We start from the raw sequence: 72,089 nt of genomic DNA, 5'->3' as shown, positions 1-72,089 counted from the left end.
TGGAAAGGCCAGTAATTCATTACCGAGAATGGAGCACCTGCTCCTCTTATAGCTCCTCCTCCAGTTATTCTGTCACTCATGGCCAATTTTGTTAATTAAACACCTCCTGATTTATCAGGTGTGCAGAGAGAAGCAATACCAGGCAGGCAGCAGTGTGAAATGTGGCCACTATAAAGCACCCGCAACTCGAGGCACGAGTGAAACGTTGCATGAAGAACTAAAGTCAGACGCAGGAAGCAAGCGTCAGGCAATGTCATTCCAAGATTAAAGAGCAGCATTTACACAGTTTTATGGTTCCAAGCACACATCCAAATGACCTTGTGGAATGGCTTATTACTCCCTACACAAGTGCTGAAATAATGGCTTTACCTTGAATTGTTCTTGGCTGCCAGTCCCACAATTCTAACTTCCGACACGTTTTCTAAGTAAACCTTTTCAACTCAGAAATCCAGAGGAGACCTACACCACAGTTGACTGGATGGAAAATAACTATTATATTAATTAGCAAGCTTCATGTTTATCAAGTCTTAAACATGTCAACTGCATCATCAGTCATGGTTTTTATTGTTATTGCAGCATAAATTGTTGTGTTAGAGCAGAATGGCTCATTAGAGCATTAGAATATGACCACAGAGCAAAAAACAAACGTCATTTGAAAAGCAAGATTTGCTAATGTTAATTATAAGACCAAAAAACACCCCCCAAAAAAAGGAAGAAGGATGTACGTGAAAAGAAATCGGAATGAAATATGTAGTTTGGGATTGCTGAGATTTTATTCTTCAACAGGACCATCCTTGGTCCCAGGTTTCGTGCAAAATGCCTGGTGAGAATCGGTGACTTTGCACAAAGGCGATTCTAGGGTCTATTGTGGCCCTAGGCAAGAATTTTCAATGAGCCTTTCCAAATAGTGTTCATCACCATTATCTCATAAAAATAAATAAGCTGTCAGCCCTCGAGAGCTCCCTACTGGCCTGGGGACCTAAGCAATTGCCTGCCTTTCCTGTTAACAAGCAGCGCCATTGACTTGGCAAATAGGCTGCATTTTGGCATACCATTTATACATATACACACATGTGGTAGATAGATAGATAGATAGATAGATAGATAGATAGATAGATAGATAGATAGATAGATAGATAGATAGATAGATAGATAGATAGATAGATAGATAGATAGATAGATAGATAGATAGATAGATAGATAGATAGATAGATAGATAGATAGATAGATAGATAGATAGATAGATAGATAGATAGATAGACAGACTTGTATACATCTGTGACTTTAATCTGTGCATGGTTGTTGGTACGCAGTGGTTGGGTTAGAGTATTTTGTCCTTTGGAGTTATAAGGTTCTATATGCATTTTAAACAAATTTAAGATATTGAGCTTCAAAGTTTATGTGGAAAACTCAATTTTGGCAAAAAAAAAAAAAAAAGTTAGAACTTATAGAAACTCTAAACTGTCACAAGAATACACAGGTACCACCTGGTATTTGTCCAGTTTTTAGCTGCGTAATTAAAATGAGTCTTGTCTGCAGGGAGTAGAATCTGTGGTATCCCCACCACCGTACAGTTTGCTGTGCATGCTTTTCTACTCACCGCAGTTGTATAGAATGTATAAGAAGAAGCGGTTCAAACTTAACTACCCCAGTCACACAACTTTTTTGAAATTGGCACAATATACTGCTGTTCATTGTAAGTGTGAGGTTTTTTTTTTTTTTACCAAGAGAAGTATTTTAATCTCTATATAATTACCTAATATAAATCCTGTACAGAGAGTAATGCAAAAGTGGTCATAATTTTTTTTATATAGGTCATTCAAATATTGGGAGAATAACTCTCTCTATACAAAAATTCTACTCAAAATAGTTCTCCATTACAAGCCATGCACTTGCATCATCAATGAACCTAACTCTCAAATCCTCGTTGAAAATCCCCTTTGTGCCTGTTAATGGTGTCCCACTGTGCTACAGAATGTTGACAGATATAAAACCATCGGCAAGAGCAATGTGTACAGATGGATAAAGAAGTCTAAAGATGGGGAAACCCAGCACTGAAGACAAATCTAAGATTTGATTCGATCACTTTTAGGTTTGATTACAGCACACACCATGGCGGCCAGTTCATATATGAAAATTATTTCTTATGCTCCCAGAACCACTCTTTCTCAGAGTCCTGGAAAATGTCTGTGCCATCAGGGAAGAAAAACTTTACTGGTATGATAAACTGGTCATTTATTTTATTGCCACATATCATTGCGGAGCCTAGACCTGACCAATTGAAGCAACCCTAGATCATAACACTGTACCCAGAGTTACCATAATTAACCCACTTCCAGTCATTTCAAATCTCCTTGGATGTTTTCTTTGCTTGATGCAGCGCAATAATTTGACCCTTCTGAAATGGTGCTCTGAAGCTCAGTTTGATCTGATCCTAATTTTTTAGACAGCAATCCATGATCTATTATATAAATGAGCGCAAAATGGCCTACTGTGTGCAAACTTGTGATCTTGTATATGTTACCAACTAACCAAACAAAGTGTCTAACTTAAAATAATACATTAAATTGTTTTAGACTGACACCGACAATTAATAATAAATAAATATTCACAGTATGGCGTTAGCCAAAGTTGTCAAACCTGCACTTGTTTAAAAAACACGTGTTTAACTCACACATCCATGCTTTAGGGCCTCGCGTGTCACACTTGTAGATCATAGATAAATTTGCACAATTGTCAGAAAAAGACAGAGAATTTACCAAAACTTAAAGAGTAAAAACTCTCTTAATCTCCTTGCATGGGAGATGTGGCAATAACTCCCAGCCACATTCCTTTAATGTGCAAGCGATGTTTGGGGATGAATGTTTGTAAATGACATATGTGTCTTTTCCGCATGTTGATGGCAAGTTTTCCTCCCATTTTTAAGCATCATGTGTTTCACTCACTAAAAGTTTATTGGAACGACTGCATTGACTGAGCTCTGAGCCACCGCAGCTGGGATCGTCCTTTAAGGTCATACAGTCTTATTCGATAAATGCGTCATCGATGTACTCTGCTTGCAGTCTTTTATAAATGTTATTTTGTTTTACACCTTCATTCAGGAGAATTTTCATCAAGTTTGACTTGAAGTGCTTTTATAAAAGCCACCTACTGTATTTATTGATTTGATTTTAGAAATTGTGTATTTTTGACTTTTCTTACACTGAACCGGATATTCTCTCACTCTTCTTACAAATTTTTCTCCCATTTTTTTCCCATTAGGCAAAAATATACTGACTGTTCTCACTTCACATCTACTAATCACCACTACAACAAGGCTATGCTCTAGGGTTAAAAAATAACCCAACCATAACCCAGCTGCCTGGTCACTATTGAACAGAACACGCACTGGGTTGTTTTGACCCAAGTGCTGGGTTTAACCATTAAACCCAGAATTCTGGGTTGTTCATCTGACCCAACACTCTAGCTGGGTTAATTTTATTTGACCCAACCAGTGGGTAAAATTACGCTTTACCCAGCATAAACAAACAACCCAACAATGTGTTCCCATACACGACCCAGAATTTTTTGAGTGTAAAGACGTCTAACAGAAATAAGAAAAATACAAGAGCAACCAATCACTCACACACTAATGTCTATGTGTTTCAGGCATTTCTCATAGTTTTCATGGTGAAGTATTGACAAGAAACTAAGACATATGATTAAGCCTCTTTTATGGACTGTTGCTATACCACAGTACAGTGTGTATATTGTAAAACAGAAGACATATAGGAGTTCGAGGTGAGCAGGAGAGAGAGAGGTAGACATCTCCGCCTGTTTACAGACAAGCCGCATGCAGACAAGCAGGAGAGAGAGAGAGAACAGCAATCTTCTTTTTATAAACACTTCCTGGCTTTTTTCCCTCCTCTCTCCATGGTTGGTAAAGGTCGGTCTTGATTAGTGTTATTATTATTTCCTCCTGTATTTAACCACAGGCTTAGTCAGCCACTTCAAGGAGGGAAAAGCAGAGAAAATGGAGCGAAAATACATATCTTCTCACCTGTAATAAGGAAAATGTGCTTGTTTCAACACTGCTTCTTAGCATTTTTTTTTTCTTCCCAGCACTGCAGTCTGTAACCTTTGCCATTCTCTCCCTCTCTCGTCTCTCAGGAAACTGACAGAAGGTAGACGGGCTCATAAATGCCGTCATTATCCGCCAACTCACTCTTTTCAATTAGTGCGGGCTGCCATTGTCTCGGCGCGCGTTCACGTTCGCGCGCGCGTCCTAGCCTGTTCATTAGGCCTTAATGCTGCAGCCAGTGCGGAGGCGCTCCTGATTGACACCTGTTGGTGCGAAATTCATGTCTGCTCACAACTGACAGCTAAAGCACATTTCGCATGACTAAGAGACCTGTTTGAAAGCATTCTCGCACAGCAACGCGCCTAGTGCTGAATTACAGGGTTCATTTATGTCGAGCTGAACTTAGGCCTGCGCAAGCTGTTCGGCAGTGGGAAACTAAATGTGCACAGGGCATCAAGTCTCACTTGCAGAACTTTTATCAAAAGTCCAAGAAGGAAAAGGGTTCACTGGCTTAAAGGAGAACGTGACGGAAAAATACAGTCCGTCCGTCTGTCTCTCTCTCTCTATCACCTGCTCATCTGTAAACGCTTCCCAAAGTATGCATTTTTAAGATAAACCAATTATCATCATCTAGCCAATTATCATCATCTCTCTACTGATCATGCCATAACTCATAACAACCATGTGCTATATCTGGATTGTATTTTGGAATGGTTAACATTGCTGGAAAATGATGAGGGACAAATTAAGCATGAACTGCATCCCTTATTATTTACATTTTCCCTAATAAGTAATAAATCTCAGCATAACTGTGCCAGCTTTGTTCCAACATACTGTATTAGCACCAGAAACGTATATGTCACAAATGTAAAAATAAATAAATAATTAAATAATTTAAAAAAACATTAATTTAAAGAATGTTCCTCTCACAGAAAAAGGTATCATGTTAAAGCAAGCTGCATTATGATGTGTTCTTGTTGCAAGTAAAAGGGCTGCTTAAGGAGGAAGGATATTAACCCCACACCAGCAGTCATGGCAGACCAGCAGTGTATAATGTCTGAGTGTAAACGTATAGAATGTATGAGGCACATATGATTTCTGTTTAGAAATAGTGCAACTGTTAACATTTGCCAGTACAGTGCAACAATGAATTGTTCTCCAAAATTTATATCAGTCACATTTATATAAAATATACATTGACCAGCCAAAACATTAATACCAATTAAATTTAATATATTAAAATTGATTATCAATTATAAACCAGTAAACTGGTGATAGGATCATGAGCACCCAAGGCTTGTCCATGCCTGCTATGCTTGGGGTGGAGCAGACAAAGACTCCAAGACCACCAATCTCACAATCTCACCAAACTCAAAATTCTCCAAACCCCAACCTAATCAACAACCCATGGGTGCCCTGGACAAACATGTCCAATATTCAGAGGTCAACACCCTGCAACCCACGGGACCCAAAGGATCAACTTCCAATGTCCCAGAGCCAGACACCACAACGCACCCACCAAAGGTTTTGTGGAATCATAGTAATGTTATGGTGGATAGGTATATAAAGGTAAGTTAGATACTGTATAACAGTTATTTCCTTGCTTTTGTACTTGTGCATGTATTATGAAGTACGGTTCAAGCCCTTCTTCAGCTTGCAGTATTTGTGGTGTTTTGTAAGTGTTTATTCACTGATCTAACTCCGTTATTGCTATAAACTTTTCGAAATAGAGAAGAGAGACTGATCTGATGCCACGCTGGATCTTAATTAGAAAGTTAGGGCTCAAGCCCCAGGACTACAAAGCTGGGACATCAAGCAAACCTCTTCACTCTATTTATCATTGTTGGCGCTATGGTCTCCAATCAGTTTCCTAACAAGCTGAGATATGTTGGAAAAAAAATATTTCACTATGCTGACCTGTTCAAATGCACTTTCTTTAAAATGCAAAAATGTCAGGTAATTAAGAAAACTACCACAATTTCTGTGGCGTTTACTGGTTGTTTCTACTGGTTGGTAGAAAATGCAAGATGCAACCTCCCCTCAAATGCAGCATTACACTTCTGATAAAGAGCACAACCATTGTAAGTTTAATAAAAGAAACAAAAAGACAAGGAAAATATTTTAAAACTGAGTTTCTGTTTCTTCGCACGTTCTGTTAATAATGAAAAAAAAGTTGGGCGACACAGTTCGAAAGGGAACCAATGTTAAGAGTGAATATACTGTATGAGCTGCTATAAACTCCCTGTCAGTTCAAAACAGTCTGTTCATTCCGTCTGATCTTTTTCATCAACGGTGTGTTTTGGCCTGTCTCTGATTTCTGCATCATTCTCTGTAAAATCTACGGATTGCTGTCGGTGAAAATTAGAAGAGATTAGACATTTCTCGAACAACTCAAACCAGCCCATCCAACACATTTCACGATTAAAATTGCAGAGATTAGACTTGTTTTTCATTTGATGTGAACATTAACAAAAGCTCTTAACATGTACCTGCATGATTATAGGCGAGTGCTCCTGCTGAATGATTGACAGAATTAACTGCATACATGAGCAGGTGTGCAATTGCCTGTTAAAAAAAAAAACAGTTTTTTTTTCCAAAACAAATTTTAAAGTAAAATTATTTACAATCGCACTATTCAGTCTCAGCCAGATGGGGGCGGGTTCCCTTTTGAGTCTGGTTCTTTTAAGGTTTCTTCCCCATGATGGGAGTGGCAAGTAGCTTTAAAACTTAATTTTTTTTGTTTTTTGTTTCCTGACAGTGTAGGTTAGTATGGGAATGACAGCAGGTTCGATGCCACTCAAATCCTACAAAATTTGGGAAATTGTATGCTGGATCTATTTGCAGAGACCGACAGAGTCGGGGCGTCTGATCAACTGTGTAACCCAATCCTGAACCATGTAGACTTCAAACAGAAGAAGGGATTTGTTCTGAGCGTTCAATGCATGACGCATGTTCTTCTTTTAGATCATGGTTTTAAGTGAGCAGTGGGTTTTATCTACTGAAGTATGTGGGTCTGCTGTGTGTCTGGCTGAATGAAGAGTGTAAAAAAAGGTCTGTGGAGTGCAAACTTATGCATGCAAATGTCTTAATGAATACTTTAATCACAAACAGTGTTTGCTTTAAGTGTGTGTGTGTGTGTGTGTGTGTGTGTGTGTGTGTGTGTGTGTGTGAGTGTGTGGTAGGAGACTGAGGGGGTGTGGGCTGATTGTAGGCTATTAAGAGTGTCTGCTCATCTGTCCACCCACGTGCCAGCTCAGTGCCATATCTCAGACTCCAGGCATGACTACACAAAGCAAACACACAATGAAGTACAGACGCACACACACAAACAGACACACTAATGCTGAATGCACATCCATACCATACAAACAAAGTCCAACATGCATCACCATAACCTGAACCATTTGCTTTATTCAACACACACATGCACACAAACACACACACACACACGCCTCCTCTTCCGCTCTTGTCTCACTGTACATGACAAATGGCTCACATACTGAGACACTCAAAGCATTGCTGCAAAATGTAAACCCCCTCTCTCTCACAGCGCATGCATGGGTCATACATCTTAATGGCCATAAAAGCCAGCATTTAGATTCACACAGGCAGGGAAGATGCCTTAAATACATTTAAACCCATACAGAATACATTCCGCATGTAAGCAAATTCTATTCTTTCTGATAGATTTTTAGCAAATTGCATTTTACCATCTATAAACTACTCCTTGGATGATTGAAATCATTAAAATGCTTAGCTATAGGTCAAAAAGTGAGCAAATGCTGAATAAAAAAAATCAATGCTTTTTGCCCCCAAGGAGAGTGAATGGTCAACGATGACGAAGTGCATTAAACAAAAAAATTTAACAAACTAACACACTTGATGAATCATTCCTTAAAAAGTTTTATACTTAAGACATTTTAATTATTTGTTTAATATTTAGGGTTAAGCATACATGCTTTTTTAGAAATTCACAAGCTGGCAGGTGTCTAAACAGATACAGTAAGTTACCAAAAAAAAAAGGCAGCATATAAACCTTATTCATTTATATACACATTATTCTATGGTTATACATTCAGGATTTTTTGTTAGTTCTTTTGTAGTGTTTAAAACTAAAACTGAAAAGCACCAGGAATACTGGGAAATTTGAATGCGTACAGTATGTAATCAATGGATTTCCCCCTGTTTTCAGTTCCAGTGTTGTAACACTACAAAAAGGGGGAAAAAGCTCAAGCAGGTGAGTACTTTTGTAAGTAAAAGCACTTACATTAAAACAGATTGTCTTGCACTTTGAAGTGTTGGATACCTCACACAGCTTAACGTAAAGAAATGATCAATTCTGTTGTAAAACAGCTCAATAAATATCAGATTAATATGCTATTTTGTTGAACGGTATTTAACACTGTAAAGCTGTTAATCAAACACAACATTTATCCTCGACTGATAAACATGTAAAAGTAAAGTTTGGCTTGGTTTCATCAGTATAAGGAAAATCAGCTTTATTTCCATGCAAGCAGTGATTTATAAGTCATAGCCTATAAAATAACATTGTGGTCCAAATGATCCATGAATGAGTTGATATATTTCAGTGTCAAAATAGAATGCTGCAGTCTCTCCACTAGTCATCTCTTTTTGGGCATTTCTGAGCCGTTGTGTCCTGTCCAGTGTCCTCTAGTAGCGGAATGTGGCCATCACTTTGTGAAGTAAGATTGGCACTGTCACATGCCACTCGATCGCCCATCGACAGACTTGACTTCTGGATTTCCAAAGCAGCAGGCTCTCCTTCCTTGGAACGCAGCGCCATGAGCTCTATCTCATGCTTCGCGGCAGTTTCGAGCACACGTTGCTTGCTGTAAAAGATGACAAAGTTGTTGATGATGGGGTGTATGGGCAGTGCAATGGCGATGACACCACACAGGAAGCTGACGGCGGCATTGCACCGGCCCAGTGTGGTCTTGGGGTAGATATCACCATAGCCCACTGTGGTCATAGTAATTATGGCCCACCAGAAGGACTGCGGGATGCTGGTGAACATGGTCTCCGGGTGGCTCTGCTCCAACGTGTAGCCGAGTGCAGAGAACAAGAAGATGCCTATGCCCATGTACATGAGCAGCAGGCCGAGCTCCTTGCAGCTACTCCTGAGCGCGTAGGTGAGAGTCTGAAGGCCTGAAGAGTGGCGCGCCAGCTTAAGCACGCGTGCCACGCGCATGACGCGCAGTGCCTGCACGGCCTGCTGCACGGTGCCCAGCTGCATCACAGCAGTGCCAAGGTATGACAGCACCAGAAGCACGTAGAAAGGCGCAATCGCTAATAAGTCTACCACGTTCATAAAGGAGAAGGCGAAATGCAACTTGCTGGGCGCCGCAGCTAACCGGAGCACATACTCCAGAGTGAACCAAACGATGCAGGCTGTCTCTATAGCTTCCAGACTGGGATTCTCGATTCGATTTCCATCAACGTCCTGCTCATGCAGCTCAGGGACGGTGCCCACACACATCACCACAGACGAAAGGAGCACGAACATGAAGGAAAGGAGCGCAACGGTGCGTGCACCCCAGGACGACTCGGGTTTCTCCATGAGCCTCCACAGGAACGCCCTGCACCTTCCACTGGCAGGGCTTCCTTCCATGTCGTCCAGAATGGTGCGGACCTTCTCGGCGATCTCAGACAGCTCTTCCTCTGCCTCCTTCAGGTTGCTCTTGCAGCAGTCGTCCAGCAGGTCCATGTCCACTCCCCAGAACTCCATCTCCTTGCTGAAGCGCACCGGGCACGTGCCCTTGGCCATGTGCACCTCGCCGTACTGATAGACCTCGGCGATGCACCGGAACGCGTCCGGGTCGCGGTCGAAGAAGAACTCGTGCGTCGCGGCGTCGTAGTCGTCGCAGAATCGCGACAGGTCGCACGAGCTCTCGGCGGCGCGCTCGGCGAGGTGCGCGAGGCGCGTGGCGGGGAAGCGCTCGAGCAGGCTGGCGCACAGGACGTGTCTCGAGCCGCCCACGTTCACCGCGACCTCCGCGTCTTCGCTCGCCTCCGACCGCGTCCGCTTCGGCGTCGTCCACATCACGGCAACAGCAAGAAAAGTCTGTTCTAGTTCGAAACAAGTCGAGTTTCACGCATCTGGAACGGCGGGAAAAAAAAACTGACAGATTATAAAACACTACTGTAGAGGAGGAAGGAGTGGAGGTGCAGCATCACGAGCTCGCGCAGCGCAAAGGCGGAGTGCACAGTATTCCCGCCGAAGTGTTCAGTTCAGTGAGGTGGAGAGGAGTAGTGTCACACACACACACACACACATTGAAAGAGAGAGAGAGTGATGCAAGAGTAAGAATCATGAGCCTTGGATTTGGACAGAAAAACATATTTTCGATTTTTTTTAAAGATCAATTTATTGTTTCCCTGAATCATTTTGTAATGCAATAACTTTTTGCTTGTATATATATATTTTACATTCAACCCGATTAATTCAAAGCAAAATAAACCTGATCCAGCACCATGGGTTTAACCAGAGACTCCGTGCGCAATTACGCACATGTCCCAACGTGAACATTAAAAGGGGAAAAGTCTCCCTCTGGTGATGAAAATGTTTTTGAGGATGCCTTTCCCAGATTGAATGAATTGAATTATGTTTAAGGACGTTCTTGAATTAATGGGTTTATTCGCAAATAAACTCTCAAATAATAAATTATCAGGCACAATAATTCATGTAATAATTTACCTCAATCATTAATGTCTGTTCATTGTAGATTAATATTTTATCCTTGTTTTAATATAAGTACTGCTTTTTTATTTCATATACAGTATTTCTGCATTTTGCATGAGCAGCATGTCAATTAATTATCACAGTATTTATGTTGATTAACTAATGAATTTTTGCAGAATGAATATGCAATGAATAAAATGAAGTCAAACATAAAAAAATACAAACATAGTTGCCAAAAACATGGATACTTACTGCAGTTGTTAATATATTTTAATAATTTAGGCACTAACAAAGAAATTAATAAACTAGGTTCTCTCTTATACACTGGGATGTGCACAGACATTTTAAGAGACCGTAGTTTTAGCCTGAGCCACTGCACATGCCTGTAAGGTCATGGTTCATGCAATGTCAAGGTAATGTACTGGCTTAGGTTTGCATGAGTGCTTCTGGAACGAGCTCACTATTTCAAGCATTAGATATATATAACCAAACATTACTTGTACAGTATCTTTAATATGAGAAAGCCCCAAGAACTGCTGTAGCACAAGACTTAATTTATTTTGGGTTTTCCAATATCAACAAATATAGAGTTAAAAATTATACATCCTTGGTAAAAAAAAAAAAAAATGGACTCACTTAGATTATTAATTCACTAGTGCCAAAGGTCTGAAATCTGAAGTCTTTTAATTCGTCAAGCAAATTAGTGATGATGATAAACTCCTTCAACTTGCCAACATAAAAAGGGTTTGATTGATAGCACTCATCAGACTGGCCAACACACATCATACCCTATTTGTGGACCATGCTTCAAAGTTAAATCTGTGCCAGGAAACCAACTAATGTAATCAATGGCTACCAATCCTGCCAAAAAGTGTGGTTAACAGTCTAAAAGTAAAACTTATAAAGAACATTTACCTAAATATTAGGTGTGCTGTGTTATAATTTTATTTGGGTTTTCATTTTTTAAAAATTGTGTTATACAATAATTTTTATCACAGACCCTATCCCAGGGGACTTGTGATACACACAAGGTGGGGTACACCCTGGAAAAGGTGCCATTCCATCCCATGGCACACATTAATTTACACACTGTGGGCAATTTGAAAATACCAAATAGCCTTCACTGAATATCTGCATGTCTTAGGACATGTCTTAGGAGAACCCACCAAGCACAGAGAGAACATACAAACCACCATGCTGCCCTAGAGTGAAACAATATAGGTGGAAATAATGAAGAATCGTGTGTTGCATGAATAAGCACCAGAGAAACATTACCTTTCTGTTTGAGTTTATACAGATTTGGATTTATTTTATTTTAAGTTTTTGCACATTATAGCAGATATAAACACTCTTTTACTCATTGTTGTTTTGCCTCTTTTGGGGTCAATTAGACAATACACATCTTTAACATATTTAAACATAAAATATTTTATTTTAATCTTATATTAATTATTTCTTTATATTAAATTAATAGAATGTGTGGTGGCATAGAGGTTAACACTGTGCCCTCACATCTCCAGGGTCATGGGTTTGATTCCCACCTCGGGTCTATGTGCATGGAGTGTGCATATTTTACCCGTGCTTGGTGGGTTATTTCCAGGTACTCCGGTTTCCTTTCACAGTCCAAAGACAAGCAGATTAGGCTAACTGGTGCTCCCAAATTGCCCGTGGTGTTTGATCATATGTGAGTGTGAGCCCTGTGATGGATTGGCACCAGAGTGTACCTTGCTAAGTCTTTTGGGATTGGCAACAGGCTTTCCTTGACCTTGTACAGGATTAGCGGTATAGAAGATTAATGAATGACTGAATGACTGAATTAATGAATTAATAAACAAATGAATATTAAATAAATGTTTTCTTGCAGAAAGTTTCAATAAAATATAAATGATACAGTATGTTTTGGTTTTTGTTAAAGAACAACACAGTAGCATTTAAATACAATATGTGAACCATCTCTCATAGTCATTGTGGATAAGCTAGTGGTTTAGAATAAAAGGGACAACATATTAGAACCTGTGCAGTAATATAACAGTATTATAATATAAATCGTGTCCATACTCGTGTAGAAAATTAATCAACACTTTCTGACTAACCAAATTTACAAACTGAACAGTTAGTGTTAAATTCTGAGATCTAAAACCTGAAGATAAACAATAGCTACATTTACTCCAAAGTACTCCTAATCAGCCAAACACTTAATTTCACATTCCCGTATCTAACAGACAGAACAGGTTTATCAGGCTCCAGAATAGTTTCCCCCCAGCTTGTCTCTCTCCTCTTTAACATCCACCATTAATTCAGCACTGCTGTTCAGTTCATCAGCTGCCAGCACCAGACTCTCTCCACATGTAATCTCATTGTAATTCCCTAGCACATTCACACACATTAACACTGCACTCGAAACACAGTTTATTATGGACATTGTTTTAAATATACATAAACATATATATATACATGAATATATACTCATCTAGGCCTCATCCCTTTTTAAGCATTTGTTTTTATTTTGTACATATGAATAAGGCTTTCAGTGCACATATACAGTATACCATAATACAGTATATACCATCCAGAAAAAAATATATTGTAGTAACAAGGTTACTGTAACATATGACATATGATCCTGTAAAAAAAAAAAAAACAGGAGTGGCATAATTTACATAAAGGAAAATAATAGCATAGTATCCTCATACCATAACATACCACTGTAAAAAAAAAAAAAAAATATATATATATATATATATATATATATATATATATATATATATATATATAAAACTAATGTTATAAGAAATGGGCTGCATTTAATTAATCATAATTTTTTAAAGGATTAAAATTGTAACAAAATGGGGGAAATTTTTAATATCAGGATCTTTATAAAATCGTGATACGTATACAATCGCACACCTAGGTGCTGTGCTAATAATGTTTTGGAATGTAACTGATGATTCCCATCTGTAATGGTTAACATAAGGTACCACAGTGAAACTGAAACTGAAAGTGAAGGAGTGCAAAGATGCATACAGGAGAAAGCTGGGAAATAAGCTCCAGGTGAACCATATGAGAGATGTGTGGCCTGATATGAATAATGTTACTGTTAATGGTTTTAAGGCCACGAATGGTCAGATTGAGAGAGACCTGAGCAAAGCAAATGAGCTCAACCTTTTCTTCAACCTGTTTAGTACAGGATCTCCAGCTGTCCCCTCTAGTCCTTCCTCCAGTCACACGGACACCTCCTCCCCCACCGCCTTCACAACTTCTTCCCCCTCACACCTCCCTAGTGACTAACAATAGAGGGTCACACTGTTCATATATCCACACCAAAACTCCCACAATGAACTTCACAGCTCCACCACCACCCCTTATCCAGCAGTCTGGAATGTGCCCTCTAGTCCCCTCTCAGTTTCAAGAAGTCAGGTGAAGAGACAGCTGGAGACACTGAATTGAAGGAAGGCTGCAGGCCCTGATGGTATCAGCCCCAGAGTTTTGGCGGCCTGTGTTAACCAGCTCTGTGAAATTTTACAAAACCTGATATCATACCCACCCACCCTCAATGACTACAGACCAGTTGCCCTTACATCTTTAATAATGAAGGTTTTGGTGAGGATAGTGTTGGCTCATCTGTTAGCACCTTCCTAGACCCACTGCAGTTTGCCCACTGACCTCAGCGTGGTGTGGATTATACCATCATTTACCTTTTTTAGCGTACTCTTTCTCAGCTAGATTGCAGCTCAGCTAGCTAGATAGCAAGCAGCACTGTTAGAATCGTGTTTTTTGGTAGTGTATCTCTAGTGCCTTTAACACAGTCAAACCTGCACTGCTGCAAGAGAAGCTTAAAAAGAGGTCGACACCTCCACAACCTTCTGGATCACCAGCTACTTTGAGGCTGGAGAATGTCTGTCTGAAAAAATGGCCAGCAATACTGGATCACTGCAGGGGACAGTATTTTAAACTTTCTTTTTCCCATTATGCATTTTGAACTTCCAGTACAACTCTGAAACCTGTTATCTGCAGAAGTTCTCAGATGACTCTGCCATTGCGGGGTGTGTTAACGATGGTCAGGAAGCAGGGTACAGAGGCATAGTTGACAGTTTTGTGGATTGGTGCAAGAGGAACCACCTCATACAATATTCTTTGCTGATATTTGCTGGGGCAGCAGCATCAGAAGGAGTGACTCTAGAAAATTCAAGCTAATCAGGAAGGCTAGCTGAATAATGTACCTTACATCCCCTTCACAACCTACTGGCTAAACAGCAAAGCACTTTCAACAAGACTTTGTCTTCAGCCTTGCTGTGACAAAGAACACTACAGTAAGTCTTTTCTACCGACTGCAATTAGCCTTTACAATAACTTTGCTGTGTGTCAAGAGAGGGAGCTGCTTCTCTTACATCTCTATAAATAGGCTCATATACATTCTGTTTCCACATTGTACTGATATCATCGTGTCCTTTCATTCTCTCTTTTATTAATATTTTAACTTTCTGGTGCACATTATGTAGAGTTAATTAAGTTCCCACCAGTATATAAAATCATCATGTACATATACATAGAAACAGTATATTCTTATTATTTTTATTTTCTTATAACAATGTATTATAGGTCTTTTTAAAGTAAAAATTGAGCTTATATGTTCTATAATCTGTGAACTGGATACAATTTCTCTTTTTTATTAATAAAATACTTTATCTATCTATCTATCTATCTATCTATCTATCTATCTATCTATCTATCTATCTATCTATCTATCTATCTATCTATCTATCCATCCATCCATCCATCCATCCATCCATCCATCCATCCATCCCAGTAAAACCATGAAAATGTCATATTTCCATTAAAGTACTATAGTAAAAGCATATTAATGTCATCCATCCATCCATCCATCTATCCATTAATCCATCCATCCATCCAACAATCCATCCATCCATCTAGGAACCTCTTTAATCCAACTAGGGAACATGGAGGTGAATGGTGACCATTTGATTTAATCCCATTTTTACTTCCAGTCAGCATTCACACACTATGGGCTATTTTGGGTACGCTTGCATGTCTTTGAACTGTGGGGGGAAAAATGGAGGGACATTGGACACTGGAGATGCAAGGCGACAGTGTTATCCACTAAGCCAATGTGCTGCCTATATTAGTATCATAGATACCATAATTTACCAGAGTAAAGCTGTATTGTATAATGTTCCACATTAAAACCCATATTAGTGTCATGAGATATGTTGATGTAGTGAAAACATGGTATTACTGTATACCATATAATTATTATAGCTCCCATCAACCACTGTAGCTAAACAATAATTAACTATGTTTAGAACCATAGTGAATATTCCTGAAAAGAACTACAACAACATTAATTTGGGTTGTGTGCCTTCTTTCAGGGAAAAAAAGTGAAGTGGTTAGTGGAAAGTAGTTGTGACTAGCCACAGTCTCTCTTTGTTTTTAGTCTCTTTTTTTTCTTTAATGACTGTTGGAATCCAGTATGTTGGTTCCATTGATGCCAAATGTAGGTTCTCACACATCTTTCCAGCCTCCAGAGCTGATTCTCCAGAGCAGCCTTTCTTAGAAACATTTAATGCATCCCTCCGTGATCTTGTTTCATCTTGTTCTGTGTCTTGAACCCTTCATCTGCTTTATCTGGTACTTCCATACACTTTTTCTTCTCAACATGTTTCATCTCAGTACAATTCAGCATTTAGTTGGATTTTTGTAGGTGCATTATCACCACCTGTAGATCTCTCTATCTCTCTCCTCAGCTTTCTTGTCCTTTAAAGCAGACTTTCCAGTCCAATCTCATCTCATCTCATCTTCTTTACCACTTTATTCTGTATTTAGGGTCGCGTTGACCTGGAGCCTATTCCAGGAGGCTTAGGGCACGAGGCAGGGTACAAATTGGACAGGATGCCAATCCATCGCAAGGCATACACACTCACACACTATGGTCAATTTGGGGATGCCAATTAGCCTAACCTGCATATCTTTGGACTATGAGAGGCAACCGGAGTTCCAGTCCAATCCTCCTCAAAAAATTCAAAAATAAAATTAAATCCTCCCTTATTGATCAGTGACCCCACGTTCTAAAAGACTCTTAACATTGCTCTCTACTCTCCTAAGTTCTTGGAGTTGTACCATCGAATCAAGCTTCTCCTGCATATACTGTATCTCAATACATACTCAACAGCCTCACATTCTTTTCTGTTTCGTGACCTTTATTTTGAAAACCGGTGCGATCCAGTGCCGACGGAAGTGGACTTTTGTTTTGTTCATGCTTGTGCAGCTGTTGTAGAAAAGAGCTGCAGGCGTTAACGACAGTCTCAGTTGTCTTCGTTACATTTGGGTCCAAACATGGTACGTATTTCATTTGAGCTTAATTTTTATCTTTGTATTGAGTGGTTTGTATTTGTTATCTGTCTTATCAGTTGCTAATAAGGTATGCTATTGTTTCATTAGCGCACTTTAGCTTTAGCTAGCTATCGTGAAATCTGTTAGCATCGTGCTTTAACCGTCACGACTCCACGGACCGTGTTAGCTCAGTCTGCTGGGAGCGGAGAGGTTATCGTGATATTATTTACATAGGCATAATTATTGTTGAAAATGATCATTATATAGTACAAATGATCAGTTAGTTATCCAGGATACGTTGCTAACCAGCCTGTAAAACACACCAGCTTGCTAACTAGCTAGCTAGCTAGCAAACAGCCCGAGTCTCAGGCTGAGTCTCAAACGGTTTCCTGCTCACTTCGTACGCGCACTACTTCCGTCGTGTAATGTATCAATAACATTTTATTTATATAGCGCTTTTAACAACGCTCATTGTCGCAAAGCAGTTTTACAGAATCAGAAGAAAATTAGGGAATGACTATGAAATGTCTGACAAAGAATGTATGAATCAAATATGATATGATCAGATAGTGAGTGATGAACAAGCCGAGGACGATGGGAAGAAACCTTAAGACTCTACAAAGAAACCCATCCTCATTTTGGTGACATCAGATAGCAGGAATTGATTTGCAGTCATAACTGTGTGTTAGATGGCTGTAAGTTCAGTATAACCGCGATGTATTTAAAGGTAGAGGCTCAGCTACAAAACTGTGGGACATTCTATTCCTGTACTATTAGGTGACTGCAGTCACAAGTCCTTAAAGTACAGCTGTGTGCATAAGTCGAGGCCAGAACCTGTTAAACATGTTAAAGTGGAACCGTCCTCATGCACACGCATCCCAAGCAGACTACACACGACAAACAGAAGCAGTCAGACAGGTCCGGAGGGCAGAGTGGGTCTGGATCACTGGCAGCTCAGGAGCAGCATGTGTAGCTTGAAACACAGAGAGACAGTGAGAGAGAGAGATAACTGTAAGGTATGATCATGGCCACCTAATGTATAAGGTGAACGTATATTTAGTGTAGAGTGTAAGCAGGGACTCCAGCAGGACTGACTATGACAGTATAAGTAAAAAGGAGAGCCAGAAGGAAAAACAGACATGAGGGGGAACTGAAATGTAAATCAACAAATCACTTTACTGAGTGATCAATGACTGTGGGGACGGCATCTAAACATACCAGTTCTCCATAATACTCTATGCTCATGAGTCCCCCAGATCTGCTTCTTTACCCAAAACTATTTACAAAAATGCTCGGATAAATAATGACTTTCACACGCTGCAATGATTTGAATTTAGATTTAATATCAAGCAATTTGGGATTCATTACCATGTGTATTTTATGTTGTATTTGTTAAATTATTCAATTATGTAATAAAAATATATATTTATTTTTGGAAAGCCAGATCAGTTTTTTAAATTTTATTTAATGTACTATCTATATGTTTGTGTTTGTACCTTTTGTGTTGTAGTCTCACACAATTCTGCTGGTTCAGCCCACCAAAAGGCCAGAGGGAAGAACGTATGCCGACTATGAGTCTGTAAATGAGTGCATGGAGGGTAAGTAAAAATCGTTTTTTATATAAGTACAGGGGTGAGTCAAAAATGATCCGCACTCCAGTTATATACATTTTTTTTTATCAGTGCTTTATTAGTCTCCCCAGTCACTGTTGTGCGGGTGTGAATGTGTTACGTCAGTTCATTTGTAACTGAGGTGTGAGGAAAAATGGATGACCCACTTGTGAAGAGTAGTGTGTGCCGATTAGTTAAAAAAAGGGTCTGCGAAACACCTCACTCTAAGGAAGGTGAAGTTTTCTAAAAAAAAAAAATAATAATAATAATAATTATTATTTTTGATGAGACATGGATTCATCACTACGAGCCTGAGAGTAAATGGTAAAGTGTGAGAGTATGGAACGAAAACGTTCTCATTCGCTCACTGCGAAAACGTTGAAGATGCAGCCAGCATCTAGAAAATTGACACCTACAGTTCCCTGGAATTTTCAAGAGCCAAAATTGGAACATTATCAGTGAGACGCTTATTGAAGACCTGAAGCCTAAACTACAGATCAAAAGCAGAGGACTGCTATCCAAGGGCTTTGTGATCTTTCGTGACGATGACCATTCACACACTTCTGCCCACACTGTCAACTCTCTGCATTTCAAGGTGGTAAACTTCATTATAAAGTGTTAATGAATCACCCATATAATCCTGATCTCCCTCCTTCAGACTTTCACCTGTTCGGTCCCTTGAAAGCAGCCCTCTGAAGACAAAGATTCACTTCTGATGAAGAAGTAAAGACAGCAGTGCATTCGTTCCTTGCAGCTCAGCCTAAAGCATTTATTAAATGAGGGAAAACTAAAGCCTCTTGATAGATGGACAAAGTATATTAAAAAGCAAATTTATATCGAATTTTTCTAAATTTCTATTTTTCTAAAAATTAATTAGAATAAATTCTATAGCCAAAATGTAAAAAAATTTTTACTCACGGTTTTATGTTGCTAAAATGCGTTTTTTTCCCCCCTAGGAGTTTGTAAGATGTACGAGGAACATTTGAAAAGGATGAACCCCAACAGCCCGTCGATCACGTACGACATCAGCCAGCTGTTTGATTTCATTGATGACCTGGCTGACCTCAGCTGTTTAGTGTAAGTGTCTGTGGAAAACAAAGCATGATGATATGAACGGACCTGGTCCATATAACAGGCTTAAAGTTTAATTTCTGTTTCAGAAGTCAACTATATGACCAGAATTGTCTTTGCAATTGACCATCATACTGCTATGTGCTCGCTAAACATACCGTTCCAGGTTTAATCATCACCTGCTACTGAAAAAATTCTCCTTTTTTTTCTTCTGGGAAGGCTTTTTACTAGATTTTGTTCGCATGGCATCTTAAAGGACCTTTGAGTACCTCCAGTTCAACCTCAACACTCCATGTCTTCATGGAGCTCACATTGCTTACAGGCGCATTTTAATGCTGGAAGAGGTATAGGTATACTTTTTAGGGCGTTTCACATTAGGGGCCACAGATGGTTTTTAGAACACTTGACCCAAAAAGTCTGGTTAATTTTGATCAGTTAGAACACAAGCATTTTACAATCGGGAACCGAATCAAATCAGCTATGGAAGCCAATCAGACCTGAGAATGGATGTAGGTGTCATCAGTGCCATCTGTCTCCTTCGAAATTTGTGTGCATGTAGCTATTGAATATTTTAGAAATCAAGTATTCTACCAAAAATTTAATTGATTAATCGAGTAATCGGATAAAATGTACTTTTACTTAATTACACAGCAATATAAAATGTATAATTAAACACCCAGTTGTGCAACTTAACTAAAAGTTCTCTTCTTTGGCTCGATGATAGTTTTATTGTTCCCTTCCATTTTGCAGCCCGCAACAGAACACTCTCTCAAATCAATACACAGCTAACTGTTTGCGTCTCCCTCTGCTTTGTGAGTGACGCAAGTGCTTGTTCTTCGTCAGTGTTTATTGGCGGCTTGCATCCGGAAGCGCGCTGTGTCACGCCAAATAAATAATTGCGCAAAAACATAACGAAAGCTTTTTAAATTGATTAAAAGAAGCTTTGAGGCAGAAGATGTTGTTTCGATCATTTTTTGCAATTTAATTACTCGAGTTACTCAAGGAATCGTTTCAGCCCTACACGCGCCAGTCTCATCGTTCGACCTACACAGCCATAGCTAATAAAGTAGGAAAGCACATGAGAGCGTCGCTTTTTACTTTTTTCCCCCCCCATAATATCAGTAACATTATGCATAGCGCAAGGATTGACTTCATTGTTTTCTCTTGTCTTGTATTTAATGGCGGCTCACGAACCAACTAGGTGCGTAATGCCACCTGCTATATCTGAGAGTAAAAATGCACAAGTGCGCCCGAACATGGGGAGCAAAAATAATGTAAATGCTTCCCCTTTCCCACTGGCCAGCGATCATTCCTGGGCACGGTACAGATCAGTCATACGAAATAGTGTGAAAATTAACTCCTGGTTTCAGTGAAGTGAAATTGAAATGGGACACTTTGATGTTCAGGTGTATTAAATTTTTCTGGTCATACAGTATGTGCATGTTTCAGGATTTTGGTTTCAAACATGTAATTCACTTATCCTTACTTTACATTATAGGTGTTTGTGTGTTTATTTTTTTAACATTTATTTATTTTGGTATGCCTCATGTGCCAGCCTTTAAATATAATTTATTTTTAAACATCTCTTTGAGTGAGCTGTTAAGTGTGATTGGTAATTTGAGCAGCCGTGAACTATTTTTTTGGCCAGTATTCCTTTTTTTTTTTTTTTTTTTGCCCCCCTCCAAAACTCCCTCAACAGTGTTTAACCAGGCTGATCCACACAGGAATGGGGATCAGTGTAAAATGTCTGAATTCACCACGGGTAGCACTGAGACTGAGGCGAATTTGTACTGTACTTAAATCTAAGATTTTATAATCACTGAAATTATAAAATCTTCCCGGGTTCATGGGGCTTTATACACTGATTTTTGTCTTACCTTATTTGAAGGATATCTTGCGTAAAAAGCTTCCGTGTGAAAAACGAATTAAGATAATGAGGATATCAATTTGCAAATTTCAGAATGTGTAAAAATTTGATTCCTTGTGGATTTGATGGTGTTTCAGTGCTTCTGTTGCAAATGAGACAATGTTGTGGAATATGCTTTGCTTTATGCTTTAATAGATGATGTGCAGGTAATACTGCATTACTTCTTTCTTATTAAAAAAAATTGTTCCAAGGTTGAATCCCAAATAGCGTGAAGATAAAAGCTAGTGTGCTATTTAGGGTATAGAGTCCCTTGTTTCACACACCAGGTAGTGCTCTTGATTAGGGGTTAGATAGAGAGATTTGGGATTCAACCCTGCGTTAGAAGCTCTTTAGTGTTGCAGCTTGGGTTAGGCGTGAAAAACAACACGGAAGCTGTTCAGAATGGGTGTTGTTTGACATTTTAGCAGATGTGTTTTCTCGCTAAAACCTGACTGGTTTGATATGTGGGTTTTTAGCACTGGTATCCGTTAAGTAATGTCCCTTTTGCTATCCAGAAGTGGGTGGGGCCATGTCAGACAGCTGTTGAAATGTAAAAAATAGGTCTATTCTGACTTGCACATGTCAAATTTGACTTTTTTTTCATGGCTCCAAAAAAGGGAATTCTCTGTTTTTAAAAGTTATTTAAGAGTTTAGTTTGAAGCAAGTAGCGGGTACTAACTGATTTTGTTTTCGTTGACAGATTATGGGAAGAGGTCAACCATGTACTTTTTGTAAGAGACATTTATTAAAGAAAGGTACCAGTTTGATTTGCTAATATTGATTGAGCTGATTGCGCTGGGATTCAGGGTAATAAGTAAGGGTGTCAAAACCACTGCGTTTACGTTAGGTATATTAATGAAGCAGCATAGTTTGCACCCCACACCAGCTTGTCTTTTTTTTTTTTTTTTTTTTTTTTTTTTAAAAAGCCCACAGCTTCTCACATTATTGCAAAGTGTAAAGTCCTCTTTGAACACTTTCCTGTGGCAGGAAACTTGAAGGTTGGGAGAATAAAGGGAGACACTTTCTGTAAATTAGTGATTTATGCATCACCACATAGACTCCAAATTTTTTTTTTCCGCTTGTATATTTTTGCATTTTAAGTGATAAAATTGTGGTGTTTCTCTATATACTTACAGGTGGTGTGCTCCGAACTATTCAAAGCACCGGATCCTAGTAGGCGCAAATTATTTTTGAAATTTGTTTAAAATTAGTAATGAAACCTGGGAAAACATAATATTGAATTGGGAAATTATAAAATCATGATACTTATACACTGCAATACAAATTAAGGTTTGTTAACAATTTAAGATTTTACTTCAGCTTAGTGCAATCAGCTTGTTAGTGTTAAATCAGGTGGATCTTTGCTGATTAATATTCAGTTCCTGTAACAGTACTGGAATGGCAAGGCCATATCTTTTGTTTTTGCTACACTGGGGACATTTGAGTTTGAGATCAAACAGTGAATTTGTGTTAAACAACTTGACATGTGACAGACCAGGCAATTTTCAGGTAAGCAAAAGTATTGGAATGTTCTTAAGTAAAAGTCACTTTAATATTTGGTTGTTTATAACCCAAATTTAATAATAAATGCATCAGTAGGCATTTTTTTATTAGTGATAATTGTCTAATGATTTTCAGCTGTTTGTTTTGCTGCTCAGTTGGGTTAAGGTCCACTGATTCACTTGGACAGTCCAGGAAGTCCTTTGTTGCTTTGGAAGTGTGTTTTAAGTGATCGCCTTTCTGCATAATGAAGTAAAAAAAAAGATTGATTGCATTTTTCTGTAACTTGTCAGAGAGAATGCTTCAGTAGACATATGAATTAATTCTCCTGCTCTATCGTGAGTTCCATATTCGATAGAGATTAAAGAGAATGTTCCAAAAGCAGCCATGCGAGCTCAAGCCCTGACACTAACTCCACCATGCTCCACCATGAGTCTGTATGTTTTGGATCATGAGCAGATCCTTTCCTTTTCACACTTTTGGTAAAGGTTCATCTTGGTTCCAAAAATTTTTTGGCCCGGCTCTGACTGACCTTGGTCTGGTCTTTTGATTCTTAATGCTAATGAGAGACCTTCACCTGCCCTGTGGAAGTTGTCACTAAATGGTGTGTTAGGCTTTTCCTTTACAGCTCTCACAATCTTTATTAATTTCTGTTGTTTTACTTGTGCTCAGAGATTTTCCATCTTTTTCCTCACTTGGGAAAGGCTAGTTTTTTTTTTTTTTTTTCCATAGGCAGCTCTTTAGTCCAGTGGTTCTTAAACTTTCAAGCCAGCAACCCCTACTTGAAGATCGACAAGATCTCGTGACCCCCCACTAGAAAAAAACAAGCAATAAACATAATCTGTTCACAGTATTTTTACTACATTTACTATACATCAAAATAATTTTGGCTTACCTTTTAATGGGAAGGATGTACTTTTTTTTTTTTTTTTTTTTTTTTTTTGCTTATTGAGCAATAGTGTTTTGCTGTGCTTTATACTTTCATGAGCTAGCACTTCTGAACAGATTACACATTGAGGGAAATCTACATTGTCAACAGTAGATCAAGTGAATCCATACTTTATGAATTCTTCCTGATATTTTCGACGTTTCATACTTTGGTCTGACGGGGTCTTGCTCTTATGATTGGTAGATGTACATGGTTTCAATGACTCAGGCGAACTGTCATTCAACATTTTTAGATTTGCGAATAACAAATTTATCCATTTTGGCAGTTGCGGTTTTCACGTGGAGTTGTGCGCTGTAGCAATAACTAGTGAGCCAGTAGCTGCACAGTGACGTCATATCTTTTAGTCGGGAATTTATATTTTAAACACTCAATCATTAATATCTTTACAAATCAGAAAATATTTATTTATAGCATTTACTTGTAATACTGAAGTGTGTATTATAATCACAAAAAAAACATAATTTTTTAATCCCTCTCGCGACCCCATAAAATTATTCCGAGGGGTCCCATCCCCCAGTTTGGGAACCACTGCTCTAGTCTACATGTGTGTCCTACATACATGTCCTTTTCATTTTTTTTTTTTTCATACAAACACTCCTAACAGATGGGCAAAAAAATAAAAGCATACACACTGCTATTAAATAATTAAGCAGTCATTTTAACAGAACACATCTAGGCAACAAGAAACCATTAGTCATTAGACAAAAACTAAACTTACTAACAGTCTTAATGTTCTAATATATTTGGAGAAGACCATGTTACTGATTCTAAGAAATTATTCAGCGTCTTAACTAATCATAATTGAGAATTAAACGAATTAATGCAAACTTTTATCTGGGTTATTTAATGAAACACTTAATGTAAATATTTCTCTGCTGTTTTGTACAGGTACCGGGCTGATACACAGACCTACCAGCCTTACAACAAAGACTGGATCAAAGAGAAGATCTACGTTCTGCTGAGACGTCAGGCCCAGCAAGCGGGGAAATAGATCGAAGGAATGCAGGAATGAAGGAAGATTCTTGTGGGCTGCATTGACTTTTATTATTCCACCCCAAATTTGTTCATTAGATCACTGCATCGGAGGACAAGCTAGCTGGAGCCGGCCATGTGTTGAGACTTCCCCTTGCTTGTGTAAACGTTAAAATGCTCAAAAATAATGTGTACCCTTTTTATTTTATTTTTTTCTTACCCATGTTCGTTTTTACGTTTAATCCACCAAAGTTGAGGAAGTGGTTTAAATAAAAGCTAACTGTGATCCCAAGGGTTCAGTTCTGATGTGCAGTTCATTTTTATTTTTTTTTTGTAATCTTATAACTTTATCTAGTTTTATAAAACGGTGGTAACTGTTAGGTAATGTTTGCTTTTGATTAGATTTGTATTTTTTTGTTTTTTTTGTTCATTTAGTACAATAAACGACTTGATTGAAATTGTTTGTTCCACTTGTGTGTGTGTGTGTGTGAGGGTGGGGTGGGGTGTTTGTTTGGTTTTCCCCCCCTTCTCATTCCAATTTCTAATGAGTAGGCTATAGGTATTTAAAATGTTCATGGACATCAAAGTTCACTAAACCAAAGCTAAACTTTTTTGGGGGGTTTTGTTTTGTTGCCAAGTCTCCATGTTTTGTGTATATTGTGTTTCTTTCTTCTCTGTTGCTCTTGTGCTATTTGGTGTACTTTCTTACTTATTGTTTTACCGCTTTATGCTGTATACATGGTCACAGGGGCATCCCGGTGCTCTGGAGTTTATCCCAAGGCATGCTATAAGGTATGCTATTCATATGTGTGTGTGTGTGTATATATATATATATATATATATATACACACACACACACACACACACACACACACACAATATGGGCAAATTGGAAATTTGCCAAATCTGCATGTCTTTGGACTGTGTGATGAACCCCAGAAGGAACCCACAACCATGCAAACTCCATGCTCACAGACCCTGCAGGAGCAAGAGGAAACTGCTAGACACTACGCCATGCCGCCTATTCGGTGTACTGTATCTTTAAATTGTGGCGGGCCGCCCCTGCTTTCTCGGCAAGGGAAACCCTGTAGTGGCTTTCTGAGGGGACCCAAGATGGCCGAACACTTACAGTGGGGCTAATCGCTGCTCTCCTTGTAGACATTGTTATTCGATGGTGCTCAGCGCTCACTTTACACATTTAGAGTACCGGAAAGTCGGACGAGTTTCCCCATTCGACCTGTCAGGGTTTGAAATGTCCGTCTGTGTGTGAGGAGAGAGGCTGGTCCTTCTGCGGCCCGCAGCCAGAACATGGCGGAACACTTGGACAAAATATAGCTTTGCTGCTAGGCTGCAGACTCGCTTATAATGAAAACACTGCTCCGTATTCCGCACTTCGTAAACACGGCGTGGTTGTAATGGGCCGTTAAGGTATCGGTACTGCTTTAGCATATATACATGTTTTTTTTTTCTACACTCGTTTTGAGATAAATTAGTGTCAGAATGTTGAACGCAAGCAGATAGCCTGCTAGCTGACTCGCTAGGACAGCTAGCTTAGCTAACTGGTGTTTGCCTCCTTTTGGTCGTAGCAGTTATCAGGTGTGAGAGCGCGTCCAAGATTTTCTACATTTATATGTGTGTGTATATATATATGTGAGTATATCTCTCCCGTGGTGCGTTGTATAAGTCGACGTTGCGTAGACACCGACTTTGAAGTATAAAGTTATCCAGCGTCGGTAACTAGGATGATTAATTAACGGACTATGTTGTGGGAAAGTGTCAGTGTGGAGCTGGTGATCAGCGTTAGCGCGGCACGTCATTAACGTGACAACAGGTAGCGCGTGTGTATGTCCAGTTTAGACGGAGACGTGCAGCGGAGAGTCTAACGAGAGGACAAACCCGGTTCTGGGATTGAATAATTGTGTATCAAGGGTAGAAAAAAACAAAACAAACAAAAACAAACTCCAAGCCTAAAGAGTTTACTCGCAAGAATGACTGACACTCGGCGACGAGTGAAGGTCTACACTCTGAATGAGGACCGGCAGTGGGATGACCGGGGCACAGGACATGTCTCCTCCGGCTATGTCGAAAGACTCAAAGGCATGTCTCTGCTGGTGCGAGCGGAGAGCGACGGTGAGTTCAAAAACACTCCCTGGATCTCTGTGTGGAAAATACACTCATCTGTCACTGACACGCTTAACGCCTCTGTTTCTCTCAGGGTCTCTGTTGCTGGAGTCAAAAATCAACCCAAACACAGCATATCAGAAACAGCAGGTGAGTGAGTTACATGTTTGTTTTCCCCACCACAGAACATTTGCACTCGCTTTCCCTGCAGCGAAAGTGCTTTCACATGTGTTTGTGTGAATCTTAGAGAAACCCATACTTTGGTTTCACACTGCGCGTAATAAACCCCACAAAACAAAACTTTTACAAACATGCTTTATCCTTATTAATTAATAGCTTAAAAAAACACAATCACAGAAGTCACAGATGAAGAAAGTAGATTAAAATGTGTAATACGCAGCAGCTTTTATTTTTACTCGTACTTGTGGGTTATTTTTTTCAGCACTTCACGCCTGCCCTTTTTCCAGTTGAGGAGCTTGCGTTAAAATAAAAAAAAAAAAGCCACGCAAACCCAGATCCCCAGCACGTTTTGGTCACTTCTTGCAATCAAGTTCGAATCACTTTCTTCGAACGTGCAATTGAACCGCACTATAATTCACTCGAAAGCTGACCAGGAACACAACCTCGACTCGCACTAGTGTTAGATTCACACTGGCTCAACCATGCATGCATGAACACACATTTGAAGGCTACAACTAGGAACACCAAGTTCAAGCCATAATCAGTTGCAGCATCCTGTCTGGTGTGTTCGCTCTCTTATTATATGAGGAGCTTTAATTATATTTGAATTTTGTTTTGACTTTTGCTTGTTTTTTTTAGGATACGTTGATTGTTTGGTCTGAAGCTGAAAACTACGACCTGGCCCTGAGTTTTCAGGAGAAGGCTGGTTGTGATGAGATCTGGGAGAAGATATGTCAGGTGATCACACATGCTTTGTCTGTTTTTTTTTTTTTTTTTCTTTCTTTTTTTTCCTGAGTACTATGATTTTGAACATGGTCATATTAAGGACGTTGATTGTATTTTTTATTATAGTTGTTTTGTCTCATATATTGAATTTTAAACTGTGGCTCTGTTCAATCCAGAATCAGAATCATAATGTTGGTCAGTTGGGCCTGGTTGCTGGATTACTACGTGATTAGATTAAAACTTTTACCCTGTCTTTTTCTTCTGTGAGCATGTCAAGTTGAGGGCAAGCGAACAAAGATATGACGGCTTTTAAATTAACATCCACCTTTAGAAGTTTTGCTCTATAGAAGCTTGAAATAAGTAAGCTTTTTTTCCCCCTGAAGTAAAGGCTGTCTGATATTGAAAGAAATTCAAAGCCCTTATGTTGGTGTTATATTAAAATAATAGACGGTAAATAAAAAAATAAAAATAAATAAAAAGTCGGTTTAATGCATCTCTAGTTATGTTTCTTGTTTGTGGTGTTATATTTACAGGTTCAGGGAAAGGACCCATCAGTGGACATCACCCAGGAGCTGATTGATGAGTCCGAAGAGGAGCGTTTCGAGGACATGTCCTCTCCTGGTCTGGAGCTGCCACCATGTGAGCTGTCCCGTTTGGAGGAGGTGGCTGAGCTGGTGGCGTCTTCACTGCCATCTCCGCTGCGGCGCGAGAAGCTGGCACTGGCACTGGAAAACGAGGGCTACATTTGCAAGCTGCTGGAGCTGTTCCGCGTGTGCGAAGACTTGGAGAACCGCGAAGGCCTGCATCACTTGTACGACATTGTCAAGGGTATTTTCCTGCTAAACCGCACAGCTCTCTTCGAGGTTATGTTTTCCGACGAGTGTATTATGGACGTGATAGGGTGCCTGGAGTTCGATCCGGCGTTGCCGCAGCCGCGTCGCCACCGCGAATTCCTCACCACAACTGCTCGCTTCAAGGAGGTTATTCCCATCACAGACCCTGAGCTGCGCCAGAAGATCCATCAGACATACCGTGTACAGTACATCCAGGACATGGTGCTGCCCACACCCTCTGTGTTTGAAGAGAACATGCTCTCCACCCTGCACTCATTCATCTTCTTCAACAAGGTGGAAATTGTTGGTATGCTCCAGGTGGGTCTTGTGAAAGAGAGGGAAAAAAAAAAGAAAGTGTAAAATCTTACACTTTACACCTAAAGGTAATGGAGATGGTGATTAAATGCTGTTTTCTTTACTGGAAATGTTTACCTTTCTGTCCTTTTTTTAAGGTTCTGGGTGACTAAATTAGTTGTCATGATATTTTGACGGGCAGAATCATGATCAACGAAATATCAGTATCACACAAGCTTATCATGAAACAAATTGTCAGCAACGTAATGACACCTGCCATCGTTCTAGTTTCGTGCTGCGTTTTCTTTCTTTAGTTTTTACGTAAGGCCAGAGTGAAGAGGACTCTTCGTCTTTATCCGTTTACTTTTTGTCCACTGTTAGTTTCCTATAATCACTCTGGGTTAAAAGCTTAGCCTTACGATGTCAGTGGTAATTTTGCAGGATAGTTTTATAATCGATAGCGCCAGGAGTTATAGATAAATATTTGTGTATATACTAGTTTATATACTACTATTTGTCTATAAAAGTCTGGGATTTCACCTTCAAATTTCATTGTTTTTGTTTAGCGATTTATTTCCTACGTTCCACAACAATACTGGGGATTTCTGGGGAAAACTATAAGATAAAACATATGGAATTGGGTAATTATGTAACAACAACAGTCAGTTATTATTTTAAGACATGGTGGTATATTTTGGACACCTTTAGCATTGCTTTACAATGTAGAAAGAAATAAATGTTAAAAAACGACCATGGAATTTTTAGCAGTAGCATTAGTAGATATAGATTTTCCTTGCACGAGCAAAGTGATGACGGACAAGTACAAACCGAAACAACCATGTTCGAGCGAACCCAGAGTTCATCTACAGTGTCTGTGTAATATGCGTTACAATCGTGATACTGAGTTATTGGACAATCGACGGTGCAGTGTGTTTGGAAAATCAGGACCGAAGCAAGAATGCTGCATGTGGGCTAGCGCTTGTTGGTATGGTGGTATTGGTTAAACAACCAATAATCTTTACATACTGTTTTAGCATAAAAAAAGAAGAGTTTATTTTGAAATGGACTTTGTGTTAGATGATTTTGCCCAGTGCTAGGCTAATGTAAGTGTTTTGAGCCTGTAGGTTAAGCTATAATATTTGGTAGTTTGGTGTCCAATATTAAACGCATTTTCATCTCACGTTATCTTTAACATTGATTTTAAACGGATGTAAGACGTCTGTGTTACCTTAAGCATTTTCTATAGACTCACCACAGTTTAACACTAAGATATGCTACTTGGTGGTGTTGATTGGCACCTGAGCACCTTCATATCAACTGGCACAAGGTGGAAGCCCCACCCATTTCTCTGAATCGGAATGGGGTGTTCTCACATTCTAACTCTGTAAACAAAGACTGTTTTGAGTTTGGTCATTTGATATTAAATTTAATATATTAATTATAATAAAGCACTTTGCTAATCTCGGATGGATGTACAGGTGAATCGACTAGCTGTAAGCTAGCCTAAGCTAGCTCCCTGGTGCACACCCTCCTCCACCTTATAACATTGACGGTGATGATAATTATAAAGTTATAAATTCAATACACTTTTTTTTTCCTGCCTCATGCATCTGTTATTGTGCAAACAGTAACAGAGCATAAACAGGAAATTGTTGACTGTCTGGACCTTAAACAACAGTTTGAAATATCACACCCTCCTCTGCTCAGCTTCTAACAAGAAATGGTAGAAAATCTTCATTTTCCTGTTTTTTTTAAATTATTTTCACCCTGTCGTTTCTGCACCAAAAAAAAATTAGTGAAAGAGGAGAACAATATATCTGTCTATGTTCAAAGCTTATAGTTGATTTCCATATTACCTGTTTACATTTGCTTACCTTTGGCTAAAGGTTTGTTTAGGTATTCTGCACTTTAATTAAAATTTTAAATTGGGGCGGCATGTAAACTAAATAAACAACACATAAACCACAGGTGTACAATTTACAGATTCAGCGATTGCAAACAACCTAATAGGTGTATTTATACATTCAGTATTCTATATGTTCCTTTTCTCACGTGGTTAATCAGATAATCCACATGAAACTGTTTGGATTTTTCCGAAATAAATAATTGTGGTATCTGTGGTGTAATTAGGCCAGTATGCTAAAAGAAAAAAAAAAAATCACACAAGAGAGAGAGATGATTAACGGAAAGTCCGGTGCTTTTTTACACTGGAGGAGTTTTAACGTGTAATGTTTCAGACAGGAGCGGTTGGTTTCCATGGAAACCCACCGAGCTTTCCATCAAGCTCCTTTATTTGCTGTAAAGCGCGAACCTCAGTCACACAGAACAAATCCAGCTTCGTTTATCTTTTACTTTTAGGTTATTTTGTAAAAGCAGCACATTTCCGATGACGGGATTCTTAAACTGATTTTATTTCAGGCATTAATAAATCGTTTCACAGTGATTCTGATCTGTGAAATAATGACCAGGCTGTTTCTTGTGGTTTGCATGGAGTTCTGTAAATAAATAAATAAATAAATGTAAAGCATTTTACACTACCAGCAGTTCCCTAATAATTACCTTTTATAATTTAATGTTTTTGAAAATTGATTCACACTTGGTGTGTGAATTAAATATCTGTGTTTGGTGTATTGATGGTAAAATTGAGTGGACATTATTGTACATTTACCACAGTACTAATTTAGGCTAATGAATTATTGAACTAATGTAGTATTTGGATTCGAATAAGTTTGTACTTGCATTGTATTTTGTATTTGCATGCTTCAGGTACAAACTAACAAATTGAAAATGTAAAGTAGTGATGGGTCATTCATGAACGATTTTTTACTGAGTCTTTAACGTGACTCGGAAGAACGAGTAGTCTCGGAAAGGGATTTGTTCATTTTCTACTGGGCGCGCATGTGTAAACCATCGCAAAACCTTTGTAGGGTATGTACAAGAAACGGAAATGAGTGTTTCATCTAATGAGTCTTCTAGTCCGAGTTGTTTCTTCTTTTGATATAAGAGATGAGCTGCTTATTCTGTTTATTATAATATGTCCTTAGCTTCATGTAATATTTTTATTACTGGAACTGTAGCCAAAATCTGTGTATGTAGATGCATTGGGAGTCTGTTTATTGAAAATGTAACATTTTATTTCTGATCTAAATTACTAAAAAAAAAAAAAAGAGAGATTTGTTCGTTTTGATGATCGTGATTCAAACAACCGAGCCACTAAAATGTGTTATGCGTCAGACGGACTTCAGGAGATCGGCTGAGGCTGGGAGGTGTGTCTGGAAATGTTCTCACCGTGCATTTCATACTTAATGACGGTGTTTACGTGACCCATTCAGACGTATGATGAACACATCGTTAGATGAAACATTTAAGTTGCAATATCCTAGATGTTTACATTTTTAATTGTTGGTAGGAAGTTTGTCCTGATTGCTGTACATGGTGTTGTTACTATTTCTTCCACATTTAACTTCATTCTAATGCATGAAACCTGGTTGATATAAGCAAGGATTAGTTTTTCTAAACGCACACATCACCCAACCATACATCAGTTTATAGTTTATCTAAGCAGGAAGCTGAAGTGCTCGCAAACGCAACACTTGGAGGACAAAAGGGACGATTCACATTAATTCTTGCTATGATGCAATATAAGGTGTTGTTTCATTATGACCCCAGACACACATGTGACCCTCCGATTTTCCCCCAGTTGAGAACAGGAATGATCCGCTAGCCTGGTTACTTTTTTAATTTCATTTCTCTCTCTCTCTCTCTGTCTCTCTCTATCTCTATCCAGGACGATGAGAAGTTTCTAACTGAGCTCTTTGCACAGCTAACAGATGAAGCCACAGATGACGACAAGCGGCAAGAGCTGGTAATAATGAGGCCTTCCTTCATTTACGGTGTACAGTTTGCATGCTGTACGCACCCTTGGTGCTGAACTGCTTCTTAATGCATTTTTTTTTCTTGCAGGTCAATTTTCTGAAGGAGTTTTGCGCCTTCTCTCAGACTCTACAGCCACAAAACAGAGATGCGTTCTTCAAGACCCTGTCCAACATGGGAATTCTTCCAGCATTGGAAGTTATACTGGTGAGTCGGACTCTTGTTTTACCAAAACATCCAGTTATATATATGATATATGATATTAATTACTTTGTGAAAGATTTGTAATAAAATTTAACTTGTAAGAACACATTAGGATCATCTGATGGATGTGTCGTGTTTGGGGTGTATTTATTGATACATCACAGCAACTTCCAAGTTGGTTATTTCTGAAATATGTATGTACAGGTCGTAGCTTTATTTCAGATAAAGTTAGTAATGTAACAGATGAGCTGTGTATGAGTTTGTGCTGATGTGCTGTTGATCATCAGGGGATGGATGATGTGCAAGTGCGGAGCGCGGCCACGGATATCTTCTCTTACCTGGTTGAGTACAACCCCTCCATGGTGCGCGAGTTCGTCATGCAGGAGTCGCAGCAGAATGATGATGTGAGTGGCTCACACACACACACACTCTGACTTGTGGCACTGATTAACTGACTTCCCTTATTTTCCCATCCCATGTTTTTTTTTGGAAGCAGCCACTAAAACTTTAAGCCAAGCTCAAAACCTAATTAAGTCCATTTAAGGTTTAGGATTATAATACTTGATAAAAAAAAAAAAAAAAACGGGTACTGAGAAATACTGAGTTTATTTAACAGCGAAACATCCCTGGCTGCGGAAAGTTTGAGAACTTCCTGTCTATGTTATATAAATTCGGGATGAATTTTCCATAGATAGAGGATGATGTGTATAAATCCTGCTAGCATGACTAGGGTTGTGTTTGTGTGTGATGTACTACCGCTCAAAAGTTTGGGATCACTCCATGGTCGTTCTTAATTTCTGTTTCTTTCTACATTGTAAAACGATGCAGAAGGCGTCAAAATATACAATAATCTTGTTTGAACAGTTGATATTGAGATGTGTACTTTATGCTCTGTAAAGCTTCATAACGCCTCTTATCTGAGGTGCTGTTTGTTAATTTCGTGATGTGTGCTATGGTGTCTTTGACGCTTGGTGACACCCGTTATGTACACCTTCTTCAGGTTAGACAACCAGTAATCTTTACTAGGGCTGTAGCTATCGAATATTTTAGATTTGAATGGAATATTCTACCAAAAATGTAAATGAGTAATCGGATAAAATTTACATTTTCTTAATTAAACAGCAATATAAAATATATAAAAGAAACAAAGATTAATTGGTTTTCTTTTTAGAAAAATCAACTGTTTATTTTTTAATAAAATGCTTTATCCATTAAAAAAAAATAGTCATTATACACAATACAAGGAACAGCTTAAAGTTGACTGAGATGAATTAAGTGCACTACAGTACATTCTTATTTTAAAGCCTTTTCTCAGATGCAAAAAAAAAAAGGATTTCAAATGACTAAGTATCAAAATAAACTAAGGCAAACATTAAAATAAATTTTAATATAATTTTATCGCTGCTTTCCATTTTGCGGCCCGCAACAGAACGCTCCCTCAAATCACAGCTATCTGTTTGCGTCTCCTTCCGCTTTGTGGGTGAGGTAAGTGCTTCTTTGTCGGTGTTTACTGGTGGCTTGCATCCGGAAGCTCGCTGTGTCACGCCAAACAAATAATTGCGCAAAAACATAACGCAAGCTTTTAATACTAATTCAAAGAAGCTTCGAGGCAGAAGAATTTGCTAGATCATTTTTTGTACAGCCCTAATCTTTACATACTGTTTTGACGGCATTTAAAATAAAAAAATATTTATGTGTTAAGTGATTTTGCCCAGTGCTAGGCTAATGTAAGCATTTTGAGCCTGTGTAAGGTAAGCTATTGAAGGTGTCCAATCTCATGTCAACATTGTTAACATCGAGTTTAAACGGATGCAAGACGTCTTTGTTTCCTTAAGCATGTTGTGTAGACACACCACAGTTTAACCATAGTCTTAACTGAGAGTTAAGAGTAGGAGCTAGAAGTCTTCATAACGGCTGCTGGTTAATCAATGATTTTTGAGGCTGGTAACTCTGCAGCAGAGTTAAGTTTTGGTTATGCTTTTCTTGCATGGTCTTCATGAGAGCCAGTTTCATCATGGACGATCATGCAAATGCACTTGACAATACTGTTCTCGCAAGAACTATTTCAGAAAGGCTAACCTCAGTGTCTTAAAATAACAACATACTGTTGTTGTTGTTGTTACATAAATACCTAATTCCATGTGATGGCACCCCCAGTATTGTTGTAAAATATAGAAAATAAATCACTAACCAAAAACAGCGAAATTTGCAAGTGATCCCAAACTTTTAAGCGGTAGTGTGTGTGTGTGTGTGTATTGCAAAAAAACTCAAATTTAAAATCAGTCACAGTAGCACTTTCAGCAAGGAATCTCATCTGACGATGTTATTTCATTTACAACAACATTTTGCATCCTTAGTAATAGCCTCCAAATCGTTCCGAATTACCTCCCAGTCGTCCGTGGTGTTCTAGTCACGTCAAACACAAGGCTAAATCCCAAATCTCTCCCCAACCCCTGAACAAGGGGACTTGCTAGTTGTGTGGGACGAGGGATCGTACGGTCTACACAGCTTTCTATTTGATGCTGTTTGTGAATTAACCATGGAATCTGGAAGTTGATATTCTAGAAGTAAAATTTTTAAGTTTCTTAGGACTGTCCAACACTTCCATGGTTTATTCTCCTCACCTTTTGGCTGTGTAGTACTGGAAGGAATTTAAAATAATTTTAATAATTCTGTTGTGCTGAATATCAGCATGGCTGTAATTCTATAACACCCAAGCTGTGCCTACGCGTCACAGCTGAGCTGATGTTTATTACAATAGTTGCTTAATTATGTGCAGCCGAAGAGCATACACACACGGAGCACACACACACACTTAGTTTATGTTTAATACTGAATGAATTTTTTTAAATATTTTTTTTACTCAGCTGTTTTTTTTACTTCCCTGTCTTTTTCTTCTGCAGGATATATTATTGATTAATCTGATCATTGAGCACATGATCTGTGATACGGACCCTGAGCTAGGGGGTGCTGTGCAGCTAATGGGGCTACTGAGGACACTAGTGGACCCCGAAAACATGCTGGCAACCGCTAATGTGAGCATTTTATTTACCCCAATATGAAAGAATAAGAATCTTCTGTACTTGATTTACAGTACTGTGCAAAAGTATTAGGTATTAGGCCATAATATATTAAATTTTATTTATATAGTGCTTTTAACAATGGTCATTATCTCAAAGCAGCTTCACAAAAATGAAAATTTATGGAAGTGTGTATGTGTGAGAAAAATGTGTCTAGATAATAATGTGATTGTCCCTGATGAGCAAGCCAGGGGTGACGGCGACTGTGGCAAAGAAAAAAACTCTCCGAGATGGCAATAGGAAGAAACCTTGAAAGGAACCAGACTCAACTGGGAACCCATCCTCATTTGGGTGATAACAGATAGGGATGATATAACATCATGTGTGTTATGCAGGTAAAAGTTCAATATAACTGAAGTTCTTTAAATTAACATGAAGTCCAGTTCAGCACAGGGATGAGTCAGCAGGTGCCGAGGGCAGATGGCACATGTGTAGCTCCAACCATCATGAAGCAGAATCCAGCTGGAGCTGGCCTCAGGATGGGTAGAATAATAAAGAACAGATGGAAAGACGTAGTTGCCATTCATGATAGATGTACTGGAGTATGAGGTTATAGGATGAATTACGTGCATGCCAGATTAAAGAGATGCATCTTCAGTCAATTGGGAAACTGTGTCTGAGCTCCGTACACTGCCTGGAAGGCTATTCCAAAGAATTGAAGCTAAATATGGAAATGCCCTACCCCCTTTTGTAGATTTTGATATTCTGGGAACTACCAGTGGTCCGGGGTTTTGTGATCTTAAGGAGCGTGGTGGATTGTAGCGTATCAGAGGACTAGATATGTGCTAGATATGTGGGGGCTAAACCATTTAAAGCCTTGTATGTAAGTAATACTATTTTGTAATTAATCCTAAACTGAACAGGTAGCCAGTGCAGGGATGATAATATCGGGGTTATGTGATCGTATTTTCTTGATCTAGTGAGAACCCTGGGGGCTGCATTTCACTTGTAAACAGTAGCTTGTTTATTGAGGATGCAGGACAACCACCTAGTAGTGCATTACAGTAGTCCAGTCTGGAGGTCATGAATGCATGAACTAGCTTTTCTGCATCAGGTACGAATAAAATGTTCCTAAGCTTGGCAATATTTCTAAGATGGAAAAAGGCTGTTTTTGTGATTTTGGAAATATGATTTTCAAAGGACGAGTTACTGTCTAATATTACACCCAGGTCCTCCACTGTCGAGCTGGTAGTAACAGTACATCCTTCTAAACGCAAGCTGAATTGTGAGAGCTGTTGTGTACTGTTTTTTGGGCCAATACGTAATATTTCTTTCTTATCTGAATTTAGTAAAAGACAGTTATCGGTCATCCAATCTTTTCTCAGGAAGTCTAGATAACTTGGGTAGTTTGTCTGGTTTTGTTGAGATGCATAACTGGGTATCATCAGCATGACAGCAGAGGTCCTAAAACTGAACCCTGTGGGACCCCATATTTCACTGGGACTACACCAGACAGTTCTCCATTTAGAGTTACAAAATGGTATCGATCAGACAGGTAGGATCTAAACCATTTTAATGGCTGTCCGTGAATACCCATGTGATTTTTTATTTTTTATTTCTTATTTTTTAAAGCAATCTATAAAAATATTATGATCTATAGTGTCGAATGCAGCACTAAAATCAAGTAAGATTAGTATTGAGATGCAGCCTTGGTCTGAAGCTAAAAACAAGTAATTTGCAATTTTAACTAGTGCAGTTTCTGTACTATGATGGGGCCTGAAACCTGACTGAAATTCTTAGAGGATATTGTTTTCCAGCAAGAATGTGCATATTTGAGCTGATACTACATCGGTCTGTAATTTATTTTATTCTCGTCTAAATTTGAGAAGAGGCTTAATATCTGCCAACTTAAAAGATTAAAGACCTAGATACAATAAAAAATTAATAATGTTTTGAAGCGACTTCAACCGTATGCATCACTTCTTTAAAAAAAAAACTGGTTGGGATATAATCTAACAAGCACGGTGTTGATTTAGCCGAGGTGATAAGTTTATGCAGCTGTTCCTATACCTGTTAAGCACTGAAAATCCAAAAATTAAAGATTTTGTTATACGTGTTTATCATGTCTGCATAATTATGTATAAGATCATTTAGTATTTCCATATATACCTTAAGGATTAATAACTAAATAACATTTTTTAATTTATTAATTTATTAATTTTAAAGTTATATATGGAAATATTGAATGATTTTGTACATAATTATGCAGACATGATAAACATATATAACAAAATTGGTACAGCACCTAATATGGTGGCCTAAGACTTTTGCACAATACTGTATGTATGATTATATTAGTATGTTATGTCTCACTCACGATTTAAATCTTTTGTTGATTTTAGCATTTCTAACAGCAAAACATTTTTTTTCTTCCGCAGAAAACAGAAAAGACTGAATTCTTAAGTTTCTTCTATAAGCACTGCATGCATGTGCTCTCCGCTCCATTGCTGGCCAATACCACTGAGGAGAAACCCAGCAAAGGTGAGAGAGAAAGTGTGCGTGAATGTGTTTGAGAAAATTATAAATATAGTTTGCGCGTGTTTAAAGTGAGCTGGAACGTGTGGGCTGGCTTTTAGAGCTAAACATTCTGTATGTAAGAGACGACGAAGTATTTCCGAGCTAGCCATTAGGAGACAAAAACATTTTGGTTGTACTCCCGCAGATGATTTCCAGACGTGCCAGTTGTTGGCGCTAATAGTGGAGCTCCTCACGTTCTGTGTGGAACATCACACGTACCACATAAAGAACTACATCATCAACAAAGACATCCTGCGCAGAGTGTTGGTGCTCACCGCATCCCAGCATGCCTTTCTAGCTCTCTGTGAGTAATCATACACGTCTCTCCCTCTCTCTTTCATGTCTCTGTCTTTGTAGAAGGGTAAACTAATTAACATCTGTTTCACTAACATTATTTTTCTTTTTGTTTCTTAATCAATTTGCAGTTTGTATTATTATTTATTTTTTTTTTAGCTATTTGCGGTATAAGTTTCTAGAGCACCTGCGATTTGTGAAAAAAAAATGCACATTTTGGATGTGTTAAAAAAAAAACACCTATTTTTATAGTTTAAACTCTAAATATACTCAAACACTTTAATTTTACTTTGAACTCAGCTTAATACATTACACTTAAAACAAAAAAGAAAAAAAAGACTAGTAAACCCGTATACTGTACAATACTGTAATGCTGTGTCTCCCACAGTGCTAGAATGTAAAATACTGATGTTACCCCTACTACATATCTACTGTAATTCATACAGGCGTGTTTTCTTTGGAATAAGTAGGGTAAATTTAGTACAAATAAAAAAACTGTAAGGTTGCCGTGCCAGTAAATTAAAAAAATTATTTGGGGGATGTAAGATGTTTAATAGAAGACATCAAGATTTTCACAGGTGTATTTGGCCGACTTTGAGGTAACAAATAGACTGCTTAATCCCAATTGCCCCATGGAAAGAGAAGAAAAAAAATTTAGTCTCAAAATTCAACAGATGGTTTTTAATACACGCTTATGAGTGTGCAATTCATACCTTCATGGTAAAATTTTCGTCAGGTGCCGCAGTTACACGAACGAATTCACAGGTAGTCACATCGATACAATATAAATTTACCATCCCAAGCGGTGTTTTCCTCCACATTTGCTTTGTGTTCTCTCTACAGTACTACAGTATTATATTCTGTATTGAAATTCAGCAGAATTCACCTTGTGTTACAAAACTAGTAAATTATATTGTTCTTAATAGTTTAGCGCTATAATGCATGAATAATTAGATATTGCCACAAAAAAAAGCCATTGCAGAGGATATTTTTGGTTTTGTGGAAATTGCGGCGGCTTCCGCAAACAACTATTAGTTAGGCTCTAAGGAAAAAGCCGTGAATGATTAAGGACGCGACCTCTGAACTGCGACTTTGCAGGATCGTCTGTAATGTGTAAAGTAAGTCATTCAAAACTGAAGTGATATTTTTGGGTGTGTGTTATTCCTGCCCATCGTTAAACAACAGCGTCTGGTTTGAACTTTCAGGCAGCAACACGAGCCCCATTGTACCCATTGTACATTAGGGGTGCACTGCTACGCGTATCTGTACTATAACACCTAGCTGTCTGCGCTGTTATCTGAGTGTAATAGTCCAGTTTTAACCATAACTTATAACGTGCATATTTATTTTTAAAGCTCTAATGGTCACTTGAAGAAAGATTATTAACTAAAAAGATACTTGTCAAGAAACGATGCACGTTGTCTTTTACAAGTGCTTTAAAACTTTCCTTCTCCATCACGGAGCTGTGACTAAACAGCTGATTTAGCGACACAGCCTTGTAAGCACAGGTGTAGTGCTGCAGGCAAGAGAGTCGGAAGTGATAAGTGAATGAGATATGCACGGAGAGAGAGAGACGAGACGTTGTGCTCATTATTTAAGGATTTAAGGAGTTTTTTTGGGTAATAATGCGATCACGAAGCGTGGCTCAAGCTGTAGAATTGTTCTTTCAGCTAGAAGGCACGGTGCGTATTTCATTGTCTTGAGTCAGACAGTGATAACAGGAACTCTCTTATTAAGGAAAAGATGGGAGATAAAATTCTGGCAAACTTTTGGAAACACTTTTGAAATGTGTATGTTTAATAAACAAGACAAGAGTAAGAGGTTCTTAAGAGCGATATTACATATGTGTAATCTCTCTATATAATTTCAAAATCTTAAACATCCATCTCACACACAGAGGGACATGTCACAGGGTGGGGCCTCATGACCTGCCAACACTGCCACCAAGAGGACAAAACAGTGAACCTCTAAGCACTTTGATGTAGCCCTCTGTCTCACTGATGATAAAATAAACGCCTATGGCAACACCTACATTCTGCTGTAAATAGTTGTGTGTATATAGCTTGGTTTTATCTTAAAGTTACCATTAATAATGCATTATGCAATATTTTTTTTAATTTAAAAAAATTTGTTGATGCACTGTCAAAGTGGAAAAGGTTTTTTTTTTTATTTATTTACTTTTTTTAGGTAGTATAGGTAGTGATCTGCTGAAAGAAATATACCAAACATTGACATAGTACACATTTGTTAATATAAACGAAAAAAAAGCAGTTGGATAAGCCGAAGTGTTATTTAATTATAACTAATTAATTTATTATGGTGAATTTAGATGGTTGATGTTTAATGTTGATTATTTTAATTGGTGTCAGGTTAGATGGAAAGACATAAGCACATTTTATCTGTGCTCTATTAATCCTTGTGTCTCGTCTGCTGTCCAGGTTCTTTGCGTTTTATGAGGAAAATTGTGGGCCTGAAAGACGAATTCTACAACCGCTATATCATGAGGAATTTCCTGTTCGAGCCAGTGGTCAAAGTGTTCCTCAACAATGGTTCCCGATACAACCTCATCAACTCGGCCATCATAGAGATGTTTGAATATGTGCGGGTGGTGAGTACGCTGCACGTGGCCGTCTGGAGTCATTTTCCTGAAGAACTAAAATGACGTTTTTATACCGATTGCCAATAAATCTCGATCGAACACTGCCTTATGGTCCACATATGTTCAAAGTTTTTGGTGGGATCTTTGTAAGGACATTATATGCAGATTAAATGTTAACTGTGGAGATTTTTTTCCCCTCCCCTTATGTTGAGAGTTACAAAAGATTTAGTAAAATATTTTTAATGGGACATTTTAGTGTGGACATTCACATCCTGTTTATGTAACTTGTTTTCTTTATTTTGTGTAGAAGTTTAATTATTAGAGTTATTATTCTGATGGCTGTTGACCTGAACTTACCGTTGGCAGGAGGATGTGAAGTCCCTGACGGCTCATATCATAGAGAACTACTGGAAAGCCCTGGAGGACGTGGACTACGTCCAAACGTTTAAGGGTCTCAAGCTTCGGTATGAGCAGCAGAGGGAAAGGCAGGACAACCCCAAACTCGACAGGTCAGTCTGTGTTCATGCTTCTGTCAATTCTGTTGTAGTGTAATTATTAGTGTAATGTATTGTGAAGGCAAACATGTGTTCTATCCATATGTTTTATCCATCATATTAATTGATAATGAACTTTGCAGAGCTACAGTTATATATTCAGACCGACTTTCTAAACCTAAAGGTTAAATGAGAAGGTTTTTTTTATTTTTTTTTTGCGTAGCGCACAGGTGTTATTTTCTTGCCCTATGTTTTAGCAGCATGCGATCGATTCTGCGTAACCACCGTTTTCGGCGAGACGCACGGACGTTAGAGGACGAGGAAGAAATGTGGTTCAACGATGAAGAAGACATGGAGGACGGAGAGGCGGTGGTGCCACCCTCGGACAAAATGAAGAACGATGAGGACTTGATGGACCCCATCAGCAAGTTCATGGAAAGAAAGAAACGTAAGAGTCCTTCACTAGGGATGGGATTCACCGGTAACCACCCAGTACAGTATTTTCACGATACCCAGGTGCCGATTCGATTAATATTGCGATTTTGTAAGTAGATGATGGTTTTTAAATATCCTGATTTTTATGTTTACATTTTTTTTTTTCCGATTTAGTCACAATCGGCTTCACGACTGAATTAAACATGAGGGTTTAATGTGACCCATTCCTTAGATTAGTTTTCTTTTTTAAAAACCAAGTGCAGCGTTTAAACAATACAAGCTTTTTAAATCTACGAGTTTAACAATTAACTTTTTTAAACTAAACACAAATCTGCATTTTTACTGAGCTGCACGTATCTCAGTCATCCACTGTAATTATTATTTATAAATAAACTTGGCAGATAATTCCACCCAGGATGCCAGTGTGGTAATAATCACAAATTCCTCCAAAGTTGTTTGTGCTTATTAAACAATTAAAGGCACTTCTAACTTGCGCGTTTAGAGACTAATTAGCTCTTGGGGTGTTTTGAGATCAGTGTGAGCACCTCTAATGATTGGGTTTCGAGATTAATTTGCTTGTAGTTTGGAGAAAAAGGCTGAACGGAAGTTTTTTATGAGGAAAACTTTTTGCTAATCTAACTCCCCTAGTACAACGAACTTCTTCCTTTGCTGTCCTCCTAATGAATGCAGCTAAACAGTAGAAAATAGGCATAAAAATAAATAAATATGGGTATTACAAAAGTATAGGTATATGTGAAAAAAGATATACATCAACATAGAATTGAGTCAGAATATGAAAAATTACAAAAGTATGATGAATATGAAAAATATAAACACTGTAAAAACATAATTGTGCAAATTACGCACGCAAATGCTGTTTTATATTTATATATATATACACACACATATACTCACCTAAAGGATCATTAGGAACACCATACTAATAAGAGGTTTGACCCCCTTTCGCCTTCAGGACTGCCTTAATTTTATGTGGCATTGATTCAACAAGGTGCTGAAAGCATTCTTCAGAAATGTTGGCCCATATTGATAGGATAGCATCTTGCAGTTGATGGAGATTTGTGGGATGAAGCTTTTGGTGAGCTCGTACAAACTGTAGCCTCTTTTACCCTATTTGTAGTGGGGTTGAGTGGTACCCGGTGGGGTCTTCCACTGTTGTAGCCCATCCGCATTGATTTGTGGCTTCACAAATGTTTTCCTGCATACCTCGGTTGTAACAAGTGGTTATTTCAGTCAAAGTTGCTCTTCTATCAGCTTGAATCAGTCGGCCCATTCTCCTCTGACCTCTAGCATCAACAAGACATTTTCGCCCACGGGATTGCCGCATAATGGATGTTTTCCCCTTTTCACACCATTTTTTGTAAACCCTAGAAATGGTTGTGCGTGAAAATCCCAGTAACTGAGCAGATTGTGAAATACTCAGACGGGCCCATTTGGAACCAAGAACCATGCCACGCTCAAAATTGCTTAAATCACCTTTCTTTCCCATTCTGACATTCAGTTTGGAGTTCAGAAGTTTGTCTTGACCAGGACCACACCCCTAAATGCATGGAAGCAACTGCATGTGATTGGTTGATTAGATAATTGCATTAATGAGAAATTCAACAGGTGTTCCTAATAATCCTTTAGGTGAGTGTATGTATGTGTGCATACATGCATACATACATACATACATAAAATTGCCATTGGTTACGTTTAGTGTAATTGGTCATGACTGGTCAAGCTGAAAAACATCCAATCGACCAGTGCATCTCTATCATAAGTGTAATAAATCATTTAAAAAGAGATTTTTTGAGTCATTGTGGTAATGCAGTTAAACCGTGGCTTGTGAGAATAATTGGTTCTGAAAGCGAGCTTGTATATCAACCCCATTAGAAATGATAGAAACTCAGATGAATCGTTCCACAACCCAAAAACATGCATATAATAATAATGAATACAAAATATAAAGTAAAAATAAAAACTCTTTTATATTAATTAACCTGCACTTTACCTTTGAAAAAAGTAAAAATAAATCCCGACAGAGCAGCGTTTTTATTAATGTGATTATAAAGCTAAAGTAAGACGAGAGAAGGAATCCCTCCCTCTCTTATTTGAGGGGAGGGAGGGGGTTACTGTGTGGGACGACGTTTTCACACACATGCTTTGCGAGCGCACGTGGTTACAATGTTGACTATACAATATGACTGAGCATGGGAGACGATTCCCCATAATCTTAATCCTGTAGTGCACAAAAGAGAAGAACCATGTGACACTCAGCAGACAAAGCGTGTGTGTACTACTCATATATCAAGACCTCACTCGTTTTGTTAAGTTAAGATTTGTTTAAAAAATTTGCTCGTCTTGCAAAACGCTCGCATACCGAGTTACTTACAAAAAATAATTTCCACTGTATCTGCACACAAAAGAATCATGATTCATAACTAAAAAAGACCAAACATTTCTACTATAATTTGCTTACTTGATAATCTTTTTGTAAATGTTATCTGTATTTTATATAGAAAAGTTAATTTGATTTGCATCTTTTCTGTATTTTGAATGCACAGTGCATAGTCAGTCAGTCATTTTGGCAAAATACACCCAGACAGTGAGTTCAACAAAAAAAAAAAAGTCCTTTATTAGACTGATTAGTGTTAAAAGCAATGTTTACATCTAATGAAGTTGAATATTTTGGTAGTGATGAAGCTGGATCTATGTTTTATGGCACAGGACATGTTGTTTGACTAATTTTAATACATGCAGAGAAAGAAGCCTTTATTTGTTGCATATACATTAAAGCAGATTTAAGGGCCTTTGTCTAGGGCCCCAGCAGCAGCAGTGCTTGGGATTGAATAAAATAAAGTTATTATTTTAAACATCTTAAATTTTTGGTCACTGGAAGGCAATTCAGTATTTCATGACCGTAGTCCAGTAGTTTAGGCGCACACATTCTGGTATTGGTTAAAATGCTAAGATATGTCATAAACGCTCTTAAATATTTATAATTCTAAGGGTCTCGCGACATAAAATCCCATCCTGTCAAACTCTCTTGTTTTTGCCGTTCTTCTTTCTCAGTAAAAGAAGCAGAGGAAAAAGAAGTTTTGTCGGGGAAATCTAGTTTGTCCGGGAGACAGAGCCCCAGTTTTAAGCTGTCCTTCTCCAGCTCGACCAAGCCCAGTCTGTCTTCACCTCCCACAGCCTCACTGCATCCTGGCTCGCCCGGATCACCGGGTTCTCCTGGCACCGGGACCAGGAACTCTCCGCCCACGGCAGCTGTCACCACAAAGGTAAATCACTGGCTCGAAATCACTGCTGATGTAACATAGTTGTTTCTTATTTGGTAATATACTGTGAAAAAAAAGTACTTTTCCATGTAAGGCTTTAATCAGGATATAATTTATCGCATCAAATCACTTGATAACTGCTGAAGGACACTCAGGAAATAAATAAGCATTTTTCTGATAAAAAAAAAATTCCGTAGTTCACATGGACGTCTGATCACCTTTTGCCACAATCACCGATTGATTTATAATGGAGAAAAAAAAACTAATTGTTGCATTGATATGCAGAATAATGATTTGTAGGATTTTCCTCCTCACTGGCCTTCATATGATTTATAGTAAACAAACTGTGGTAAAGGGTGTTGTCTTTAGACTAGAATAAAGCTTCAGTCAAATGCGAAGGGTAGAAAGGACATATCGGGGAGACGGGATCTTCACGTTAGATAAAACGGCAGAACGTTTTTTAGATGGTGAAATACGTGATCTATTTTAGCAACATAAAACTATTTAAACCCCATGGCTTTATCTTATTAGTTCTTATTACTTTTTATTTAATAATTAATATGTTGTGGCAATGTTTAAATTTTTTTTGTCCGTTTGTTGTAAATGACTTCTCATGGCCCGTCTACAGGGGAGGTGACCCACACTGTTCAGGATTTCTAATGAGGTGTATGTGTATTAGATTTAAACTACTTAGACATATCTTAGTTGGCATAAAATGATGTACGCAGCATGAATCCCCTTGCTCAGTGCGTACTTTAAAATTTTTCCCCTTTAAATTGACTCTTGTTGTAGGGCGGTTTGGTGGGACTCGTGGACTACCCTGACGACGACGAGGACGATGAGGACGAAGAGGATTCGGACAGTAAAGAGGAAAGCCCTCCACTTTCCAAGAAATCAAAGCTGAGCTCCTAAAACACTCCCCCTGCCCAACTGGCACGGTAACGGCCGGAGGGAGCCTTATCCACAAACTCATTTCAGCGCTCAGCCTAGAACTCAGAATTCAACCAATACGAACGAATAAACAAATGAATGGATAAAAAGAATGAATGCTGCCCCATAACCCCCATCAGGAGTCCAAGCAGGGGTTCGCCGTGTGGAAACAGAAAAAAGGGAGAGCAAGAAAGAGAGAAGACGAATCGGTCCTGCAGCGAAGAGGAGAACGTCTCCATGCGGGGAGTTCAAGTGCCAATCGGAGAGACAGAGAGAGAAAGAGCAGAAAGAGAGCGAGATAAAACTGTGGGTTTGGACAAATGAGTGAACGGATTAAAAGAAATAATTTCATCAAACCTAAAAAGTACTCGGGGGGGGGTAACAAAAAATAAACACCACACGCACAGAGACAGACACACACGCGCGCACACATGCACACAAAGAGACTGGTGCCCTGTAAAGCGTCCAAGGCTCGGACCAGGACACACTGCCCCCCCCCTCTCAGGGAAGGACGTCACATGACCCAAACGGGCCAGCCAATCCTGAACCACCGCTCACCTTCGCTGATTCCATTCTCCATTTCTTTCTCTCCTTCCTCTATCCCTTTTTTTCCTGGCCCTTTTGATCTTTTTAAAAAAAATTATTTTCCTGTTTTCGTTTCTGGAGCCTGACTGGGGGGAGAGCAGTCCGAGTTATCATTGTTGATGTCATCGTTGTCCTTGTGGCTCAGCGGAAGTTCTTCCTCTTTCAAAGCCAGCGGTTTCCCCTTTATTTCTTGTTCTGTTCTTTTCTTCCTCTCCCTTTTTTTAAGTGAAAAAAAAAGACCTGCCTTTAAATGTTCAGGACGTTTTCAGTCGCACTTGAACAGGTTTTTAAAACCTCATTAGGAGGAAGAGTTAGTTTTACCCATTATTATTATTATTATTTTTTTTGCCCTTTGAAACTGCAAATTTTTTGGAAAATTTGTAAGCCCGTCTTGATTAAAGATTGAGTGGAACTCTAGATGTGATTGATTTTTCCCCTCCTTTTTTTGTCATATCTTCATTTTTATTTTACATGAGTGTACTCTTAGTTGGTGGGTATGTTTGGGACCATTAAAAAGATTTTTGCTGTAATATATCTCATGGCTGTGCTGGTTCCATGAATGGTCTTCATTTTGCTGGTCTTTTTGTACATGCAGTAAATAATGCAATAACAAATTTTGACCTTTTATTGTTTAATGGCGTTATAAATTTAACTTGAAGCTTGCTTTTAATTAACAGTCGTAAAGAGCTGCCGGAGTGGGGAGTATTAAATAGGTTTGGTGAAGCCATTCCTTTTATTAAACTAAACAAAACAAAATAAAAAACAAACTGAGGCAGATCTTTATACAGGACAGCAGTACCGACCGACACCACTTGATGTCACCAGAGGTCCATGTCTTTCAGTTATCTGCTGATATTGCACAAATCCTATACTAGGGTATTTATGGTGTATATAATATACTTTTATCATTTGGAAGTATCTTGTGTAGTATATTATGCACTATAAATACCCTAGTATAAGATTTTTGCAATAAGTTTAAAAACAGGAAGATTCATGCTCACCCTGTATAGGCCATGGCCTAAAGCAGCAGTTTATAAAACTTTCTGCTTCAGACCCATCTAAAAATGTATATTTAATATTAACAACGATAATAGTGATAAAAATAATAATGAAAGGTGTTACTATTCTGTAAAGACGCAGATGAAAGTTATTTTGTCCATCAGTGGTGTTAAAGAGAATATTTGCATCCAATGGCCAGATTCGTGTGAAATGTGTGGATGTTGGTGTGCCAACAATTACTAGACAGTAATATCTAATAAATGGACACATTTCTGCGAGGAGACTACGGCAGAAGTGAGCACTGGTATGATTGTTTTTGGTAAATGTATTACAATTAAAAGCCTAAAAAGAAACTCATTATTAACTGCCAGGAGGAAACTGCGGGTAACAGTTGACAATCGATTTAATGCACCAGTTCATATACATAAAAGCTTTATTTATTTTTTATAATTTTACCAATAGACATTGTTTATTATTACAGCATAGACCATAGTACATTGCCTATTCAGGTGTTTTCTTTTACAAACATTAAAAGCAAATCAATTTAAAAGCAAATTATTGCAAACCAATTAGTAAGTGGAAAATTCTAATACTTTGATCTATTCAAAATAAAAACAGTTTGGTATTTATCTGAAACTTGTGTGCACTAAAACCTGCTAAGACTTTTCATATTATTATCATCATGGCTTCAGGCTAGTTGGAACTATCTAGCTGGATCGTTACATGTTTTACAGTATTAAATCTCTGGATGTGTCTCTTCAGTGTTTAGCATTGATTGCCTGATGTGTCTCAGACAGCCTACAGATTGTCTGATTGCTCAGGATAGTGTGTGTATGAGGTGTTTTTGCAAGGTTGCTCACTTGGTTAGTAATCAACTGTTCACTCTTGAGCTTTAAATTGTGTGGTTGTCATGTATAACTTTCACACGGCAGCCAAATACAGTCATATAACTAGGGCAATTTTTGTCCTTTCTCTGATAGCTAGATAAATGATTAAAGAAATCCCAACGGTTGTCTGTAGTATGCTCGTGGCGGTGTGGGAAGCCTGGCGTAATACCCACGACAAAGCCTCCTGAAGAAATTAATCAAGTGCAACATTTCACCATTAGCTGACCCATTTTTTTTTTTTTTTTTCCCCCTCATGGTTATTATAAAGAAATATAGAACAGGGTAGAAAATAGAACATTGGGATTAATTGTGTCACACACTTTTTTTTTTTTCAATTTTTTTTTTCCACAAGATTATTTATTTACTATTTACACTTAGTATCCTGGTCAGGGTCAAGGTGAATATGGAGTTCATCCTGGCGGGTTCCATGTGTAAGACTCCAGTCCACCACAACCTTCAGACTCTTGTTGACACCTGGGGGATTGCCGTATCATTCTGACATGTTTCTGGAAGATGGAGGAAACCAGAAAACCCAAAGAAAATCCAAAACACACATACAGTAGCGAGAGCATGCCTCAGTGACACCGGGATAGAACCCGGGATGTGAGAGCCACAAACATTCCAGTGATGGACTTTGAATCTGCTATGACCTTAAGCAGGATAAAACGTGCAATGAAATTTTCTTATAAGATCACATTTAGAATATACTTGCAAAGCCTAAATAATGTGTGCTGCCATGAAATCTTCCTAAAGTCTATGGTTTATGCTTTGTCCTTTTCTAAACTTTTTTGCGCATGAACGCCCTTGTACGCTCTGGATGCAATATGGCGCGCTTTTGGACAGCTTTTTGCCCTGAACCAGCAGGAGCTCAGTCGCTCCAGTGGTTTAATCCTATTTCGCTTCGCCCATGACCAGTTGTGCAACTTGAACGCTGCATGATAGACTCATCACCCTGAGATGCCATTTAAACCCTACGGCCTGTTCGGTGAGAGGGAATGAAGCAGGGCGCCATGCCTGGATGATCCTCAAAGCGAAGGCACTTGAGTCAGAGGGGTCTCCAGCTCATCGTGTGTGGCTTGGATGTGTGGGAAGTGGCAGGTTTGCTTAGTTTGATTACTGAACCTGAAGGACTTCTCTGAAGTTCTGGCAGCTTACAATTTTACCACAAGGCTCACGTTATGAAAAGCTTGCTATGCACATAATTAAAAGTGTCCAACTGCCTTGTTTGGCAGCTCAGTGCCTTAGTGGTTAGGACTGTCATACTGAGTTTGCATGTTCTCCCCGTGCTTGGTTGGTTTCCTCTGGGTATTCCAGTTTCCTCCCACAGTCTAAAGACATGAAGATTGGGGTTTGCAAAATTGCCTGTAATGAGTAAATGCTGACTGGAGATCCTACCATGGTCGCAAAAATTGGAATAGATATAATGGTCTCCACTGGTCTCCATGGTCCCTAGTTGAACTATAGAGGTTCCTAGATGGATGGATGGATGGATGGATGGAACTGCCTTATTTATTTATTTATCACTATTTTTCTCATAGTGACTCAAAATATTTAAAATATCTCACACGATTCACTTTAAAAGATTTTTTTTTTTTGGTTAATAACTTTGTGTGACATTACATTAAATGACATCACATTGAGTGACCTCATAGTTTGATGCTTTTTTCTAGCATTTGGGTCTTTTTGGAGGTCTTAATGTAAAATTCTCCTTTTCACAAAATTACGTCATAAAGTTACTGATATGTCCCCTTGAAATGCATGTGCCCACTGTCTTTCTGGTGCACCCAGGTGGCGATGGCGCAGAGTGCTTGGGCCCGCTCATCGTTGCTTGCAACTATATTTATTCTCAATATTATTATTTTTTATGATTATTATTATTGTTATCATAAGCGCTCGAGACGTTGTTCTAAGTGAGCAGCAGACGGCGCGAGCGCTCAGCAGTCGCTCTCGAGCAGCGGGAGAGAAAAGGCGTTTGTGTGTCGGCGCGCGCAGTAAAGTCTGCTGAACCGGAAATCCGAGGCGCTCCTTATCCAAACAGCGGCACAATGCGCGCCTTTCACGCGGCCCCAGAGGCGCGCGCGAACAGTTTGCTCGCGCGCTGACACAAAGCCCACGGTGTGTGTGTGTGTGTGTGTGAGTGTCGGCAGTGGCGGCGCTCAGTCGGTCTGTGTGATTAATCACCGTGTTAAAAAAAAAAAAAGGCCGCGCGTGTCTTTGCCGGTAAAGACAGTGCGTTCACGCGCCGCCGTGTGAATCATCAGGGGTCAGCGGCGCGCACGGCGGAGAGAGAAACCGCGCGCACGCACAGCAGACGCGCATCTGGTTGAGATTAAGACGCTGCAGTGAGGAGCTGATGCGCGCGCGCCTGCCTGCCTGCGGGATTTGCGGAGCGCGCGCCGCGGGGCCGGGACACACAGAAAGACAGGATTTACAAGAGTGATGGTTGTGTACCGAGAAAAAGGCTTAGAAAGGATCTCTTTGTGTGCCTTTTTTTTTTTTTGGTTAAACTGTTATTATTTCTAAACGTTCAGCTTCCCCGTGAAGTTAAGTTTCATCCCTAAGTACCCAGGCACCTCTACAGACACACACACACATTGACATGTCATCCATCAACATCGTGCATTATTAATAAATCATCCTTTCATTTTTGAAAAACAAAGACATTTTAGTATTTTATATAAGCTGTGTTGTCAGCTCCAGGATTACCCGAATTCTTCAGTTCATACTGAGCAAAAACCTACTTATTATATTTAATAAACATTACACCAGTCATGTTTATTCTCTAAAATCATTCTCCTGACAACTTTCTTAAATAAAAGTATCCTGTCTGTAAGTTATTTGTGGAAAGGTGGCTTAGTGGTTAGCAATCCTGTATGCATGTTCTCCCCGTGCTTGGTGGGTTTCCTCAGGATACTCCAGTTTCCTCCCACAATCCAAAGACATGTAGATTAGGCTGATTGGAATTCCCAGATTTCCTGTAGTGTGTGATTGAGTGTGTGAGCGAGTTTATGAGAGTGTGTGCCCTGCGATGGATTGGCACCCCGTCCAGGGTGTACCCTGCCTCATGTCCTCAGTCTCATGGGATAGGCTCCAGGCCACCCTGCGACCCTGTATACCGGATAAAGCAGTATAGACGATGAGTGAGCCAGTATGTGATAATTTATGGAAAAAAGTATTACCCTTCAAATACCACATTTAAAATAACAAATTGTTTAAGAACATAAACATTAAGAACAATAAATCAACAGTAATTGATAAATGAATCAAAGGTTCATAGTCAAATATGGATCATTTTATTATTTAGTAAATGTCTTTTAAATACTCATCAGTAACAAAAATTTTTGTAATAACTGGAACCTTTGCATAGATAGATAGATAGATAGATAGATAGATAGATAGATAGATAGATAGATATGCATAATTCATGATATAGTACACGACTGCTCAAGTCTCTGTGTTGAAAAGGCAGATGCTGCGTTTCTCATATCTCAGAAAGTTCACCCAATGAAATATGAGCGTCTGTAATGTAAAGGATTGAATTTGTGAATTCGTAAGTGCACGCTTCATGTTGCAGGTTCTTGGCCATCGTTCCTGCTAATGCAGTTTACACCATCTGTCATTCCTACATCAAGGTGTCCTGTCACTGTTTAAATCTGTGTAGCCAATGAATTAGTATCTGTGACAATGTTAGACTCTGTATATCTCGTTCGGCGCATCCTATGAAGTAAGGATAGACGTAAAACCACGATAGCCCTGAAAACATGGTCTAAAAGAGCTCTTTGTGTGTGTTTGTATGTTTACCAAACGATTTACACAGTCAGGTTTATTTCAGTCACTTTTTAGAGCATGGATTTGAATGTGAATAAGCTAATTGTGCCTACAGTGTGAGAGATTTACTGGATGTGGTGGGATGGAGCTGGAAATGTCTTCACTGGGAGCTGTATTAAATTTTACTCAGGTATAGTGTTACATGAATGAAGGCATAGAAGTATCTACTGCAATCAATAAAAAGGCAGAACAAACGAGGATGATTTTACTTTGTGGGTCTCTCTCTTTCTCTCTCTTTTCTCTCATAGACACACACATATGTTGGATTCCTGGAGTTCATGTGTTAAAGGATAAATATAACTTCAGAGCTGTGGTGAGTTGCTGCTTTCTTTGGCAGCAAGTTTCATGGGTTTTAATGTTACAACATCATCATTAAAGTTTACAGACTTAACACACATGTCTGTTCCAATGTTAAGGTTTGTGGAGAATGACGCTTAAATAAATGTAATGCTCAGGTATTCTCAGCCTGAGACCTACTGCGTTGCTGGCCCTGTTGTTATTAGTGTGAGGGTCATGACTTTGCGCTTCCTCTCTCTTTCTATCAATAACGTCGAGGCCTCTAAGAGCCTGGGGAATACGATAAGAGAAACTTGTCAGATGCCAATTTAGCACAGCACTGCAGTACCCCTCTTGAAAGGTGTAGATACAATAAAATCGTGCACGTTTCCGTTTACAGGGGTAGACAAGCATATAAGCACATTTCCAGATGTTGTGTAATGACACGATGGAAGTGAAAATATCTTCAGCGGTAAGTGGGAGGTCGATTGACCTCCGTATGCCTGACGGAAAATGTTTGATAGCACAGAGGTCTGGATACAGTAGACCGATTGTGCTCCGGCACATTGATTCGATTAGGAGAGAAATCCCACTTGTGTGTCAGAGCTAAGAAAAGCGACAGAGTGGACATGAAGTTCTAGTATAGGGAGGATTTCAAGGAGCTGATTAACATTGTGTTTCATCCTTTCGAAAAACTAATTATTAGTATTATTATTTTAGTTTGAATTTAAGATTTTATTAAGTCCCTCCATTTGCACATTCTCAAATGCAGTTTGATGGCCAGGTATTACCTGATACTTCTTGACAAATTGATGAGATAAAAGGTCTGCATTGATTTCTAGTGTTAACATTGCATTTAGTAGCTGTTTATGGACGCCTTAATATGCAGTCCAAAAAGGCTTCTAAACAAGTCCAGGCCATTATCATTAGTCCGAACAACAAAACAGCCCTATCAGAGAGATAGCAGACACATTAGGAGATGCCGAATCGATAATTTGCTACATTCTATAAAAAGAAAAAAAATGCACTGGTGAACTAAACAACACCAAAAGGACTGGAAAACCACGGAAAACAACTAAAGTTGATTAGCGCAAAATTCTTTTCTTGGTAAAGAAAAAATATTTAGCCAAGTCAAGAACAGACTGCAGGAGGTAGGTGCATCCTTGTATGTAATAACAAAGTCTAAAATCAAGACATGCCATCAGATTGAGTCAAACCACTGGTAACACTCAAGGAGAAAAAGACCAGATTAGATTTCACTATTTAAAAAAAAAACATTTAAAAAACATCTGCCTTGTTTTGATAAAATGTTTAATTTGTACTGGAATAACAGGGAAAGAAAAGTATAGCGAAGGAAAAGAAGGGCTCATAATCCAAAGCACACCAAATCATTTGTTTAACATGTTGGAGACAGCGTTATGGCATGGGCGTATATTTATTGGTGTTTATTAATGTGACACTTTCAGCTCAGATTTAGTCAAATACTGCAAAACTGATGGATAAAACTTTGAAAAATAATAACTTGAAAGTAGCACAAAGCAAAGAAATGAAATGTCTTTACATGGCCGGGTAAGTCTGAAGGATGGAGTAAAACAAAGGCAAAGCAGCTCAACATAGCTCAATGGAAACTCTTGCATTCAAGATAAAAAAATTGCTAAAATATATTTACCGACTAAAATATATGTAACTGCCAAATAATTAATGCACTTGAAGTGATGCTGTATGTCCACACTTCATTCACTTCCCATTGATTACTGTATTATTTAAAATCCTTAGTGGTCATGTATAAAGGCATTAATTTCAATCATCATTCAATCATCAGCATTTTGTTACTTCTAAAACGATGGGGATTAATTTCTTAATTTACTTCCCACATCTTTTTTTTATGCATCCAAGCCCTTATGTTTTTGTGGTATAAGTGGCTTTGGCATAAAGTGGTGCTTGTGATTGTAGTGGGCTATTATTAGGGTGTTGTGCCAATGGAAGTGAAGCCCTGATGGGCCCCAGAGCATTGCTCTCTTGTTAGCACTCATGATATGTTATGGCAGCAGTTCAAACGCCTAGACACCTGTGTCAGAGCTTGTGTGCAAGTTATGAGAGTCATTTTCTCACCCACTCACACACACAAACACACATGGCATATGGTAACACTGAGTACTCAGGGGAGTTTAGAGAAGGGGTCAGCAATTCTGTTTAGTGTTTCTGTTCAGCCAGTGTTTTCAGAGCTCTTCATCGGTGATCAGGTTGGTTTAGTTAATACATATCTGACAAGACATATCTGAATCATCTACTAATATGCAGAATCTTCATTTTTTTTTTTTAAATAGATGGAGTTTAAGGTTTTTACCATTACTGGTAAAAATGTCAAGTTAGATAATAACCTACCTATAATAAACAACTGGGTGGAAAATGCTTTAGTGATTATGCTTTTTTTTACTATATTTAAGTAATGTTTTTGGCTATTTTTAAATTTATTTTAATATTACTGAAGGGAAATACTTTTGAATGTCTGTAATTAGTTTACATTGCTTGTCTCTAGGGGTTAATGTCATTGTCTTTGGATAAGTAGAGTTGAGGATGCAGCTGCTAATTGTATGAAGCTTTTAAATAAAATGGACCAATAAATTATGATACCAACTGACCCAGACATAAGCTGAATTTAACAATCCTCTTGCCTTGCAGTACAGTGGACGATAAAGGGCCAGGAAGCATGCAAGCATCTTATGTTTGGCCACAAATATCCAAAAAGCAGACCAGATAGATCATAACAAAGAAATAAATATTAATGAAATATTTGCAAAGTCTGAACTCTTTCAGTTGCCCCCGTCAACGGGTCTCCTCAGCAGTCCATCCAACCCGCACACTGTTTTGGCTCAGATTTTACACTGAATGCCCTTCTTGACACAACCCTCCCATTTTCTTATCCGGGCTTGTGACCAGCACTGCATGAAGTGGCTTGGTAGTGTGGGGTGCAGCAAGCCACCGACAGCAGGGCTCAGATCCCCAAACTAACAATCTAGAGCCTTAGCCACCCATACCCATGAAGCCTAGTTTAAGTGCATCTTTAATAGACTCTTTTATAGCCTGCACCCGTAGTCTTTCCAACCATCCAGCACATTTACATGAAGAGGAATGAAGGAAGGAACTAAGAGCTTGGTTGTGTAGGTCCCAATCAATGAAATTCCATTTTGAGGCTATTAAAGTGGAAAGACAACCATTATTATGTTGATGCCTGGCTCTTCTTCAACTGCATATTTTTTCTTTACCGTATACAACCTTACCCAATCTGTCCAGCTAACGTCACTTTCTGAGACCCATGATGAAGGCAGAGAGCAGCCAGTGTGTGTAAAAGGTCATGGCAGTCAATGGGAAGTCTTTACATATTTATGAGATAGTAGCTTCTCATCACATTGCTTTCTAGATAAGGGAAGATTAAACACTTGGTAGAATATACTAAGTACTTTATCTAGATCTTAATGATTGTAGAATTCATAAAGAATATTGCTTGCGATACATGTAGGCAGGTAAAATGAAGTGGGCATTGTATCTTTCATATATCTCTAGAGGGTCAGGTAGAAGACTGGGGACATGAAGACTGACAGAGCTCTGGGTAAAGATGTATTGTTTATTCAACTGTGATTGTTGCAATAGATTTTTTTTTGCAAGAAAAGGTACTTTAAAAGTAACTGTGACAATAATCCTTGAATTCTGGTAACTACAGTACCTCTAGTATTGAAGGCAGCTTTAGGTTCATGGAAGCAGCATCCACACTTCTGGCTAGTGTGCCATCATGTGTAACCCGAAAACATGCTGGAAAATAATTGCCACCAAGTGATGCTTTTATCATAATAACAAGCTTATGTCAAAGCACACTTATAGCAAGAAAAATGAGCTTGTTATTTGTTTAAAAATTTTTCATTTTTATTTGCATCAATGATGTGAAAAGTTCATTTGCAGATAGAATGAATGGAAGTTTTTATTTCTTTCTTTTTTTTTTATTGATGATTGCACTTAGTTTAATGTACTGTTTAAAACCCATGAGAGAATTGTCCTGTCCTTTATCCTGCTGCTCTCAGAGTCTGTTTATTGTGCTGCAAAATCCTTCTTTGCATGACCGTAGCTCCCTCTGCCATACCACAAATCAACCCCCCTTAACCAAAAACTCCAGAACGGTGACCTGTGGACAGACGTTTTAGTTCGCTGTTCCCATGAGGCCAAAGACTAATGCATGAGCATTTATGCTTTTCAGTTGAGAGGATCTGTGATTTATCCCACTTCAAGGTTTTGCAAAGGAAGAAGCGACTGGTGTTTCTTATTATAGTCTTGAACCAACAGTAGATCAGTGTGTCAAAACTTGTATTCTTATTTATAATTTTGCAACATTGTTTTCAAAATATTTTGTTAAAGTAATTGGTCATAAGCATGACTTGGACAGTCATAAGCTGCATGGATATTAATTCTATGATTTAAAGATTATTATTTCTATAATAACAACTCAGAAGAACAAAGAAATTTTATTTTAACATTTGAGACTGAGAGTTCCCGGTCTCAGTGTAAGCTCATCTCTGGAGGGCCTTTCTAACGACCTGGACAATAAGCCAAAGATAGAGGAAAAAAACATATTTTTACACAAAATAGTATTGTGCATGCCAGTGTGATTCTTGTACTCTTAATGCTTTGTTTAAAAGAATGAATTTACTTTTATTTTTGTCATTATAAATTATGTTTCTCTTTACATCTAGTGCTGTATTCTGTTAATGCACATACACGTATTCTGTTAATGCCTGTCAAAGGTTTGTGCACAACTTTTTATTCAATGCTTTTTTTTGTATGTGTATTTCATCATGTGCAGGATATGAAACAGAAAAACTAGTTTAAGCTTTGATACCTCTAGGTTGGATTAGAATTACTGTAGTTTCTTACTGTCTGGATGTTCCACAAGGTGAATAAACAAGCTCCACTTAGTCCAGAGTGCAGCAGCCAGAGTCTTTACTAGAACCAGAAGATATACAGTAACCACATAACCCATACTTTATTCACATTGGCCTCCCAATCAAAATTTGCTTTGATTATCTTTGATTTTCTCGCTCTTACATAACCTTGCCTTATACACTGCCAATTTCTACCCTTTTATGATCTACCACCCTAACTTTGAGCAAAAGTTGCAGGCTGATTTTTGGTGCCTCGTATAATAATGGCTACAGCAAGGACAGAGCTTTTTATTACAAAACCCTATAGTTGGGGCTTTAATAACCCTCTAATTAGTTTTAGGGACTTAGAGACTCAGTGTTTTATTCTGGCAACAGATTTGCTCAGTTAAATAAGGTTCAAAAGCATAGAGTGGTTTGGTAAATGAGGATCTGAATATGGTTGCCCCCTTACTCTTACACATTTAACCAGGTTTGTTGATGGTGAAGTCGCTGGCTGCTTTGTGTCCCAGGCAGTCCTCATGTACATCCTTCTTTCTGGATCTCCCTTTTAGCTATGCTTTTATAACTATTTTTTTTCCCAGAGACCCTGCTTGCACTCACACAATGTGCATTTTCACACCTTTATCTGACAATAAGTACACCTAATTATAAGGTGTTCCCCTTCTCTCGCTCCTGCTCTCCATACCTGCCTGATTTATTCTATTTAATTATTTTAATTGGAGTATTAATCATATGGGAACCACTATCTGCTGCTGTGGGATGGCCCCACATGGACAGCCTAAATATACATGGGAACCATGAAGATGGCTTTGCCCTGCAAACTGATTTGTTACAATGGCTTGAATACAGTTCCCGATCACGCAGTTGCAATTTGGCTCTGTCACTCTAACCTTTGACTTCATTTGGTATCTAAAAAAAATTCACAACTGGGTTTCTATTAAACTGATATGAATAAAATTTAACGAATGCTGTAACGGTTGAAATACTACAGTAATAACGACAAATACGTCAGTTCAAATAATGTCTTAATATTTAGGGAATCAGAACCAACTAGGATTATTAGAAAATATTTATTGTTGGTTGGTTTCTACAAAAAACAATGCTGCCATTTTGGTCACCAAAGGGTTTCATCTGACCAAGAACATTGACTAGGATTTGTTTTGACCTAAAACTAGACCTTTGTTTTGTATTGCCAGTTGAAAGAACCAACTCCATGGTCAATCTTAAGAGTCAGAAGAGGTCATTGTCTTTTCTTGAACTTTGTTGACGGGAATATTCATGCTAAAAGAGGTGCTTTTGACTGAACGTGTAGCCAAATATAACCGAATAGCCAGGGGAAAACAAAAAAAGGCTCTGTAATGGGTCCAGGTCAAAGGTGAATAAGGCACCACATGCTTCAGGGTCTGTCATGTGTAAAGTGTAGGACTTCTGGTTTCAAGTTTTCAAAGAATCTTCATTCATCCATATACTCTAGTGTTACCGAGGTGCTTAAAACTCAGGCACTGAGATGAATCAGATCATTGTTTGAAGACCAATCCTCAAATATGCAGCTCTTTGTAACAAATTGTGCTTGTACAGTCTATATATATATATATATATATATATATATATATATATATATATATATAGAGAGAGAGAGAGAGAGAGAGAGAGAGAGAGAGAAAGCTGTAAATGGAAGTGTGTGTTTTATTGAACATGGACAATCTGAAGTGATCGGTCAGAGGTGAGCGCAGATAAAAGTGAGTGCCAGATGTCTTCTGGGTTGTAGAGGTCAATGTGAACAGACGGAGAGATCGCAGACCTTGTCCATGCCAAACAAGTGGAATCTTACCCCTGATCAGTATTACCCATCGATCGCTTTCACTTCGGCACATATACAGTTACACACATGCACTCATGTACACACATGTACAGGGTGAAATAAAATCAGGCTTGCTGGGAGGTATGCTTGTCTGGTCCCCTGTGTCAGGAACTAAGCAATAAAACATCCTAAACATCTCTATTGTGGAGACTTCTATTACATTAGGATGTGTACGTGTGGGTGTGTGTGTGTGGGAGAGGGTGTACAGAGTAAGCTGTCTTACATTGACAATACATTAAAGAATTACTTAATATGAGACAAAAAATAAGATAGTAATATATGAACCCAATTTCACAGTTGCATTTTATTGTTCTGATGAGTTCTGGTGATTTCTGAAATATATTTTTGGATCCAGTTACAGTAAAGTGCAGTGACTCAATTTCTGGTCCATTTGAAAATGCTGGTCTGGTGTTTGACATATACTTAATTCAATACAATTTGATGTGGTAAGTGTTTTTAACTTTGGACAGAACAATGAACAGTGGACTTTGGCAAGAATAGCTATGACAGCGTAAATAAAAGGGTGAACCATAAGGATTCCATCACTTTACCATCAAAAATCCTGAGTGTGTTAGATTGCAGTGCTGGGGATTTTAAGGTTCAGTGTTTAAGTTTCCAGCTTCTTCTGCTTAAAGGTGGTGTGAAGGATCATAACAGACCAGCAGTTCACTCAGGCAAAACCATTCAGCAATTTTCCATAGTATTTTTGAATCACTTTCCAATGCGAGTCAATGCAGTGTGGATAAGATAATGTGCTTCATAGTTCTTGTAAGGGCTCAAAAAAAAAAAAAAAAAATGGTACTGGTACTGTGAATTTCTTATTATAACAATATTTCTGAGATGAAAGAATACTACCCTGGTAATATTATCTACATGGGCTTTAAATGAAAATTCGAACCAATAATCATGTGGTTCTAGTACTAGTACTTCTGTTAATAAGCATCCTGTGTCTAATGTCCTTTACTTTATTAAGCTGGTGTTAACTTGAGTGTCTAACGCTGCACTAAGGTCCAGCAACACAAACAAAGAGAAACAACCCTGATCAGTAGGTCATTTACCACATTAACCAGTGCTGTCTCTGTGCTAGGCCTAAATCCTGAATGATACTTTTTACAAATGTGATTCCTAGGTAGGTAAAAGCTGCTGTGCTACAACCTTTTTTTAGAAGAGGAGGTCTGATTTTGGTCTTTAGTTGAACAGCTGACAGGGGTCCAGACCAGGTTTCTATATCAGGTGTTTAATATCTGCTTGTTAAAAATCTTTGTTATATAGCCAGTTATGAGAGAAATTCATTTTTCATAATTATTCAATTTAATTTATAGGAGGTTCAACTGCTTTTTGTATTATCTGTTTGAAGAAGCACAGAGGTAGTCTGATTTTGTTTTTGCCTGCTATAAAATTCTATCGTTGATTAGTGGTTGAGAAGAAACCCTTAAACTACCTCTGGGGAACTTATACAAGCATGCGGGTCTTGTGTAAAATAACATAAAATGACTTTGGACTGTAACCCTGATATTCTTCCACACGTAACATTTTCTCTGGTTTCAACGCATTTTTATGGTTATATGCAGTCATTCTCTATACCATTTGTCCTGTACAAGGTTGCGGGAAGCCAGGAAAATATCCCAGGTGACTTCGGGCTCTGTCAAGAAATATATGATTAGGTGACATACTTTTGCATTGCAATGTAGCTGTTATCATGAGATATTGCACGGAAAAAGGTAAATTCTGTTGGGGATTGATATAAAAAAGTGCATTTAATTTTTCAAAGTGAGTTTTACTTGTATAAGTAGTTTTGTTGGGGAATTACCATTCATTCATTCATTCATTCATTAATTCATCTTAAGTAATTGCATATTTAAGATGAATGATCCTGGTCAGGCTTATGGTGGATCCAGAAGCTATCTTGGTGACATGTAGTGCAAGGTGGAAGAATTCCACCCTGATAGGATGCAGGTCCATAGTGGGGCTTCTTGAAAACACACACACATTCACACCCAGGGGATAAGCTGGTGTAGGCAATTTACCTATCTGCATGTGTTGGAAGGAAACACATGTGAACACAGAGGGTGACCTGGGCTCAGGACCAACTTACCCACTTGTACTGCAGCTTTTCTACTCAAGTCTGCAGATTATACTGTATATACAATGTTTAACCCCCTGCAATACCAAATAACCCACTTAGACTGATATCTATCTATCTATCTATCTATCTATCTATCTATCTATCTATCTATCTATCTATCTATCTATCTATCTATCTATCTATCCATCCATCCATCCATCCATCCATCCATCCATCCATCTGCCTGCCCGTCCGTACACCAAGGACCTTGATGCTATGAGGTAACAATGCCTTCCACTGTGTCTCTGTCACGGATTCCCCCTATCTCACCACCTTGCAGCTCCCAGCTCCTATTTTGCTCACAAATCCGTGGATTTTGTTTTAGCTTATTCCTCATGTTGTCATTGTTTTATTTTTCGAATGTCTCATTATTGTTCTCATCTGTTTTCTATTTCAGAATATCTGCCTTGTGGATAGTGTTTTTTATGCCCTTTAACCAATAAATCTGAGTATTATTTCCACATTTCTTGTTCCTGTGTTTTCCTAGCTCTATACTTCCTATTTTGCTGGTTTAATTTTCCTGTTTTACTAAACACTAACCACAGCATTACAATACGTCTGAGTTCATTAGGCCAATGAGGAAAAGCTGCACCCAAATACAGCGGAAATCTTTTTATTCTGTTTTTTAACCTCACCTTAACCTGAGTGCTGTTAACCTGCCCTATCGGTTATCTTTGTCCTAGACTACGAGCTCAATAAGTGGATGGCTAAAGCCTGACATAACTGTACATGTCATAGTTCCATCCATTCATCCATCGAGGAATCTCTGTAGTCGTACTAGGGACAGTAGGGGCCAATGGTGACCATTGTAATTATTCTCATTTTTTTACGTGGGAGGATTTATGGTTTATTTTTATTAACACAGGCATACAAATACTTTGGGCAATTTCCATACATTTGTACATGTCTTGGATTTGGGTCTCATTTGCACTCCAAGCTCAACCCGATAGAATATACTATACCTGTGACACCAAGTCTGCCGAGCTGCTGGTGTGGCCATGTCTCTGGCCATTTGGGATCCTCCGGTTGATGCCGACAGTTTCCCCTTGATAAATTCTTTGGATTATATGAACCATTTGTCTTCAAATATTAGTGTTAATAATATCAACAACACAGTCTTCATTGTCTGTGTGTGAGAGGGAGTGTGAGTATATCCATTTTAATTTACCATCAAGTTGCTCTCTGATGTGGACAGTGTTCAAAAGAGCAATAAATATCCACCCGGGAAGATAAAAAGAGACTCGTGCACCGCTTGATTGTCCTCATATGTGTGAGTTTACACACTGTTCCTGACAGAGAGAGGAGGAGAAGTGACTGGAGTAAAAAAGATCTCCTACTTGTTCCTGTTCCATTAATCCTGCTGGAAGAGGCACGTGTATATTTTTCAGTGCCGTATGTGGTGTGTTTGTACTCTGTGGGGATAATACGAATCATTAATCATTGTGTCTCCGTGCCAAAAAGGCCTGCATTTGGAATGTCACTGTGATTTGCTGTCCGTAGCACCTGCTACTGTTTTCCAGGCCCAGTAATCTTGTGAGATGTTGGAAAGGGAGCCTAAATGCCTGGGACACCCCTTTAGTGCCCTCCTATCCGCCCCCTTGTCCTTCTACCGTTTCCCACCGCTGGAGCCCAGCCATCCACTCGGGATATTTTTAATCTTCCTCTTCCTTGTAGCTCAGCGCTCAGGAATCTTTCCCCCACCAGCACAGCACAGCACCGACTCGGTCTGCTTACCATTACTTTTATTTGAAATTCTGATCTATATTTGCTTATCAGAAGCACATGTTGAGGCGGGTGGCTGCACACACACGCAGATGGAACCTAAAACTAGGGGTATGGATTTGCTGTAAAAATCCCTCCAAGGTGCATGTGTGTGTCCATTACAGGAGCACAGGAAATACCTGTCAGTACACAGGAAACTTGCTGTCGTTATTTCGACTATTTGATGTGTCTGACCGTGCATGCACTGTCATATGGAGACGCGTGCACACCAGACCAGACTCTCTAACCCTTAGGTAGAGTAGATGGGGTTCAGAGCCAGGTCGGGATTGTAGATCTGAGGGCCGAACTCACAATAATTTCTCTGTGATGCTTTCACATCTGCGGAAAAAGGGGAGTGCTGATATATGGGGCGAGTGGCGGCAGCAGTCTTGAGAAAGATCTCACATTCACAATGGACAGCAGTTGTGTTGTTCTTTAACTGGAAAGTGCCTTTTGCCCTAATCACTCCCAGAAGAAACAAGGTTTTTGAGGAGTTGAAAATACTCTGGAGGTAACGGGTAATTTCTGCGCCAAACATTCTCTATGGGAAATGTGAGGTTAAAGGAATACATTTCTCTCTCTCTCTCTCTCTCTCTCTCTCTCTCTCACTCTTGCTCCATGAAATTAGAATTTAAGCTGCATAAATAAGGTTAAGACTCCTCTTTCCTTTGAGACCTGGTTTATATGAGTTTGGGAAATGTTCCGGCGATCAAAAGATTGAAAAATAGTCAAGGCTGGAGATTTCCTAGAAACGTGTTCCTGTTTAAAGCACACCGGTCAGCACTCCCCCGTGTGCTCTCTGTGTTTTTAGGATCCACCTGAGGGGAGACCCCTGAGTTTTTGTGGTTATGCTAAATTCCAATGCGGCCATGCCAGTTTAGGGGTGGTCTCTCTCTCTCTCTCTCTCTCTCTCTCTCTCTCTCTCTCTGTCTATGTGTTTCATAGGCCCCTTGTTGAAGCTAAGGCCATCCTTTCTGACAGAATGTGCCCTATTCACTCTCTCAGAGCACAGCCCTGATTGATTTCTTCCTTTTCAATGCCTTCTTTAAAGACTCCGAACACAGTTTGTGTTCATGTAACGCATGAAAAAGTCTAAAATAATAACAACATATGTTCTGTTTAAATGTTGATCCTTAATACAAAATCCAACCTTGAATAATAAAGAAAGGGTTATATTTCGATATTTTTCTTTATAAACTTTTGTAAAACAAGGTTCTTTAAAGGATATTCGTGTCAATGTTGTAGTTTGAAACCTTTTCTTGCAGGGTTCTTTAGGGGTTCTACCAATGGGGCCAACATTTTTAAAGACTGTACCAAAATATATGTGATATATAAAATAAAAAATAAAAGCTGCTTTGTGACAATGACGAAAGTTAAAAGTGCTATATAAATAAAACTGAATTGAATATATTATGAAATCAAGCAAATAAGGATGTGTTCCCCGTTGAGTCTGGTTCCTCTTAAGGTTTCTTCTTAATGTCATCTCAGGGAGTTTTTCCTTCTCATTGCTCATCAGGGACAAACTGACCTATTTATAGTCTATACCTTTTTTTCTGTATCTTTTCTTTTTAATTCTGTAAAGCTTTTTTTGTAAAATTAAATAAAATTTGTTAACTAGCTTAATGTGCTGTCATTGTAATTGGCATTTTCTCAAATCATAGGTCAAAAGCTGTTTTTAATCTTTTTTTTCTTCTTCTTTGTAGCACCTCTTTCAACAGCAATATGAAAATAAAATGTAATTTAGGGAACGCATTATATGAGTTTGCTATATAAAATCTATCTTTTTATGCAGACGAATTCTAATTATGCCTACAGGACCCCTACAGTTCATCACAGGAGGCTTTCAAGATTGTATTAAAATGAAACATATATTCCCTAAGATTCCAGATTATACAGTAAACTGGAACCCTGTCTGATGATGTTTTGGATTCTACAGCTAAGAATTCCCCTCTCTCCTACTCCACATTGGCAACATTAAATATTCAGGTATCGATATTTCCTCCTAGCTATGAGAGCTTTTTAACCTCAATTATACCCCTCCATTAGAGAAGATGGTTTTAAATTCTGGACCAACCTCCCTCTTTAGCCCACTGGCCATATCACTGCGAGGAAATTAAATAAAAAATACTTATTATACCACATCTACCAGTTAAGCTTCTAAACCTACGTTGGGCCAACATGCTTTTACTAACATCAACCTGTCTAAGAGACATAGAGAAGAAGTGTTATTTGCTCTTTTTTACACCTACGATTCTCTAGAATCATTAATGCTTATGTTTTACTAGAAATACAGTATTTACTGTGGACTGGTATCAGTGTCAGGTAGAGCCATTCGTTTCGTATTCGTATTCAGACAGGGTGTTTTAGAGATTGATCGACTGTGCATGTTCACCTGATGGGTTGCATGTTGCTTGAGTGTGAAAAACTGCGCTAGAGAAGATAATCAAAACAAATACATTAATATAAAGCTCTGAATTGAATTACATTCTGTAATACTGAATTTCTTTTTAATGTTCTGCCTGATAAGAAATGATAATTCTTCATTATCAACATTAAAAAGGAGCCAAAAAGTTGAGGAGGATAAACCATATACAATCCTGTAAATCTAGTACATTTCTCTTTGTATTTCTATTTATTCTGCTTTAGATTATCACCAGGTTCCAGTGGTTGAATCCCAAAGGAAATTTGATTAAAGGAAAGCTAGTGTAGCTGCTGTGGTCCCACACACAAAGTAGTCCCCTTGATTAAGGGTTAGAGAGGGATTTGGGATTCAGCCTTGTGTTAAAAGCTGCTTGTTTTAAAAGTTTATCTTAGGAGTACATAAAAGTACATAGAGGCAATTATTAAGTAGTTCATGTGTTTTCTTACTGAAAGTGCTTCCAAGACTGGTTTTTGAATGTGGGTTTTGGCAGGTAGCAGCTCTCTCCTCAGTACTGCAGACCGCACTGACCTGTTTTTACCCTTCGTGCGATTGACAGTTAGTGTAACTGCAGATGTTGGAACACCTGTAATGTTGAGTGACACATATAGTTAAACATCCCAGTGCTGTTATCATCCATTATCACCACTTGTGGTACGGCTCTCGCCGACATCAGGTTACACGATTAGAACTAAATGTTGTAGACGGGTTAGATTTATTTATTTTTTAATTTTTTTTTTAATAATGCGGATGGGTTTCTTATCGAGTCTGGTTCTTCCTAAGGTTTCCTCCTCATGTCATCTCATAGAGTTTTTCCATGTCTTCAATGCCTTGCTTATTCTGGACAAGATTTATACACCTATACATTAATAAATGCATTTACTGTACCAACAAAAAAAAAAAAAAAGATTTCTCTCAGTGGTGGTGGATTTAGACTTTTTTTTTGTTTGATGTTGGCTTTAAAACAAAATGAAAGAAAAAATTCCTCACCAATACTAAACTTATTCCTGGACTTGGACTTTACCACATATATTTTCACACACTACAGCCCGGGTAATTTTTTATTTGCAGTTTCCTCGTCTACTGTTTGACAGTCTGCCCTACATTCTGCAGTCTTTATTTCGGCTTAAAGACATAAGTACAATAAAAGTCAGAGACGTGGCTGTGTTCCAAAGCACTGCGGTCAGTTGATGGTGTTATAATGGTTCCTTTACAAATACTCGTCACGTTTAAGCCTTCTCTGAAAACATGACGTAGTGACCAGGAGCAGGGCTTTGATTGGCCGACAGCTCCCAGCGCTAATTAGGATCGATTTAACAAATCCCCCCCCCCCCCCCCACCACCACTCCTCCTCCTGTTTTACATATGGGACCTTTATTCAGATTGGCCCTCTCATATGCAGATGAGTAGCTGTATTGTTGTGTGGAAGGGGAGGCACATTACGCGCGTGTGTGTGTGTGTGTGTGTGTGTGTGCGTGTTGAAGCAGATGAAGCCTTACTTGTGACTGCACAAAGACAAAACGCATTAAGCGAGGGGAGGAGAAAACTGCCAATTAAAATCTACAGCCGCGTTCCCGCGTACGAGCTGATTGGCTGACGAAGACCTAGAACAGCATGAAGGCTGCAAAGCTCAGCTTTAACTCCTTTTTCTGCCTTTGCCGCTAGCTAGGTATTCTTTTTTTTTGTGTGTGTGTGTGTGTTTGCTTTAGAGATTAGAAATGTATGAGTCTGCTTCACCCCTCCCTCGCTTACTAGTTCCCTCACTCTTTCTCTCTTTCGCGCGCTCTCTATACCCCGGACTCCGATCACGATCTATTCTGAGGAGGTGATGTCACCGCACTGGTGCAGCCTGCAATCATGGCAGTGTTGATGCAAAAATTGTGCTGATATGTCTAATAATGTAAGCCTTGTATTATTTTATGTAATAAATGTATTACAGTAAGAAAACACTCCATCCACCCTCTCTCTCTCTCTCTCTCTCGCTCTCTCTCGCTCTCTCTGTGTGTCTAAATTTCTGTGTCTTTCCCTGCAGACAGCATGCACTTGTTCACCTCTACTATAAATAATACATCTACACACACACACACACACACACACACACAAATACATAATGCATGAAATTGTCTCTACTACTCGTTCCCACTAGATGTATGTGTGTGTTGGACATGTCTGATCAATACACCACACACACACATAGTCATAATTAAATTATGCTTGAATTACAACCATCATGGTTAAGCTGAAGCCGGCCATGTGACATTTTTCATGCGATGAAAGGATGAGGGTTTTTTTTACCCGTTTAAAAGCTCCTTCTTTTCCTTTTAGTGCAGGAATGTATATTTTGTCAGTGTAGTGTGTATGTGTATATATATATGTGTGTGTGTGTGTGTGTGTGTGTATTTCCTTTCCTTTGGATCCATCTCGGTATGTATAAAGTGAATTGAATGGGGAAAAAAAGCCTGCATACCATGGGACAAGAATGCAAAAACTCAACAATTAAAAAAGAAAAAAGAAAAAAGAAGGCTTCACTCTTTTTGTAAAGGATTTTGCTTCAGCACATTGAGATCTGATGGCTTCTGACAATACGTTCCCCCTGTCCCCATCCACTGCATATACCCTGGAGGTGTGTGTGTGTGTGTGTGTGTGTGTGTGTGTGTGTGTGTAGGCGGACCCACCATACCCACCTATAGTGCTGAACCATAGCCCGAGCTGAGCGCTGTGTGTGAGGTCGTGCCGGCCGGGGGCGACCCCGGGGCCCCTAACAAACGCCACTGAGGCTCATTAAGCAGCGAGAGGGAGTGAAATGAGAAGTGACAATGGTGAACTCGAGCACAGCCAGAGAGGAGCACGTTACAGTCTCCGAGTCGCCCGTCCTGTGCTTTCAGGTATACTTATAGAGTTACGTATAATCATCCGTGAAGCACAGCTTCTTGTGGAATTATGCTTGGCTTAGCCAGCTCATCAACTCACATCATCCATCTGCCACCCAGCCAGAGCCGTTGCCCCCGTTCTGCACCCCACCATTCTTCTACAACCCCTTCTGACATGCTCGAGCCGCCCTCCCGCCAATCTGCCCACTCGTCGCTGCCCATTCACTTTAAAAATCGGCAACATTTCTATGCGCACAAAGGCTTCAAACGAGGCCGCGTGACAAAGCACATAGCGTTTTGGGTTTTCTCTGAAGGCTTTAATGGCTCACACACCTGAATGAGGTGAGACGGTCGAGCGAATGCTATGGGAAATGCCTACCTTTCCCTTTTTTCCAGCGTTACCTGCCATGGAAGTAGAGTGACCTCAGCATGAACATGGAATGTCACATGACTAATGATGATGCTCTCCCCTCTTTGATATCAGATACGTCGGAAATAGTCTGTCTGCTGGTATTTTGGTTACGCTCTAACATGCCAATGCAGTCTTGTGAACTCAGTGAACCCTTTTTCCTTCTGCTTCAAGGTCAGAGTCATGACTGCGGCGTGTGATATGTGGTGCACGTGAAGATTTGTGTGTGTGTGAGAGAGAGAGAGAGAGAGAGAGAGAAGTGTATATACTGTATATTACTGTTACCGCATATTAAGATCAGAGGGAGGGCTTTGAGTTTGGGTCGTCCTCCTCCTTCTTTCACGTCCAGACCTATGTGATGCATAAGTGAGCTTCCTTTTGTTCCCAAGCACACCTTTGTTTGAGCCACTCTGCAATGAATAACACACACATTAAAAGTCTTATGACTGTGGAAATGCCACAGAATTTATCCTCATCATTTCCTCATTAATTAAACAGATGCATTAAAGACATTCGTGCACAACATTTAAGAAACATTAATGCATTATTGCTTAATAAAATGAACGCATTTCCAGTCTTGCTGAAGGCCAGAAATATGTCATGATGACAAGGTGCAATTAAAGTCTACGAGAACAACGCTGTCGGCTGTTGTTGTTTTTTTTGTTGTTTTTTTTGTTCATGCACTGGAATTGAATTTTATCAAGGTTTTTTTTTTATATATTTTTTTTGCAAAGCTGTCATGTTGCCTTTTTTAAAAAGCAGACAAGTGCCTTTGTTCTGGTGCTGCTCTCGGGGAAAGGGCTCAGTGCTGAGGGTGGGATTCGCAACCTATTCATCATTTTCTGCAATAGGGAAAGGCTGCTAATGTAAACATGGAGGACTGAGGAATGTTCCATATAGACCACATCTCCATGTGTCCTTATAAAACCGTCTGCTCTCTCCCTCTCTCCTTTTCCTTTCTTCCTCTCCTCTCCCCTCTCCTCTCCTCTTCCCAGCCCCCCTCCTCTCCCTGTGCGCTCCGTGCAGGATGTATAGAAAGTGAAGGATGATCTCACTGAGAGGTTTCTGAAAAAATGCTCAGGATTTCATCATCTCCTTCGCTTTTTTCAGTGTTCCTGTCTGCCTCATGGGGGCAGCAGGGGTCTGCGTTATAGCCCGGAGCCACGCTCGCTCCCTCCTGTCTCACCAGCCGAAACAGCCAGACTGCCTCAGACAAAGAGCAGAGATAGTCGGAGAGGTAAAGGTGTGAGGGCAAGACGCTCGAGGCTGAAGACAGAGCAGGAACGTTCTGTGGAAGATGTTCTGTGAGCGATTTCGCTTCAGTGGAGAACATCAATCCAGCTGTCTCAAACAACAGCTGGTGCTCAAATAATGCTGTGTGTGTGTGTGTGTAAGGGGAATGGAGTATTTTGAATAATGCAGCCTTGTCTCAGGGCCTTACTGAAGGTTCCGTTCTGTAACCACGTCACTGGTGTTGCTGCGCTGCGTGTCAGCTGTGTTCAGTCGTCAGGTCAGCGTTAAAGCTGTCCCACACTCTCTACTACTGTCTGTGTGTGTGTGTGTGTGTGTGTGTATGCTTGAGATAATATAACACACATTAGCTCTGGACAGTATATATACAAAGGGTGTTCAAGTCAATCCGGGACTTCTTTCTCTACATCTGTTACACTAATGGACTTATCGCAGTGTATCCCTAGTGCTTGGACACCATCAAGGTAGAATGTTTTCCCAGTACGCCGGAGCACGGCTATATGTCTGAAACACTGGCCTCCCAGGAACTCCTTTAATGGCCCAAACATGTGGATATTTATATTTACATTTAGACATTTGCCAGATGCTCTTATCCAGAGCGACTTACAAATAGTGCTTGGAAGTTTCCGTCATTGGATAGATACTTACACTGGGTTACTAGGTTACTAACTAAGTGGCATCAGTCAAACACAGTTGGTTTATATTCTTTTGGTGGGTGGTATTAGTCCAAGTATTAAAGAAACAGATACGTCTTGAGTCGTTGAATATTGCTTGGAGTGACATGGGGACTGTATGCAGGTGGTAGCGGTATCTACCAGCTGAGTTCCTGTAATGTGCAGGTGGTGTTGGTGAAAGATTGTGTGTGCAGTTCCCACAGACAGATGCGTCTCTTCTGCAAGTTGGCGACAAG

At 39.0% G+C, this 72,089-nt stretch overlaps 3 protein-coding genes across 4 annotated transcripts; 2 read left to right on the top strand and 1 right to left on the bottom strand.

Annotated features, from left to right (window-relative positions):
- Nucleotides 1–7,880: 7,880 nt before the first annotated feature.
- Nucleotides 7,881–10,213, bottom strand: kcnf1a (potassium voltage-gated channel, subfamily F, member 1a). The gene has a single exon (XM_053488733.1). It carries the CDS (start codon nucleotides 10,119–10,121, stop codon nucleotides 8,679–8,681), a length of 1,443 nt encoding a protein of 480 aa, XP_053344708.1. The 5' UTR covers nucleotides 10,122–10,213; the 3' UTR covers nucleotides 7,881–8,678.
- Nucleotides 10,214–17,007: 6,794 nt separating this feature from the next.
- Nucleotides 17,008–25,408, top strand: erh (ERH mRNA splicing and mitosis factor). Its single transcript, XM_053484968.1, has 4 exons — nucleotides 17,008–17,114; nucleotides 18,619–18,706; nucleotides 19,675–19,795; nucleotides 25,033–25,408. Exons 1-4 carry the CDS (start codon nucleotides 17,112–17,114, stop codon nucleotides 25,133–25,135), a joined length of 315 nt encoding a protein of 104 aa, XP_053340943.1. The 5' UTR covers nucleotides 17,008–17,111; the 3' UTR covers nucleotides 25,136–25,408.
- Nucleotides 25,409–26,224: 816 nt separating this feature from the next.
- smek1 (SMEK homolog 1, suppressor of mek1 (Dictyostelium)) lies at nucleotides 26,225–48,096 on the top strand. 2 transcript variants are annotated; one of them, XM_053476110.1, is made up of 15 exons: nucleotides 26,225–27,246; nucleotides 27,332–27,387; nucleotides 28,057–28,155; nucleotides 28,677–29,294; nucleotides 33,058–33,135; nucleotides 33,234–33,350; nucleotides 33,635–33,751; nucleotides 36,251–36,382; nucleotides 38,806–38,908; nucleotides 39,090–39,248; nucleotides 41,677–41,846; nucleotides 42,204–42,346; nucleotides 42,592–42,779; nucleotides 45,839–46,050; nucleotides 46,840–48,096. In XM_053476110.1, the coding sequence occupies exons 1-15, from the start codon at nucleotides 27,105–27,107 to the stop codon at nucleotides 46,957–46,959; spliced, it is 2,454 nt and encodes an 817-aa protein (XP_053332085.1). In that variant the 5' UTR covers nucleotides 26,225–27,104; the 3' UTR covers nucleotides 46,960–48,096. The 2 variants fall into 2 exon arrangements, with proteins under 2 accessions (XP_053332085.1, XP_053332076.1); XM_053476101.1 differs by having other exon boundaries at nucleotides 42,589–42,779.
- Nucleotides 48,097–72,089: the final 23,993 nt, after the last annotated feature.

Source organism: Clarias gariepinus, chromosome 2, assembly GCF_024256425.1.
Source record: "Clarias gariepinus isolate MV-2021 ecotype Netherlands chromosome 2, CGAR_prim_01v2, whole genome shotgun sequence".
In the NCBI taxonomy this organism is placed as follows: domain Eukaryota; kingdom Metazoa; phylum Chordata; class Actinopteri; order Siluriformes; family Clariidae; genus Clarias; species Clarias gariepinus.
The sequence above is the reverse complement of the archived record's forward strand: the minus strand, read 5'-3'. Positions and strand labels throughout refer to the sequence as shown.

Coding starts and splice junctions, on each gene's coding strand:
- kcnf1a (XM_053488733.1), bottom strand. CDS start 10,121: ATGTGGACGACGCCGAAGCGGACGCGGTCGGAGGCGAGCGAAGACGCG.
- erh (XM_053484968.1), top strand. Junction 18,707..19,674: donor TGTAAATGAGTGCATGGAGG/GTAAGTAAAAAT, acceptor TTTCCCCCCTAG/GAGTTTGTAAGATGTACGAG. Junction 19,796..25,032: donor GCTGACCTCAGCTGTTTAGT/GTAAGTGTCTGT, acceptor TGTTTTGTACAG/GTACCGGGCTGATACACAGA.
- smek1 (XM_053476101.1), top strand. CDS start 27,105: ATGACTGACACTCGGCGACGAGTGAAGGTCTACACTCTGAATGAGGAC. Junction 33,136..33,233: donor ACGACAAGCGGCAAGAGCTG/GTAATAATGAGG, acceptor TTTTTCTTGCAG/GTCAATTTTCTGAAGGAGTT. Junction 38,909..39,089: donor TGAGGAGAAACCCAGCAAAG/GTGAGAGAGAAA, acceptor GTACTCCCGCAG/ATGATTTCCAGACGTGCCAG.